The 70764-nt window shown below is 55.5% G+C and overlaps 2 protein-coding genes across 2 annotated transcripts; one reads left to right on the top strand and one right to left on the bottom strand.

Moving 5' to 3' along the window:
- Nucleotides 1–47642: 47642 nt before the first annotated feature.
- On the top strand, nt 47643–48829 carry LOC103630537 (EID1-like F-box protein 3). The gene has a single exon (XM_008651590.4). It carries the CDS (start codon nt 47763–47765, stop codon nt 48648–48650), a length of 888 nt encoding a protein of 295 aa, XP_008649812.1. The 5' UTR covers nt 47643–47762; the 3' UTR covers nt 48651–48829.
- Nucleotides 48830–65935: 17106 nt separating this feature from the next.
- Nucleotides 65936–67927, bottom strand: LOC100273433 (uncharacterized). Its single transcript, NM_001147870.2, has 2 exons — nt 66611–67927; nt 65936–66249 (listed from the first exon to the last, which is right to left on the bottom strand). The coding sequence occupies exon 1, from the start codon at nt 67715–67717 to the stop codon at nt 66644–66646; it is 1074 nt and encodes a 357-aa protein (NP_001141342.1). The 5' UTR covers nt 67718–67927; the 3' UTR covers nt 65936–66249; nt 66611–66643.
- Between the last annotated feature and the right edge of the window lie 2837 nt (nt 67928–70764).

The raw sequence follows: 70764 nt of genomic DNA, 5'->3' as shown, positions 1-70764 counted from the left end.
AGGACCGCTAACCTAGAGTAGAATGGTCGTTCTAAGGACTATAGACCTCTGTCTCTGCCTTGGCTTTGATATCCCTTCAAAAGTTGGTCATACCGACCAAACCTATGTTCTACTATATATTATACCTTGCTGAAAATCATGTTTTATTCTAATCCTTCATTTACTTATGATTCATTATTTGCTGGTCATATTAATTCTGTTCTCACCCTTTTGCTTGCGATGTCTTTTGTAGATGGCTCGACTTAGACACACTGCACGAAAGTCAGTCATCCCCTTCTTACCCTCCCGCCTTGCTGAGCGTCCGCTTCGCCGTCCCGTGGCCGGACAGTCCAGCCACTTGGAGAGACTACACCACCGCCTGCATGAGGAGCAGGAACGTCGACGACAGGAGCAGCAGGGCTCTTCCTTCTCGCTCCACCAGGAGATAGAGTCTGTGAGGATCTGCTCCCATGTGCTTCCTCTGGAGCCGCCCCCTGCACCACCACTGGGCGTCCCAGCTTCTGGAGTAGCTGCTGGAGGAGACCCAGACGACGGAGATGGCGACGACAGCTCGAGCCACGACACTGACTTCTCTGCTAACCTTGAGCCGGAAGGATGGGTTGCTCGACCCATCACTCGCGACGCTGCTCGCGGGTGTCATTTCCATGATGCGCTCGACACCCTGCTACGTCGGGCATTTGACCGACATACTTGGTCCGTCGAGTATCGCTGTGTGGTCTACCAGCATAGTCGCGGGGTCTACCGGGACCGCTGGGAGGCGACTTGCTTGGTGCGCTGCCTGGAGAACAGTCTCCAGGGTGCAGAGGCCTGTTCAGAGCACTATTCTATCTCTGAGCGGGACTCAGCTGAGGCAGCCATGCAAGATGCTGCACGGCGTGCGCTTTCGCACTACTGCTCGGTTTTCGGTGGGGCAGCTGACGGTCTTGACCTGAAGTATTACCCCCGCCGTCCATCTGGCAGCACAGGAGGCGTGATTGTCTCACCTGTCGGTGAGGGCAATCCTAGGTTGAGCAGCACAGTCAACCTAGCCGCCATGCTAAACACGGAGCTGGACCATGCATTAGACGAGCTGAGTAGGGCTCGTGCTGAGATCGCCCTGCTGCGGGCTGAGCGCGCGGAACGTCGTCACCTGGATGGTGGTTCCCCCGCTCCCGTCGGGACTCAGCACCCGTACCGCTCACCTCAGCGTGGACACCAGTCTTATGGCAATCCCGACTGCAAGACCAAGATAACTCTAGAACCATAGATCGTTAGAGTTGGATCTTGTAATTAATACGAAAAATATACATAGAAGCTTCAGTCTTAGCGTTAGCCTCGGTCTTAGTTAGTCTTAGTTAGACAGGGTAGTTTGCTATATCCTGTGCATTTATGTTTGTCATGATGAACTATGTTTGGTTTGGATCTTTGTAATGACTGTTACCAGAGTGTGGGTATCCCCTGCATTTTGGTTTACCTATTATGTTAATGGAGTTAGTTATATAGTTGGGAAACCTTTTATTCCACTTTCCTCTTTATCTGAGAAGTTGTGTGGTCTGTGTTGGAGATCAGAGAAGATGCTCATCTGTTCAGTGCTGTTGAAGAATTCTATCCTCTTTTCTTATGCTGCAAGATTTGCCAGATCAGTTCTGATGTGTGGTTGCATTCTGCAGATGTCAGAGAACAGGCGCAGAGGAGGAAGGCGTGCTCAGCAGGAGCGAGCTGCTCAACAGGATGAGGTGCCCCAGCAGCAGCACCTGCCGCCCCCGCCCCCGATGTCCATCGAGCAGATGTTTCTGATGCAGACTCAGGCAGTTCAAGCCATTGGTCAGACTTTGGCCGCCATTCAGCAGCAGCAGCAGCAGCAGCAGGCCCCACCTCAGCCTCAGATGCCTCAGATGCCCAGAGACAAGCGTGCTGAATTCATGAGAGGTCATCCGCCAACGTTTGCTCATTCTTCTGACCCTATGGATGCTGAAGATTGGCTGCGCACTGTGGAGCGGGAGTTGCATACCGCTCATTGCGATGACAGGGAGAAAGTTCTGTATGGTCCCCGTCTGTTGAGAGGAGCAGCCCAATCATGGTGGGAGTCTTACCTCGCCACCCATGCCCATCCTGACGCCATCACCTGGGAAGAGTTTAGAGGTAGCTTTCGTCAGTACCATGTCCCTGCAGGTCTGATGACTGTGAAGAAGGAGGAGTTCCTGGCCCTCAAGCAAGGGCCATTGTCTGTCAGTGAGTACCGGGACAAGTTTCTGCAGTTGTCTCGCTATGCTCCTGAAGATGTCAACACCGACGCCAAGCGGCAGTACCGTTTCCTGAGAGGCTTGGTTGACCCTCTGCAGTACCAACTGATGAATCACACCTTCCCGACATTCCAGCACCTGATTGACAGAGCAATCATGACAGAGAGGAAGCGTAAGGAGATGGAGGATCGTAAGCGCAAGATCAGTGGACCCCAGCCTGGAAGCAGCAATCGTCCTCGTTTCTCAGGCAATCAATCTCAGCAGTTCAGGCAGAACCAGCGTCCACCTCAGCAGCATCAGCAGTTCCAAAGGCAGTACCCTCCGCACCAGTACCAGAACCGTCAGAGCAATCAGTCAGGAAGTCAGTTTCAGAGGCAGAATCAGCAGGCACCTCGCCTTCCTGCCCCAGCAAACCAGCAGAACAGTCAGGCAGCACCAGCTCAGGTTGGAAACAGAGCATGTTTCCACTGTGGAGAGCAAGGCCACTGGGTGATGCAATGTCCAAAGAAGGCAGCCCAGCAGCAGTCAGGCCCCAATGCCCCAGCGAAGCAGAATGTGCCTCAGTCTGGAGCAGGCAATCGCTCTCAGCCGCGCTATAATCATGGAAGGCTGAACCACTTGGAAGCTGAAGCAGTTCAGGAGACCCCCGGCATGATAGTAGGTATGTTCCCAGTCGACTCCCATATTGCAGAAGTGTTATTTGATACTGGAGCAACGCATTCTTTCATTACTGCATCATGGGTAGAAGCACATAATCTTCCAATTATTACCATGTCAACCCCCATTCAAATCGATTCAGCCGGTGGTAGAATTCGAGCCGATAGCATTTGTTTGAATATAAGTGTGGAAATAAGGGGGGTAGCGTTTCCCGCCAACCTTATAGTAATGGGTACTCAGGGAATAGATGTCATCCTAGGGATGAATTGGCTAGATAAGTATCAGACAGTTATCAGTTGTGATAAAAGGACCATCAAGTTGGTGTCCCCACTAGGAGAGGAAGTGGTAACCGAGTTAGTCCCGCCTGAGCCAAAGAAAGGAAGTTGTTATCAGATGGCTGTTGATAGCAGTGAAGCAGACCCGATCGAGAGCATCAAGGTTGTGTCCGAGTTCCCAGATGTGTTTCCAAAGGACTTACCGGGTATGCCACCAGAGCGGAAAGTTGAGTTTGCCATAGAGCTTCTTCCTGGAACCGCCCCTATCTTCAAGAGAGCTTACAGAATATCCGGACCAGAGTTGGTTGAACTTAAGAAGCAAATTGATGAGCTGTCAGAGAAAGGTTACATTCGGCCAAGCACCTCGCCTTGGGCCGCCCCTGTCCTATTTGTGGAGAAGAAAGATGGCACCAAGAGGATGTGCATCGATTATCGAGCTTTGAATGAGGTCACGATCAAGAACAAGTATCCCTTGCCCAGAATAGAAGATCTGTTCGACCAGTTGAGAGGAGCCAGCGTGTTCTCCAAGATTGATCTGAGGTCAGGTTATCATCAGCTCAGGATCCGACCTTCGGACATTCCGAAGACGGCATTCATTTCCAAGTATGGGTTGTATGAGTTCACAGTGATGTCTTTTGGTTTGACCAATGCGCCCGCATTCTTCATGAACTTGATGAACAGTGTATTTATGGATTATCTCGATAAGTTTGTGGTGGTATTCATTGATGACATTCTGGTTTATTCTCAAAGCGAAGAAGAGCACGCAGATCATTTGAGGATGGTGTTGTAGAGATTGCGAGAGCACCAGTTGTATGCAAAGTTGAGCAAGTGTGAGTTCTGGATCAGTGAAGTCCTGTTCTTGGGTCACGTAATCAACAAAGAAGGATTGGCTGTGGATCCGAAGAAAGTGGCAGACATTCTGAACTGGAAAGCGCCAACAGATGCCCGAGGAATCAAGAGCTTCATTGGAATGGCCGGATATTATCGGCGATTCATTGAAGGATTTTCGAAGATTGCGAAACCAATGACAGCGTTGCTAGGCAACAAAGTTGAGTTCAAGTGGACCCAGAAATGCCAAGAGGCCTTTGAAGCGCTGAAAGAGAAGCTGACTACAACGCCTGTCCTAGTCTTGCCTGATGTGCACAAGCCCTTCTCGGTGTATTGTGATGCTTGTTACACAGGTTTGGGATGTGTGTTGATGCAAGAGGGAAATCGCAGAGCATGTGGCTATGTGCGATAGTTGCCGAAGAATTAAGGCAGAGCACCAGAGACCTGCTGGATTGTTGCAACCGTTGCAGATCCCTCAGTGGAAATGGGATGAAATTGGTATGGATTTCATAGTCGGATTGCCTCGCACTCGAGCCGGCTACGATTCCATTTGGGTAGTAGTGGACCGTCTGACCAAGTCAGCCCACTTCATACCTGTCAAGACCAACTACAGCAGTGCAGTATTGGCAGAATTGTATATGTCTCGGATCGTTTGTCTTCATGGTGTGCCAAAGAAGATAGTGTCAGACAGAGGAACGCAGTTCACCTCTCATTTCTGGCAGCAGTTGCATGAAGCTTTGGGCACGCATCTGAATTTCAGTTCAGCTTACCACCCGCAGACAGATGGCCAGACCGAAAGAACCAACCAAATTCTTGAAGATATGTTGAGAGCCTGTGCGTTGCAAGATCAGTCCGGATGGGATAAGAGATTACCTTATGCAGAGTTTTCCTATAACAACAGTTACCAGGCCAGTTTGAAGATGTCACCATTTCAAGCGCTCTATGGAAGGAGTTGTAGAACACCGTTGCAATGGGATCAGCCTGGAGAGAAGCAAGTGTTTGGGCCAGACATTCTGCTTGAAGCCGAAGAGAACATCAAGATGGTCCGAGAGAATCTGAAGATAGCGCAATCGAGGCAGCGAAGCTATGCAGACACAAGAAGAAGAGAGCTGAGTTTCGAAGTCGGAGACTTCGTCTATCTGAAAGTGTCACCGATCAGAGGAGTCAGAAGATTCGGAGTGAAAGGCAAGCTAGCACCCTGCTACATTGGTCCGTATCAGATTCTTGTAAGACGTGGAGAAGTGGCCTATCAGCTCAGTTTGCCAGAGAATTTGTCAGTTGTGCATGATGTCTTTCATGTGTCTCAGTTGAAGAAGTGCTTGCGTGTGCCAGAAGAGCAGTTGCCAGTGGAAGGTCTTGAAGTCCAGGAGGACTTGACCTACGTTGAGAAGCCAGTGCAAATCCTTGAGGTCGCAGACCGAGTCACCCGAAGGAAGACCATCAGAATGTGCAAAGTCAGATGGGATCATCACTCTGAGGAGGAAGCAACCTGGGAGCGTGAAGATGATCTGATGGCTAAATACCCTGAGCTCTTTGCTAGCCAACCCTGAATCTCGAGGGCGAGATTCTTTTAAGGGGGATAGGTTTGTAACGCCCTGAATTTGGGGGTAGAATTTTTTCTTCTTTTCTCTCACCAAATTCGGGCGTTACTCTCTTTTCTCTTTCCCCATTTGCTCTTTCTTCCCAATTTCAAACCAGTATAGCGGCAGGTGTCCGTGTCATGTATAAAACAAAACCTAAGTCTCATGGGTGTTGCATCATGCCGAAGCACATTTCTTTGTCTGATGTTGAATGTTCGTCTCGTTCCGTTCCGGATTTCGGTTCGCGATTTAATTCCGTTTAGTGGTCGCGCTCGTCGTGGGTTTTCGATCCGCGAAGTGGCCCGGCCCAGCCCAACCTAGTCCAGCCTAGCCCAACCGGCCCGGCCCGCCCCGGCCTGCGCGCCCCTGGCGCCCAAAACCCCCCCATGCGCCCCCCTCCCCTCTCTCTCTCTCATTTGGATCTCCCGCGCAACAACCTCTCCTCTCCCTCTTCCACCTCTCTCTCCTCGTGGTGCCCTAGGATTTGGAGACGGCGATCACCGGATTTTGGACCCCGAGGTGAGCCCCCCTCCCCTCCCCTTCTCTTCTCTCTCTCTCCCTCTCCCTCCTCTTCTTCCCCGCGCGCGCGCCCTCCCTCTTCCCCCTGCCCGCGCCCGACCCCGTCCCTGCTCGCCCGCCCGGCCTCCCTCCCGCGGCGGCGCTCGGCTCCCCGTCCCCGGCCTCCCTCCCCGGTGGCGCCCGCCCGGTCTCCCTCCCCGGCGGCGCTCGGCCCCTCCCCCCCTCCCTCCCCGGCGGCCTCGCCCGCCCGGCCTCCCTCGGCGCGGTGGCGCTCGGCCCCCCGCTCGGCCTCCCCGCTCGGCCCCTCGGCGGGGCCCCCGCTCGGCCTCCTCGGCGCGGCGGCGCGGCCCCCGCTCGGCCCCTCGGCGCGGCCCCCGCCCGGCCTCCCTCGCCCCGGCGGCGCTCGACCCCTCCCCGGCGGCGCTCGGCCCCGCCCGGCCTCCCCGGCGGCGCTCGGCCCCCGCTCGGCCCCCCGCTCGGCCCCTCCCCCTCCCTCCCCGGCGGCGTTCGGCCCCCGCTCGGCCCTCCCCGGCGCGGCGGCGCCCGTCCCCGGCCTCCCCTCGCGCGGCCCCACCTCGGCCCCCGGCGGCGCTCGGCCTCGCCCCCTGCCCGTCCCCGGCCCCTGCGCGCGGCTCCGCCCCTCGGCTCGGCCGGCCGTGGTGTCCCGGCGCCCTCCTGCGGCGCGGCGAGCCCCGCTCGCCCGCGCGCCCCCGCCCCTGGCCGGTTCAACCGCCCTGGCCCCAGCTCGCCCGCCCGTTCCCCCGTCCCGGCCTCGCCCGACCGTATCTTCGCTCGTCCGCGCTCGCGGTGATTATTCGTTAATTAGCGTGTTGCGTCGCGCGCTTCGCCGTGCGACGGATTTGTCTAAATTCAGATTCTATCTTGTGTTGCGTCGTGCACTTCGTCGCACGACGATCCATTTTGTTTCAGGTTGTTTAAGGTGTAACGCCGCGTGTGTATTCACGCGACGTTCCACTTTGGACTCAGTTTAGTCGGCGTATGCCGTCGTGCGCTTCGTCGCGCGACGCTTAACGTCTCCTCTTAACTAAGGCGAAGTGTCTCGTTGCGTGCTCGGTCGCGCGACGAGTCGTTAACTTCTTAATTTGTTTTAGAGAGCTTTGTCGCGCGTCTCGCCGCGCGACCATCCTTTTTTTTTATCTCCACCTGCTTATAATAATTAGACATGAAAACATGACTTTACTTTACGCTAAACATAGTGTCTACATTAAATTTCCTTCCATTAAGCGAGTGGTTAATTTATAATCATGTAATGTTATCGTTTCTCGACTGTCTTTTCCTCTTTCTCTCTTAACCGTACTCGCGAGCCTGCGTAGAACGTCTGTTTACTTATTGCATTCTATTGTATGGTGTACTGTTCTTTGGTATTAAATATGTGGATGTATGTATGTTTGCGCTCGCATAGAGAACGATCCGGTTGAAGAGCCCGAGGAACCCGCAGGAGAAGCCCCTGAGCAGCAGTCGTTTGGTGGAGGCAAGTGTCCCTTGACCTATCTATGTCCTACTCATTATTTAATTCACCTCCCGCTTTACACATTTATGCCTAAGGATTGACTAGCTTTTGTTATCCATGTCCTTGTTTACCTATCTGGGTTGGATTATTACTGTTTAGCTTTATGCTATCGCTTAAACTCTAATCAATGAACATGATGAGATTATCTATGATACGCTGTTTTCCCTTCTCTTATTATGATGTGGTACTTGTGGTCATCAAGGGGGCTCGAGCGGTTTCTCGAGTGCCTCTCCGTAAGGACCTGTTCTATGGATGACCGCCCGGGAAAACAGTGCAACCATGAGGGTGGAATGGGGTGCCCTTAGCTGAATAATTAGAGGATCCGGGGTGTAGTTCACTTAGCCGTCGTGCCGTCAATGGGGCTCGGTGTATGCGGCTCGCTCTGCCAAGTTTGGGTTCGCCCCTTGGGGAGGAGTGCGGTGCATTTAGGAAACCTAACGGGTGGCTACAGCCCCGGGGAATCTTTGTAAAGGCTACGTAGTGATGCCCTGCTGGGTTCCTTGGTAGTGATCAATGGAGAGTCATGATCTCCGGGCAGAATGGGAATCACGGCTTGTGGGTAAAGTGCACAACCTCTGCAGAGTGTTTGAAAACTGATATATCAGCCGTGCTCGCGGTTATGAGCGGCCAAGGGAGCTCCAGTGATTAGTGGTACTTGATCAGAGATACTTTGGTACAGGTGGTTATGAGATTGATGGTTTTGGTTATGACTATGGTGCTGGTAAGTGGTACTCTTTCCGTTTGGAATGGAGTACGTTTGGGTTAATAACTTGGGTAAATGCTAAAACTTGGCTTTCTACTAGTAAATAATAATCTGACCAACTAAAAGCAACTGCTTGACTTATCCCCACATACAGCTAGTCCACTACAGCCAAACAGGATACTTGCTGAGTATGTTGATGTGTACTCACCCTTGCTCTACACACCAAACCCCCCCCCAGGTTGTCAGCATTGCAACCACTGCTCAGGCGAAGATGAAGCTGTGGAAGGAGACTTCCAGGAGTTCCAAGACTACGACGAGTTCTAGGTGTGGGTTAGCGGCAACCCCCAGTCGGCTGCCTGTGAAGGCCGCGGTTATCTACGTTTCTTTTCCGCACTTTGATTTATTGTAAGAACTATATGGACGTCTCAGACGTATGATGTAATCGACTATTTCCCTTATTAATACTATTTTGAGCACTGTGTGATGATGTCCATGTTATGTAACTGCTGTGTACGTGAATAACTGATCCTGGCACGTACATGGTTCGCATTCGGTTTGCCTTCTAAAACCGGGTGTGACAGTGCGCCCCGGGAATTCCTGGGACCTCCGAAGCTGCCGGCAACAGCCGGGAGAGTCACTCCGGGACTACATCTGACGATTCTCGAAGCAGCGCACCGAGCTGCCCAACGTCACCGACTCGGATGTCATCGGCGCGTTCCTTGCCGGCACCACCTGCCGCGACCTGGTGAGTAAGTTGGGTCGCAAGACCCCCACCAGGGCGAGCGAGCTGATGGACATCGCCACCAAGTTCGCCTCTGGCCAGGAGGCGGTCGAGGCTATCTTCCGAAAGGACAAGCAGCCCCAGGGCCGCCCATCGGAAGAGGCTCCCGAGGCGTCTACTCCGCGCGGCGCCAAGAAGAAAAGCAAGAAGAAGTCGCAATTGAAACGCGACGCCGCCGACGCGGACCTTGTCGCCGTCGCCGAGTACAAGAACCCTCGGAAGCCCCCCGGAGGTGCTAACCTCTTCGACAAGATGCTCAAGGAGCCGTGCCCCTATCATCAGGGGCCCGTCAAGCACACCCTCGAGGAGTGCGTCATGCTTCGGCGCCACTTCCACAGGGCCGGGCCGCCCGCAGAGGGTGGCAGGGCCCACGACGACGACGACAAAAAGGGAGATCACCAAGCAGGAGAGTACCCCGAGGTTCGCGACTGCTTCATGATCTACGGTGGGCATGCGGCGAATGCCTCGGCTCGGCATCGCAAGCAAGAGCGCCGGGAGGTCTACTCGGTGAAGGTGGCGGCGCCAGTCTACCTAGACTGGTCCGACAAGCCCATCACCTTCGACCAAGCTGACCACCCCGACCACGTGCCGAGCCCGGGGAAATACCCGCTCGTCGTCGACCGCATCGTCGGCGACGTCAGGCTCACCAAGGTCCTGATGGACGGGGGCAGCTGCCTCAACATCATCTACGCCGAGACCCTCAGGCTCCTGCGCGTCAATCTGTCCTCCGTCCGAGCAGGCGCTGCGCCCTTCCACGGGATCATCCCTGGGAAGCGCGTCCAGCCCCTCGGACGACTCGACCTTCCCGTCTGCTTCGGAACGCCCTCCAACTTCCGAAGGGAGACCTTGACGTTCGAGGTGGTCGGGTTCCGAGGAACCTACCACGCGGTACTGGGGAGGCCATGCTACGCGAAGTTCATGGCCGTCCCCAACTACACCTACCTGAAGCTCAAGATGCCGGGCCCCAACGGGGTCATCACCGTCGGCCCCACGTACAAACACGCGTTCGAATGCGACGTGGAGTGCGTGGAGTACGCCGAGGCCCTCGCCGAGTCCGAGGCCCTCATCGCCGACCTGGAGAACCTCTCCAAAGAGGTGCCAGACGTGAAGCGTCATGCCGGCAACTTCGAGCCAGCGGAGACGGTTAAGGCCGTCCCTCTCGACCCCAGTGGCGACACCTCCAAGCAGATCCGGATCGGTTCCGGGCTCGACCCCAAATAGGAAGCAGTGCTCGTCGACTTTCTCCGCGCAAACGCCGACGTCTTTGCGTGGAGTCCCTCGGACATGCCCGGCATACCGAGGGATGTCGCCGAGCACTCGCTGGATATTCAGGCCGGAGCCCGACCCGTCAGGCAGCCTCTGCGCCGATTCGATGAGGAGAAGCGCAGAGTGATAGGCGAGGAGATCCACAAGCTAATGGCAGCAGGGTTCATCAAAGAGGGTATCACCAAATCCGGATGAAAGAGTCCGACCAGCTCGCGACTTCTTTCATTACGCCCTTCGGCATGTACTGCTACGTCACCATGTCATTCGGCTTGAGGAATGCGGGCGCGACGTACCAGCGGTGCATGAACCATGTGTTAGGCGAACACATCGGTCGCATGGTCGAGGCCTACGTCGATGACATCGTAGTCAAGACAAGGAAGGTTTCTGACCTCCTCTCCGACCTTGAAGTGACATTCCGATGTCTCAAGGCGAAAGGAGTCAAGCTCAATCCTGAGAAGTGTGTCTTCGGGGTGCCCCGGGGCATGCTCTTGGGGTTCATCGTCTCCGAGCGAGGCATCGAAGCCAACCCGGAGAAGATCGCAGCTATCACCAGCATGGGGCCCATCAAGGACTTAAAAGGCGTACAGAGGGTCATGGGATGTCTCGCGGCCCTGAGCCGCTTCATCTCACGCCTCGGCGAAAGAGGTCTGCCTCTGTACCGCCTCTTGAGGAAGGCCGAGTGCTTCGCTTGGACCCCTGAGGCTGAGGAAGCTCTCGGGAACCTGAAGGCGCTCCTTACAAAGCCCTCTTGGTCTACGTCGCCGCGACCACTCAGGTGGTTAGCGCCGCGATTGTGGTCGAGAGGCAAGAAGAGGGGCATGCATTGCCCGTTCAGAGGCCAGTCTACTTCATCGGCGAGGTGTTGTCCGAGACCAAGATCCGCTACCCACAAGTTCAGAAGCTGCTGTATGCCGTGATCCTGACGAGGCGAAAGTTGCGACATTACTTCGAGTCTCATCCAGTAACTGTGGTGTCATCCTTCCCCCTGGGGGAGATCATCCAGTGCCGAGAGGCCTCGGGCAGGATCGCAAAGTGGGCGGTGGAAATCATGGGCGAAACAATCTCGTTCGCCCCTCGGAAGGCCATCAAGTCCCAGGTGTTGGCGGACTTCGTAGCTGAATGGGTCGACACCCAGCTGCCGACGGCTCCGATTCAACCAGAGCTCTGGATCATGTTTTTCGATGGGTCGCTGATGAAGACGGGAGCCGGCGCGGGCCTGCTCTTCATCTTGCCCCTCGGGAAACACCTACGCTACGTGCTACGCCTCCATTTCCCGGCGTCCAACAATGTGGCTGAGTACGAGGCTCTGGTCAACGGGTTGCGGATCGCCATCGAGCTAGGGGTCAGACGCCTCGACGCCCGCGGTGACTCGCAGCTCGTCATCGACCAAGTCATGAAGAACTCCCACTGCCGCGACCCGAAGATGGAGGCCTACTGCGATGAGGTTCGGCGCCTGGAAGACAAGTTCTACGGGCTCGAGCTCAACCACATCGCTCGGAGCTACAACGAGACTGCGGACGAGCTGGCTAAAATAGCCTCGGGGTGAACAACGGTTCCCCCGGACGCCTTCTCCCGGGATCTGCATCAACCCTCCGTCAAGATCGACGACACGCCCGAGCCCGAGGCACCCTCGGCACAGCCCGAGGCACCCTCGGCTCGGCCCGAGGCGCCCTCGGTTCAGCCCGAGGTACCCTCGGCCCCCGAGGGCGAGGCACTGGACGTCGAGGAGGAGCAGAGTGGGGCCACGCCTGATCGAAATTGGCAGGCCCCGTACCTGCAATATCTCCGCCAAGGAGAGCTACCCCTCGACCAAGCCGAGGCTCGGCGGGTAGCACGACGCGCCAAGTCGTTCGTCTTGCTGGGCGATGAGGAGGAGCTCTACCACCGCAGCCCCTCGGGCATCCTCCAGCGATGCATCTCCATCGCCGAAGGTCAGGAACTCCTGCAAGAAATACACTCGGGGGCTTGCGGCCATCATGCAGCGCCTCGAGCCCTTGTCGGGAATGCTTTCCGACAAGGCTTTTACTGGCCAACGGCGGTGGCTGACGCCACTAGAATTGTCCGCACCTGCGAAGGGTGCCAATTCTATGCGAAGCAGACCCACCTGCCTGCTCAGGCTCTGCAGACGATACCCATCACCTGGCCCTTTGCTGTATGGGGTCTGGACCTTGTCGGTCCCTTGCAGAAGGCGCCCGGGGCTACTCGCACCTGCTGGTCGCCATCGACAAATTCTCCAAGTGGATCAAGGTCCGACCCCTGAACAGCATCAGGTCCGAGCAGGCGGTGGCATTCTTCACCAACATCATCCATCGCTTCGGGGTCCCAAACTCCATCATCACTGACAACGGTACCCAGTTCACCAGCAAAAATTCTTGAATTTTTGCGAGGATCACCACATCCGGGTGGACTGGGCCGCCGTGGCTCATCCCATGTCGAATGGGCAAGTAGAGCGTGCCAACGGCATGATTCTACAAGGGCTCAAGCCCCGGATTTACAACGACCTCAACAAGTTCGGCAAGCGATGGATGAAGGAACTCCCCTCGGTGATCTGGAGCCTGAGGACAACGCCAAGCCGAGCCACGGGTTTCACGCCATTCTTCCTGGTCTACGGGGCCGAGGCCATCTTGCCCACTGACCTGGAATACGGCTCCCCGAGGACGAGGGCCTACAACGATCAAAGCAACCAAGCTAGCCGAGAAGAATCGCTGGACCAGCTGGAAGAGGCTCGGGACAAGGTCTTACTACACTCGGCGCGGTACCAGCAGTCCCTGCGACGCTACCACGCCCGAGGGGTCCGGTCCCGAGACCTCCAGGTGGGCAACCTGGTGCTTCGGCTGCGGCAAGACGCCCGTGGGAGGCACAAGCTCACGCCCCCCTGGGAGGGGCCATTCGTCATCGCCAAAGTTCTGAAGCCCGGAACATACAAGCTGGCCAACAATCAAGGCGAGGTCTACGGCAACGCTTGGAACATCAAACAGCTACGTCGCTTCTACCCTTAAGATGTTTTCAAGTTGTTCATATACCTCGCACCCACGCAAGTTTAGTCATCAAGGAAGGGTCGGCCTCGCCTCGGCAAAGCCCGACCCTCCCTCGGGGGCTAAAAGGGGGGAGACCCCCTCTGCGTCGAAATTTTCTCGAAAAAAGATCCCATTTGGCAGAATATCTTTCGTGCTTTTTGACTACTTCGAAAAGCGGATCCTAAAAACGACGGAGTACACGTAAGCAGCCAAGGCTGACCGAGCTGAGGGACTCCTACGCCTCTGGGATACGGATACCTCACTCATCACCTTCTGCGATAAGTAACTCGCGTTCGGATAAAGTGATCCCGCGGACCGAACAAGTCTTTACATTCGGAAGCTCTTCTGCCGAAGCGGTCCTTCAAGCCTTCTCGACTGAGTCGGTGACAGGGCCTCATGGACGGGTGAAAGTACGCGTAAGCGGCAAGGCCGACCGAGCCGAGGGACTCCCACGCCTCCGGGATACGGATACCTCACTCGTCACCTTGACACGGGGCGACTCGCGCTTGGTGAAGCGGTTCAGATAATCAACAGGCGAGACTTAGTGCTCGAAAATGAGGAAAAAACACGGCTCCGTGCCGAAATTACATACATGTTCAGGCCTCGACAGCCACAATGAACAAAGACACTGGCATTCAAAGTGCCCTTACAAACGGAACTCCGGTTCCGTCCCCGTGGGTATGAGCGACCTCGAGCCTGCGGGGCACCGAACATCGGGAGGTTCACCAGCGACCTCTGCAGCAGCAGCCATGGTCCCGGGTGGACGCGGCCACCGGAGGGCTCTTGTTCGCGGTCCCGCTCAAGGGACACGAACCAGCTATCAAAGCCAAAGAGCGGGCCGCTCCCAAGCGCACCGGCAGATCCTCGCTGCCGTCCTCGCCGCGAATGCGAGGGAAGGGACGGAATGTTGCATCCTAGCTGGGCAGCAACAGTTTGCCTTCCCCGGCATGACTGGAGGACGTCTCCGTCGCAGCGCGGGAGGACGATTGCCACCACCAGAAGCTGGAAGAGGAGGTGGTCCGCCGACCCGCGCAGGAGGTAGAGCCCCGGCTCGCCTCGCTCCCCGCCCCAGCGAGGATGACGAACACCCCCGATGCTGAGGGCGGGATCACAGCCCGGCTTGCCTCTCCCCATCCAGGAGCTGGAGGTCACCGTCTTGGGTGACCACCAGCGGAGGGGAGCAACCGGGCTGTATGATGAAAATCCTTGAAGCCGAACGATGGCTGAAAGGTACCAACTCCCGCGGAGTTGCGTTCCTCCAACGATGAGGCGAAAAGACGGTGGATGCCCCCCATCCGGGGGCTTGGAAGGTGGAAAGACGTGACGCATAAGGGGGGAAGAAGACATGGTTGCCTTCCGAAAGGGGTCGCCCTCCTTTTAAAGGCAACTCTCCCTACGTGCGCCCCCAAACGCCACGGGCTGAGTCTTCTCCAACACGCTCAAAGGCCCTCCCCTGCGGCGCGGGGGCTGGGTCCCGCATATCATGCAAACCGGCTCAGAGCAGAAGAAGCCAAAGCGCCGCGCGTGGTGCAAACAACCGCCCAGCGGTTACAAGTGACCCCCCACTTTTGCCCAGACCAACGGGCGGAAGGAGTGGGCAGCCATGCAGGCGGCATGCAACCGCGCCAAGTGGACACGCTTCTCCGACTCCCAACACGCCAGCATGGAGGCCCAGGCCCACGCGTCACGCAACCGGCGCGCCGGATGCTGCATGCAGGCAACTGCACCGCCACTTGCGCCACCGTCGCGCCTCTTCGGTTGCGGAGCCAATGCCGCGACTCAAGGCGACCCAGCGCACGGCCCAGCGGCGCCAGCCTGGCGCGACGGTCAATGCGGCCGAAAGTGGGCCGGCAGTAATGACGGTGGCAGGCGGGCGGGAGCAGCGGTCACGTCGTCAGCCAGGCTCACGTCCCATCCAGGGGCAGCAAGAGAGCCTCCTCTCACGGCGTGAAGACGGCGCACCCGTGATCCGTCCCTCGAACGGCTCACGCACGCGCAACGGCCGCCCCGCCAACCACTCGCCCCGTCGCATTAACTCCGCGGCGGGACAGGCGGCGTTTCTGGCAGGAGAAGCGGGCGACGCTTCGCCTTCGCCGTAATAACCGCGCCAAAAAAGGTACGCCACGTCGTTCGATTTCGTATCCTTTTCCTTTTTTACTCTTTCTCTATCTCTTGCAACAGGGACCGAGAAAGGGGGATACCCCGAAAAGGATCCTTCCCTGTGAAGGAACCGGGCTCCGAGCCTGTCGGCGTTTCGAGACCGGGGGGTCCCTAAGCCGACGAGTGAGTGTGCCGCGTGCCCACCCCCAGATGGGTCGAGCGCGTGGGCGAGCGCGAAGGGGGGAAAGCGAGGTGGCCGGAGACGGACGTGAGAGAGGTGGAAATCCCGCGGCCTTCGTGTTCGTCCCACGCCCAGGTCGGGTGCGCTTGCAGTAGGGGGTTATAAGCGTCCACGCGGGTGAGGGAAGCGAGCGGCCCCAAGAGAGCGCTTGTCCCCGTCCTCGTCCCCGCGCGGCCAACCTTCTCTAAGAAGGCCCTGTTCCTTCCTTTTATAGGCGTAAGGAGAGGATCCAGGTGTACAATGGGGGTGTAGCAGAGTGCTACGTGTCTAGCGGGGGGAGAGCTAGTGCCCTAAGTACATGCCAATGTGGCAGCCGGAGAGATCTTGGCACCCTGCTGGCGTGATGTCGTGGTTGTCGGAGGAGCAACGGAGCCTGGCGGAGGGACAGCTGTTGGAACGGTTGTGTCCTTGCTGACGTCGCCCTGCTTTCGTAAGAGAGCTGAGAGCCGCCGTCGTCACGGGGCTAGCGGGGCGCCATCATTGCCTATCTGGCGGAGCTAGCCAGATGGGACACCGGTCTTGTTCTCTGCGGCCCGAGTCGGCTCGGGGTAGGGTGATGATGGCGCTTCCTGTTGACGTGGCTAGCCTGTGCCCTAGGTTGGGCGATGTGGAGGCTCCTCCGAAGCCGGGGTCGAGTCTGTCTTCCGTGGCCGAGGCCGAGTACGAGCCCTGGGTCGGGCGGAGCGGAGTTCGTCGTCTTCCGGGGCCTTAGCCCGAGTCCGAGCCCTGGGTCGGGCGGAGCGGAGTTCGCCGTCTTCCGGGGCTTAGCCCGAGTCCGAGCCCTGGGTCGGGCGGAGCGGAGTTCGTCGTCTTCTGGGGCCTTAGCCCGAGTCCGAGCCCTGGGTCGGGCGGAGCGGAGTTCGCCGTCTTCCGGGGCTTAGCCCGAGTCCAAGCCCTGGGTCGGGCGGAGCGGAGTTCGCCGTCTTCCGGGGCTTAGCCCGAGTCCGAGCCCTGGGTCGGGCGAAGCTTCCTATGGCGCCTTTGGCAGGGCCTGGCTTCCTTTGCGTTAAATGCTCCTGCGGCTTGGCCGGTCGGTGCGGCGATTTAGTCAGGGTTGCTTCTTAGCGTAGGCAAGGCCTCGGGCGAGCCGGAGACGTGTTCGCCGTTAAAGGGGGGCCTCGGGCGAGATGGAAACCCCTCGGGGTCGGCTGCCGTTGCCCGAGGCTAGGCTCGGGCGAGGCGTGATCGAGTCGCTCGTACGGACTGATCCCTGACTTAATCGCACCCATCAGGCCTCTGCAGCTTTATGCTGATGGGGGTTACCAGCTGAGAATTAGGCGTCTTGAGGGTACCCCTAATTATGGTCCCCGACAGTAGCCCCCGAGCCTCGAAGGGAGTGTTAGCACTCGCTTGGAGGCTTTTGTCGCACTTTTTTGCAAGGGGACCAGCCTCTCTCGGTAGCGTTTTGTTCCGGTGGGTGCGCGCGAGCGCACCCGCCGGGTGTAGCCCCCGAGGCCTCGGAGGAGTGGTTTCACTCCTTCGAGGTCTTAATGCCTTGCGTAACGCTTCAGCAGGTCTGGTTGTTCCCTCATGCGAACTGGTCGTAGCCCAGGTGCACGGTCGGGGCCCAAGTTCTCGGGCTGGTATGTTGACGCTGTCAACGATTTGGCCGGAGCCGGGTCTGCGAGAGCAGCCCCCGAGCCTCTGCACAGGGTGAGAGGACGATCAGGGACAGACTCAGCTTTTTTACGTACGCCCCTTCGTCGCCTTTCCGCAAGGAGGAGGGGGGAGAGCGCCATGCTACCCTCGATGGGCACCGAACATGGTGTCTCCGGTGAGCTGCAAGCGGGTAATCCGAGTGGACGTCCGTGCCCCGTTCGTTAGGGGTCGGCTAGGGGCCCAGAGGCACGCCCAAAAGTACCTGCGGGTGATCTGCCGGACCCGGTCCCCTGGCGACGGGGTCCGAGGGCTCGATGCCTCCCTCTGATGGGATTCCGTTGCAAGATCGCTCCCGCTGGTCTCGGAAATGTCCTAGGGTACCTCGGGAGCGCAGCCCGAGCCTTGGTTATGTATCGAACGTACCCCTGGTCATCCCTCGCTCGGCGTCTGGGGCGACTGTGAACCCTTCGGGGGCCAGCCTTCGAACCCCTGATCAGTAATGGGCACGGAGCCTGAGTAGCCTGAGGCGGCCGTGGAACCCTTCGGGGGGCCGGCCTTCGAACCTCTGACCAGTAGTGGGTGTAGGGCCCACGCGATCTGAGGCGACTGTTGAACCCTTCGGGGGGCCAGCCTTCGAACCCCTGATCAGTAAGGAGGCTCGGAGCCTGGTTCCTTCATGGGGAAGGATCCCTTTCGGAGTATCCCCCTTTCCCGGTCCCTGTTGCAAGAGATAGAGAAAGAGGAAGGAAGAAAAAAGGATACGAAACCGAACGACGCGGCGTACCTTTTTTTGGCGCGGTTGTTTCGGCGAAGGCGAAGCGTCGTCCGCTTTTCCTGCCAGAAGCGTCGCCTGTCCCGCCGCGGAGTTAATGCGATGGGGCGAGTAGCTGGCGGGGCTGCCGTTGCGCGTGCGCGGGCCGTTCGAGGAACGGATCACGGGCGCGTTGTCTTCACGCCGTGAGAGGGGGCTCTCTCGCTGCCCCCGGATGGGACGTGAGCTTGGCTGACGACGTGACCGCTGCTCCCGCGCGCCTGCCGCCGTCATTACTGCCGGCCCTCCTTTGGCCACGTTGGCCGCCGCGTCAGGCTGGCGCCGCTGGGTCGCGCGCTGGGTCGCCTCGAGTCGCGGTGTTGGTTCCGCAATCGAGGAGGCGCGGTGGTGGCGCAGGCGAGGCAGTTGCTTGCATGCAGCATCTGGCGTGCCGGTTGCGCGACGCGTGGGCCTGGGCCTCCATGCTGGCGTGTCGGGAGTCGGAGAAGTGCGTCCACTTGGCCCGGTTGCATGCCGCCTGCATGGCTTCCCGCCTCTTTCGCCCGTTGGTCTGGGCAAAGGTGGAGGATCACTTGTAACCGCTGGGCGGTTGCGCGCATCACGCACAGCGGTTTGGCTTCTCCTGCTCGGAGCCGGTCTGCATGACATGCGGGACCCAGCCCCCGCGCCGCAGGGGAGGGCTTTGAAGCGTGTTGGAGAAGACTTAGCCCATGACGGTTGGGAGCGCAAGCAGGGAGAGTCGCCTTTAAAAGGAGGGCGACCCCTTTCGTAAGGCGACCATGTCTTCTTGCTCCCTTATGCGCCGCGCCTTTCCACCTTCCAAACCCCCGGATGGGGGGAGACCGCCGTCTTTTCGCCTCATCGTTGGAGGAAAGCAACTCCATGGGAGTTGGTACCTTTCAGCCATCGTTCGGCTTCAAGGATTTTCATCACACAGCCCGGCTGCGCCCCTCCACCGGCGGTCACCCAAGACGGTGACCTTCGGCTTTGATGGAGGGGGAAAGCGAGTCGGGCTGCGGCCTCTGCCCCTCCCTCAGCCTCAAGGATTTTCATCACCAGGGCTGGGGAGGGGAGTGTGTCGAGTTGAGGTCGGCCCCCGCGTGGGCGGCAGCCCGCTCCTTCACTCAGTGATCGGAGGGAGGAGCGGTTGTCGTCCGTGGCGCTGGCATCTGCAGCGTGCCTGGCTTTCGGACGCGAGTGGCTTCGGAGCCGCTCGCGGCGCCGGCGTCTGTCACGGCAGCTGGAAGAGGTTCTTCCGCCGGCGTGATAGCCAAGGTTGGCCACGGACCGACCTCCAAATATACGGCCTTCTGCCCGTCCTTGCCTCTCGAGTTTTAGGGCATGGGCGGGGCCTCCTGGCAGCAGCACCCGCCCTGAGGTTATCACTGCTGCTGTTCGGCCCCCCAGGGCAGAAGTCTTCATCGTCGCCGCTGCTGGGGCGGGCGACGACGAGCCGTTCGTCGGTCTTCTGTTGCTCCGCAGGCCTTCCCCCGTGGAGTGGGGTTGTTCGTACCTGCGGAGGAGGGAACCGGAGTTCCGTTTTGTAACGGCACTTCGAATGCCAGGTTTTTTTGTTCATTGCGGCTTTCGGGGCCTGAACGTGTATGTAATTACGGCACAGAGCCGCGTTTTTTCCTCATGTTCGAGCGCTAAGACTCGTCTGTTGATTATCTGAATCGCTTCACCAAGCATGAGTCGCCCCGTGTCAAGGTGACGAGTGAGGTATCTGTATCCCGAAGGCGTAGGAATCCCTCGGCTCGGTCGGCCTTGCTGCTTACGTGTACTCCGTCGTTTCCAGGACCCACTTTTCGAAGTAGTCAAAAAGCACAAAAGATATTCTGGTGAAAGAGATCTTTTTTGAGGAAAATTTTGACGCAGAGGGGGTTTCCCCCCTTTTAGCCCCCGAGGGAGGGTCGGGCTTTGCCGAGGCGAGGCCGACCCTTCCTTGATGACTAAACTTGCGTGGGTGCGAGGTATATGAACAACTTGAAAACATCTTAAGGGTAGAAGCGACGTAGCTGTTTGATGTTCCAAGCGTTGCCGTAGACCTCGCCTTGGCTGTTGGCCAGCCTGTACGTTCCGGGCTTCAGAACTTTGGCGATGACGAATGGCCCCTCCCAGGGGGGCGTGAGCTTGTGCCTCCCTCGGGCGTCTTGCCGCAGCCGAAGCACCAGGTCGCCCACCTGGAGGTCCCGAGGTCGGACCCCTCGGGCGTGGTAGCGTCGCAGGGATTGCTGATACCGCGCCGAGTGTAGTAAGGCCCTGTCCCGAGCCTCTCCCAGCTGGTCCAGCGAGTCTTCTCGGGTAGCTTGGTTGCTTTGCTCGTCGTAGGCCCTTGTCCTCGGGGAGCCGTATTCCAGGTCAGTGGGCAAGACGGCCTCGGCCCCGTAGACCAGGAAGAACGGCGTGAAACCCGTGGCCCGGCTTGGTGTTGTCCTCAGGCTCCAGACTACCGAGGGGAGTTCCTTCATCCATCGCTTGCCGAACTTGTTGAGGTCGTTGTGAATCCGAGGCTTGAGCCCTTGTAAAATCATGCCGTTGGCACACTCTACTTGCCCATTCGACATGGGATGAGCCACGGCGGCCCAGTCCACCCGGATGTGGTGATCCTCGCAAAAATCTAAGAATTTTTTGTCGGTGAACTGGGTGCCGTTGTCGGTGATGATGGAGTTTGGGACCCCGAAGCGATGGATGATGTTGGTGAAGAACGCCACCGCCTGCTCGGACCTGACGCTGTTCAGGGGTCGTGTAAGTGCAATCAACCCCAATTAAGGGTTTTGGTGATTAATGACAAAACAAACTGAGATTCTAACAAGTTTGCTCCTAGTATGTACACAGTATTTCTACAGACAGGAGAAGCACAGATCCTACGAGAATAAAAGTATAAAGCACAGCGGATTTAAAATTCCACATCATATGGCGTGCTCCAAGTGCTATGAAACAAAGGCGGTGCTAAGTTTATAATTCTTGAGTCATAGGAATCGCCGTACAATTAAGAGGGATCCGCGACAGTTAAGTAAGTGGTGAAACGAGCCAAGTTCAATTCTTTTGAAAACTCCGTTGAGATCATTTTTTTTCACAGATCATGAATGCTCTTGAGAAAAACAAATTTCACTTCCCTCAAAGTCCCTCCCTTTGTTCTCTTCAAAATTCTCAAAGTTTGGTTTCAGCCCCCAAAACCGGTTCAACCGGTCCTGAAACCGGTTCAACCGGTTTTTGGTACTGTTCACCCTGCCACCTCTGCTCTGACCTGTCTGACAGTCAGAGCTGTCAGAAAAGTCGCAGCAGATATTTTTCTGAAACCGGTTGAGCCAAAATTTGACCCTACTCAGCCGGTTTTGAAACCGGTCCAGTGTCCGGCTGAGTAGACCAGTGGACCGGGATCCCCCTGGTAGAAACCGGTTCAACCGGTTTGAAAACCGGTTCAACCGGTTTTTACCCACTTTCTCCCAACGGCTGCCAGCTTTTGGGGGATCCTTTATATACCCCCTCACACTCTCTCTCTCATTTACTTCTGCCTCTCCCACGAATCTTTGGCTGACCAACCCTCGAACAAGAGCATTCACTTCACCTCTCACACCCGCAATCGCATCTCCTTCAATCATTTGAAGGACCCTTGGTGTGAGGTGAACTCGATCGAACTCGCTGTCAATTTCATCTCGATTCTCCCATTCTCTTGTTCTTGAGCTCGTTGCAAACTTAACCGTGTGCGGATTTGTTACTCTTGGAACCTCGTGTTCCTTGACGGTTAGAGGTTGCTTGGGAGTCTCCAAATTTGTGGACGACCCCAAGAAGTTTGTATCACCCGCTCCTCGAGCAGATTTGAGAAGAGATTGCCTTGACCTTTGTGGTCGGCTTGTGGAGGATTAGGGTTGGAAAAGACCTGGCCCTTTGTGGGTTCCTCAACGAGGAGTAGGACACCTTTGTGGTGGTTGCCGAACCTCGGGTTATATCGCGTGTTCTTGTGTGTTCTTGTTAAGCACTTCATATTCGGTGGTTGGTTCATATTATTCATTTAAGTAGTTCTTGTGTAGGGCAAATCTTTAGCTATTTTCTTTACTACTTCGCATTTGTTCAATAGATTATTAAATTTAAGTTGAGTGGGTTCAAACTTGTTCAGTTGTGATTAAAATCGACTGAACCGGTTTGCACCTGTGCAACTTTAATTTAACCTATTTCGAAGTGTTTAGTGAAAATTTTCAGGTGTAGCCTATTCACCCCCCCCCCTCTAGGCTACTTTCAATTGGTATTAGAGCTTCGTGCCTCGTTTTACGCTTAACCGCGTGAGGAAACGATCATGTCTACACAACGGGACCATGTGGATCCTCTTCTCGAGGAAATCCCCGTCACATCTTCCGGTGAGGAAGTGGACCCCAAGGTCCTCGACCTCGCCATGAAGATTGCCGAGAAAATGTTCCTCAAAATGAAAGAGGAAGATGCTAGGAAAAAGGCCGAAGAAGAGGAATCAAGAAGAAAGGCCGAAGAAGGTAAAGGTAAGGGAACATTTGATTATAATGACGATCTAGTGGATCTTTTGGTGTCTAAGGTATTGAGCAAGGTAAGTCTCAACACCGAAGGATCATCTACCAAAAGCAAAGGTAATGACTTTAGCAAAGTTCAATTCGATTACTCTAGAAATTATATTCCCAACTTCTCTTCCGCCCCACTTGGAAAGTTACCAACTCTTAGTGAGTTGAACTATGATGAGTGGGCCGACAAGATGAAGTCGCATTTAATCGGTGTGCATCCTAGTCTTTGGGAGATTGTTAATGTAGGTATGTATAAGCCCGCCCAAGGAGAAGAGATGACTCCGGAAATGATGCAAGAGGTTCATCGAAATGCTCAAGCAGTGAGCATAATCAAAGGAAGTCTCTGTCCGGAAGAATACCGGAAAGTTCAAGGAAGAGAAGATGCTCGTGACATTTGGAACATTCTTAGAATGTCACATGAAGGAGATCCCAAAGCTAAAAGACATAGAGTTGAAGCTTTGGAAAGTGAGCTTGCAAGATATGATTGGACAAAGGGTGAGTCGCTCCAATCACTCTTTGATCGATTGATGGTATTGGTCAACAAAATAAGAGTTCTTGGGAGTGAAGATTGGAGTGACTCCAAGGTCACAAGATTGTTCATGAGAGCTTATAAAGAGAAGGATAAAAGTCTTGCAAGGATGATAAGGGATCGTGATGATTATGAGGACATGACGCCTCATCAATTATTTGCAAAAATTCAACAACACGAGTCCGAAGAAGCCCCCATCAAGACAAGAGACTCTCATGCCTTGATCACAAATGAACAAGACAATCTCAAGAAGAGCAAAGACCACAAAGCAAAGAAAGTGGTCGAGACCTCAAGTGATGAAGATAGCTCAAGTGATGAAGACACAGCTATGTTCATCAAAACTTTCAAGAAATTTGTAAGGAAGAATGACAAGTTCCAAAGGAAAGGAAAGAAGAGGGCATGCTATGAATGTGGCCAAACCGGTCATTTCATAGCGGATTGTCCTAACAAGAAGGAACAAGAAGCCAAGAAGGAATACAAGAAGGATAAGTTTAAAAAGGGAGGCAAGACCAAGGGATACTTCAAGAAGAAGAAGTATGGACAAGCTCATATTGGTGAAGAATGGAACTCCGATGATGAGAGTTCTAGCTCCGAGGAAGAGGAAGTGGTGGCAAATGTGGCCATCCAATCTACCTCAAGCGCGCAACTCTTCACCAACCTTCAAGACGACTCCTACATTCCAACTTGCCTCATGGCAAAGGGAGATAAGGTAACTTTATTTAGTAATGATTTTTCAAATGATGATGATGATGATCAAATTGCCATGAAAAATAAAATGATTAAAGAATTTGGCTTAAATGGATACAATGTTATCACAAAATTAATGGAAAAGCTAGATAAAAGAAAGGCAACTCTTGATGCTCAAGAAGACTTGCTTATCCTTGAAAAGGAAAGAAACCTAGAGCTTCAAGAGTTGATTCACAATAAAGATATAGAAGTAATTAACTTGAAAACCTCTATTGATAACCTTGCAAATGAAAAGAATGCACTTGAATCAAGCATGTTAAGCTTGAATGTTCAAAATCAAGAACTTCAAGTGCAACTTGAAAATTGCAAGAACATCAATGCCCCCACTTTAGTATTTGAATCTAAGTCTAGCTCTAATGATAATTCCTGCAAGCATTGTGCCAAATATCATGCTTCTTGTTGTCTAACTAACCATGCAAGGAAGCATAGCCCACAGGTGAAGGTCAAAGAAATTTTGAAAAGATGCACTAGCAATGATGGGTTAAAGAAAGTTGAACCCAAGTACAAGTCCCTTAAGCACAACAATGGTAAAAGGGGGCTTGGGTTCAACTCATCCAAGGAAAACCCTAGCACAGTGCATAAGGGGTGGAGATCCCCCAAGTTCATAGAGGGAACCACTCTATATGATGCCTTGGGGAGGATCCACTCCTCAAATGACAAGTCATCTCAGGTAAAGGGTAACTTGAGTTCCACAAAGAGTAAGATGAAGGAAGTGGGATCCTCAAGTGGACAAAAATCTAATGCTCCCATTTCCCACTCATATCTTTGTGATTATATGTTGACTTGGGATTCAGGGAAATTGGTTGTGAAATATGTGGGTGCCTACACTAAACAAAAAGTCATGAAAAGAAGTGTGTGGGTACCCAAGGCTATAACTAACACTGTAGGACCCAATTCAATTTGGGTACCTAAAAGTATAGCCTAAACTTGTTTTACAGGTCTACTCCTCTGGTGGGTCAAGTTGGGTGCTTGACAGTGGATGTACAAATCACATGACCGGGAAGAAAGACATGTTTCATACATTGCAACTAACTCAAGAAGCACAAGAAATTGTGTTTGGAGATAGTGGCAAGAGTAAGGTGATTGGTATTGGTAAAATTCCTATCTCTGACCAACAATCACTTTCAAATGTTTTATTAGTAGATTCCTTGAGCTATAATTTGTTGTCCGTTTCACAACTTTGTGGAATGGGTTATAATTGTTTATTTTCGGATGTGGATGTGAAAATCCTTAGAAGGGAGGATTCCTCAGTTGCCTTTACCGGTCGCTTGAAGGGTAAGCTTTATCTTGTTGATTTCACAACAAGTAAAGTGACGCCTGAGACTTGTTTAGTGGCAAAATCCGACAAGGGTTGGCTATGGCATCGCCGGCTAGCCCATGTCAGTATGAGGAATTTGGCCAAACTTCAAAAGGATAATCACATCATTGGACTAACAAATGTTGTATTTGAGAAAGATAGGGTGTGTGGCGCATGCCAAGCAGGAAAGCAACATGGAGTCCCACATCAATCAAAGAATGTGGTCACAACAAAGAGGCCATTGGAGCTTCTTCACATGGACCTCTTCGGACCTGTGGCCTACATTAGCATTGGTGGTAGTAAGTATGGTTTAGTTATTGTTGATGATTTTTCTCGATTCACTTGGGTTTTCTTTTTGAGTGACAAAGGTGAAACTCAAGAAATTTTAAAGAAATTCATGAGGAGAGCTCAAAATGAATTTGAGCTCAAAATCAAGAAAGTGAGAAGCGATAATGGGACGGAATTCAAGAACACAGGTGTCGAAGAATTCTTAGGAGAAGAGGGAATCAAGCATGAGTTCTCGGTGCCTTACACTCCACAACAAAATGGTGTTGTGGAAAGAAAGAACCGGACTCTAATTGAAGCTGCAAGAACCATGTTGGATGAATACAAGACACCTGACAACTTCTAGGCAGAGGCGGTCAACACCGCCTGTCATGCAATCAACCGCCTCTATCTTCATAAGATCTACAAAAAGACTGCTTATGAGCTTCTCACTGGTAACAAACCTAAAGTTGATTATTTTAGAGTATTCGGTTGTAAATGTTTTATTCTTAACAAGAAAGTCAAGAGCTCAAAGTTTGCTCCTAGAGTGGACGAGGGTTTCTTGCTTGGTTATGCATCAAATGCGCATGGATATCGTGTTTTCAACAATTCCACCGGTCTTGTTGAAATAGCGATAGACGTGACATTTGATGAGTCTAATGGCTCGCAAGGGCATGTTTCTAATGACACTGCAGGAAATGAAAAACTACCTTGTGAGGCCATAAAGAAACTTGCCATAGGTGAGGTGAGACCTCAAGAAAGGGATGATGAAGAAGGAACCTTGTGGATGACCAATGAGGTAGTTGATATGGGTGCAAGGGTGGTGAGTGACAATGTCTCCACCCAAGCAAACCCATCAACCTCAAGTCATCCAAACCACGAAGAAAATCATCAAAGGATGCCAACAGTGGTAGAAGATGAACAAGAAAATATTGATGGTGAAGTACCTCTTGATCAAGTAACTGATGAGGAAGAGCAAATACAAAGACATCCATCAGTGCCTCATCCAAGAGTCCATCATACAATTCAAAGGGATCATCCGGTGGACAACATCCTTGGTAGCATCAGGAGAGGGGTAACGACTCGATCTCGTTTAGCTAATTTTTGTGAATTTTACTCGTTTGTTTCCTCTCTTGAGCCACTTAAGGTTGAAGAAGCATTGGGTGATCCGGATTGGATAACTGCGATGCAAGAGGAGTTGAACAACTTCACTAGGAATGAAGTCTGGTCCTTAGTCCAAAGACCCAAACAAAATGTGATTGGGACTAAATGGGTCTTTAGGAACAAGCAAGATGAAAATGGCGTTGTTACAAGAAACAAGGCAAGGTTGGTTGCCCAAGGCTATACTCAAGTGGAAGGACTTGACTTTGGTGAAACATATGCGCCGGTAGCAAGGTTAGAATCAATTAGAATATTAATTGCCTATGCTACTAACCATGATTTCAAGCTATATCAAATGGATGTCAAGAGCGCTTTTCTAAATGGACCACTACAAGAAAGAGTATATGTGGAGCAACCACCGGGCTTCGAAGACCCAAAGAAGCCAAATCATGTTTATCTTCTTCACAAGGCACTCTACGGGCTTAAACAAGCCCCTAGAGCTTAGTATGACTGTCTTAAAGATTTTCTAATTAAAAATGGGTTTACGATAGGAAAAGCTGACTCTACTTTGTTTACTAGAAAAGTTGATAATGAATTATTTGTGTGCCAAATATATGTTGATGACATTATATTTGGTAGTACTAATGAAAAATTTTGTGAAGAGTTTAGCAAAGTAATGACGAACAGGTTTGAGATGTCTATGATGGGCGAGCTTAAATACTTCCTGGGATTTCAAGTCAAACAACTCAAGGAAGGTACCTTTCTATGCCAAACTAAATATACTCAAGATATGCTCAAGAAGTTTGGCATGGAAAAAGCAAAGCACGCCAAGACTCCAATGTCATCAAATGGACATCTCGACCTAAATGAGGAAGGTAAACCTGTAGATCAAAAATTATATAGATCAATGATAGGATCACTGCTTTACTTATGTGCATCTAGGCCTGATATAATGTTGAGTGTTTGTATGTGTGCACGTTTTCAAGCAAATCCTAAAGACTGCCATCTTGTAGCCGTTAAGAGAATTCTAAGATACTTAGTCCACACCCAAAACCTAGGATTATGGTATCCTAAAGGCTCCTTTTTCGATTTGCTTGGCTATTCTGACTCAGATTATGCCGGTTGCAAAGTAGATCGAAAAAGCACTACTGGGACTTGCCAATTCCTTGGGCGGTCCTTAGTGTCATGGAGTTCCAAGAAACAAAATTGTGTTGCACTCTCCACTGCAGAAGCTGAATACATAGCAGCTGGGGCATGTTGTGCACAGTTGTTATGGATGAAGCAAACCCTTAGAGATTTTGGTTGTGAGTTTAACAAAATTCCTCTTTTGTGTGACAATGAGAGTGCCATAAAACTTGCAAACAATCCAGTGCAACACTCTAGAACTAAACATATTGACATCAGACACCATTTCTTGAGAGACCATGAAGCCAAAGGAGATATCGAACTATTTCATGTGAGCACCGAAAATCAACTAGCCGATATCTTCACAAAACCCCTTGATGAGACTAGGTTTTGTTTTCTTAGGAGTGAGCTAAATATCTTGGATTCTCGAAACGTGACTTAATAACTAAAATTTTGATCAAATTTGATGATTGAAAATTGATTGTTTGAGCAATATGAATTGAGAAATGTCATTTTTATCTCTAAAATATCTCATGTCATATTTGCTAAGTGATATTACAGCCCTTCCGGGCAATATTTGAAATCTGGTTGAGTAAACCGGCTGAGTAGACCACTCAACCGGTTTCTTCCTGGTGCAAACCGGTTGAACCGGTATAAAAACCGGTTGAACCGGTTTTGGCCGTCGCGTCGTCAGTCCGCGCGCAGTCTGCGCTGACAGCTGCGCAGTCTGCGCTGTCAGTTTTGCAGTCTGTGCTGTCAGACTGCCAGGTTTTTCGCGTAGTCAACACTGTTTTCTGCGCGCTTTTACTGCGCCGTTTGACCCGAAACCGGTTGAACCGGTTTTGAAACCGGTTGAACCGGTTTTCGGTTTTCTGGCGGCCGACTCCTCTCCTTTTTATACCTCTCCCTCTCTCCTCTTCCCTTCTCAGTCTTGTTTCCAGCCGCCGCCGCCATTTCTGTCTTTCCTCTTTCCTCTCCAAACTCTCTCGAGCTCTCACCCTTTTGGAAGTGTGGTTGGAGATCCGTTCTTCCCGGCGTATTTCCACCATCTTCCTCCTTCTCGTTGGGAGATCTTGAACCCCATCTTCGGATCGAGGTATTGTTCTTTGTTATTTTCCTTGTACTCGATCCTACGCGTTCTTGATTATCTTATGTATCATTCGTTGGGTACATTTTAGTTTAAGAGATTGCATCACTTAGACTATCTTCATTGTGTCACAAACACTGTTTGAGATTAGCGATTTGATATTGTTCGTTGTAGTTGAACCGCTCATATGAACGGTTGAAGTGCATGATTCAATCTCTTATGCGTTTCTTCTCAAACGTGGTTGATCCTTGCTCATCATAGGTTCTATCTCTTATTTCTTATTTCTTAGAATGGTGCGTCGAAGGAACCCGTCAGTGGTAGAATCCGACTCATCGGATGAACAGGAGATCCATGGTGATACCCCTCCTCGCTCTCGATCCAAGCGAGGGCGCGGATGCGGAAATGTCATGCCGGGTACTGAGGCCTCCGTGTCTCAAAGTGCTCGCGGTCGGACTTCCCGGACTCCCTCCGGTCGGTCTCGACCTGCGACAAATCCGCAGGCATGGGAGCCTGCAAGTGATGATGACGGTGGGAAGGACGATGAAGTTGATCTTCCCCCGGCGTCGGCTCCTATGATTCGCGGCTTGGTGCTCCACCGGGCCGAGGCTCGGCGTGCTGGCAATGAGCCAGTCACGGACTTCACGGCCAGTGGAGGGTCTGCACTTCTCCAGGATCTGCGTTTCCAAAATCCGGTATTGCGTATTCGCGATGCCAGGATCGATGGAAATCGTTTCTGGACTCTTCACCATGTGGACTTCTATAATTCAGTTATTCTTCCCAAGAAGCATCAACCCATCCTTCATCAACGGTATATTAACTGGGAAGGTTGTGAAGCAATTGGGGACCCAGAGATGTCACAGGCACTGAGGGCCTGTGAAAGGAAGCAAATGAAGAACATCATGACATTCCAATATGATTGGAATGATGAAGTGATTGCACAATTTTATTCCACTCTCTGGATAAAGCTTGCTGACGAGGAGAGCCATTACAACTACCCCTATCTGAACTTCTTCATTGAAGGTAGTTGGTACAAGGTGAGCTATCGTCGATTTGCTCACATTCTTGGTTTTTCTGACGAGGATATATCTGGAGACAGGATCAAGATTCATGATTTCCGTCAGCCCACAAGAGATGAAGCCAAGGACCTTCATTTGTCTGAGTCTGGCAAGTATTGGGAGTCAACCAACATTCATAAGTATTATCGCTATATCAACTCCCTCTGCAGGATGACCCTCATTCCAAAAGGGGGAAATCAGATGAACATCCTTGGGGAGAGCAAGGTCTTGCTCTCTTTTATGAAACCAAACAGCTCAGAAAGGATTAATGTCTTTGACATGATATGGCAGGAAATTATTCATGCAGCCTGCTTTCCTTTGAAGGGGTGTCTTCATGCCCCATTCATTATGAAGATGATTGAGGTCGTGACCCAATTCAGATTTGAGAAAGGCACCCGACATCAGTCATACACTCCCTTCTGGATTGATCCTAACAATCCAGCTGGGCGTCTCAGGAAAGCTCCCTCCAGTTCTCGTGGTCCTACATCTGCTGGTCCGTCTGCCGGTGCTGGTGCTGCTGCTGCTGCTGGGGCCTCGCGCTCTTCCCCTGGCCGCGGATCTCCCACACCACGTGGTCGTGGTCGTGGTCGAGGTCGTGGCCGTGGGATGGGTGCCCGCCTGGCCCACGGGTTTGCGGCCTTCTTCTCCATGTGCCGAAATATTGCTGCAGATGTCCATGAAGTGGCTCGACGTCAGCGGGAGACCGAAGACAACCTTCGTCGTCAAGCTTCTGCTTTGGATACTCCCTTCGCCCCTCGCTCTCCTGATGTACCTCTTCACCCTCCTCCTCCAGATGTCAATGAGTGGTACCAGCAGGCGTATGGGGTACCTTTCTCTTCAGCCGATGACGTCGAAGAAGAAACCTATTTTGATGATCCGGAGCAGTTTGACCCACCCCCATATCGCGGGGATCCGGGTCAATCGTCCTCTTACCCTCCGCCCCAGGACCCGTCTGGCAGTGCTCCTCCTCCGGCCCAGTCTGGAGAGGAACATTTTGCCTACGACCTGGCGCAACACCTCTTTGCTCCTCATCAACCTCCTCCCCATTGGTGATCCTTGGATTGTCGTGTCTCTCTCTCTTTTTGGTTCTTGGTGCCAAAAAGGGGGAGAATGTTTATTATTCAGTACTTTATTTTTGTAATGAACACTTGGTCTGTAATAACTATTGGCTGCATGCATGGCTTGAAAGCCATAAACACTTGATGATGTGATGAGACGAGCTCTCATTATTGTAATAGCGGTAGAACTTTTTCATATCATATGCTATGCAATGATGAGCTTGAATGTGCTTTTACTCTTTATATTCAATTATGTTTCATATCTCATCATTTTTGTGTATGGTGTTAATTGTTCTCTCTCTCTAAATATGTTGCAAATTGACATATCAAGTCAATGTTAATATCGCAAAACTCATGCACATATTTAGGGGGAGCTACACATACACAAAAGATTTTATATCGCAAATATTTGCAACTTTTAATTATTATTTCCATTCCAGTTTGTTTTGGCATCAATCACCAAAAAGGGGGAGATTGTAAGTGCAATCAACCCCAATTAAGGGTTTTGGTGATTAATGACAAAACAAACTGAGATTCTAACAAGTTTGCTCCTAGTATGTACACAGTATTTCTACAGACAGGAGAAGCACAGATCCTACGAGAATAAAAGTATAAAGCACAGCGGATTTAAAATTCCACATCATATGGCGTGCTCCAAGTGCTATGAAACAAAGGTGGTGCTAAGTTTATAATTCTTGAGTCATAGGAATCGCCGTACAATTAAGAGGGATCCGCGACGGTTAAGTAAGTGGTGAAACGAGCCAAGTTCAATTCTTTTGAAAACTCCGTTGAGATCATTTTTTTTCATAGATCATGAATGCTCTTGAGAAAAACAAATTTCACTTCCCTCAAAGTCCCTCCCTTTGTTCTCTTCAAAATTCTCAAAGTTTGGTTTCAGCCCCCAAAACCGGTTCAACCGGTCCTGAAACCGGTTCAACCGGTTTTTGGTACTGTTCACCCTGCCACCTCTGCTCTGACCTGTCTGACAGTCAGAGCTGTCAGAAAAGTCGCAGCAGATATTTTTCTAAAACCGGTTGAGCCGAAATTTGACCCTACTCATCCGGTTTTGAAACCGGTCCAGTGTCCGGCTGAGTAGACCAGTGGACCGGGATCCCCCTGGTAGAAACCGGTTCAACCAGTTTGAAAACCGGTTCAACCGGTTTTTACCCACTTTCTCCCAACGGCTGCCAGCTTTTGGGGGATCCTTTATATACCCCCTCACACTCTCTCTCTCATTTACTTCTGCCTCTCCCACGAATCTTTGGCTGACCAACCCTCGAACAAGAGCATTCACTTCACCTCTCACACCCGCAATCGCATCTCCTTCAATCATTTGAAGGACCCTTGGTGTGAGGTGAACTCGATCGAACTCGCTGTCAATTTCATCTCGATTCTCCCATTCTCTTATTCCTGAGCTAGTTGCAAACTTAACCGTGTGCGGATTTGTTACTCTTGGAACCTCGTGTTCCTTGACGGTTAGAGGTTGCTTGGGAGTCTCCAAATTTGTGGACGACCCCAAGAAGTTTGTATCACCCGCTCCTTGAGCAGATTTGAGAAGAGATTGCCTTGACCTTTGTGGTCGGCTTGTGGAGGATTAGGGTTGGAAAAGACCCGGCCCTTTGTGGGTTCCTCAACGAGGAGTAGGACACCTTTGTGGTGGTTGCCGAACCTCGGGTTATATCGCGTGTTCTTGTGTGTTCTTGTTAAGCACTTCATATTCGGTGGTTGGTTCATATTATTCATTTAAGTAGTTCTTGTGTAGGGCAAATCTTTAGCTATTTTCTTTACTACTTCGCATTTGTTCAATAGATTATTAAATTTAAGTTGAGTGGGTTCAAACTTGTTTAGTTGTGATTAAAATCGACTGAACCGGTTTGCACCTGTGCAACTTTAATTTAACCTATTTCGAAGTGTTTAGTGAAAATTTTCAGGTGTAGCCTATTCACCCCCCCTCTAGGCTACTTTCAGGTCGGACCTCGATCCACTTGGAGAATTTGTCGACGGCGACCAGCAGGTGCGTGTAGCCCCCGGGCGCCTTCTGCAAGGGACCGACGAGGTCCAGTCCCCACACAGCAAAGGGCCAGGTGATAGGTATCGTCTGAAGAGCCAGAGCGGGCAGGTGGGTCTGCTTCGCATAGAATTGACACCCTCCACAGGTGCGGACAATTCTAGTGGCGTCGGCCACCACCGTTGGCCAGTAGAAGCCTTGCCGGAAAGCGTTCCCGACGAGGGCTCGAGGCGCTGCATGATGGCCGCAAGCCCCCGAGTGTATCTCTTGCAGGAGTTCCTGACCCTCGGCGATGGAGATGCACCGCTGGAGGATGCCCGAGGGGCTGCGGTGGTAGAGCTCCTTCTCATCGCCCAGCAAGACGAACGACTTGGCGCGTCGCGCTACCCGCCGAGCCTCGGCTCGGTAGAGGGGTAGCTCTCCTTGTCGGAGATATTGCAAGTATGGGGTTTGCCAGTCTCGGTCAGGCGTGGCCCCGCTCCGCTCCTCCTCGATGCGCAGCGCCTCGCCCTCGGGGGCCGAGGGTACCTCGGGCTGAACCGAGAACGCCTCGGGCTGGACCGAGGGTACCTCGGGCTGGACCGAGGGTACCTCGGGCTCGGGCGTGCCGTTGATCTTGACGGAGGGTTGGTGCAGATCCCGGGAGAAGACGTCCGGGGGAACCGTCGTCCGCCCCGAGGCTATTTTTGCCAGCTCGTCTGCAGTCTCGTTGTAGCGCCGAGCGATGTGGTTAAGCTCGAGCCCATAGAACTTGTCTTCCAGGCGCCGAACCTCATCGCAGTAGGCCTCCATCTTCGGGTCGCAGCAGTGGGAGTTCTTCATGACTTGGTCGATAACGAGCTGCGAGTCGCCGCGAGCGTCGAGGCGTCGGACCCCTAGCTCGATGGCGATTCGCAATCCGTTGATCAGAGCTTCGTACTCGGCCACATTGTTGGACGCCGGGAAATGGAGGCGTAGCACGTAGCGTAGGTGTTTCCCGAGGGGCGAGATGAAGAGCAGGCCCGCGCCGGCTCCCGTCTTCATTAGCGACCCGTCGAAAAACATGGTCCAGAGCTCCGGTTGGATCGGAGTCGTTGGTAGCTGGGTGTCGACCCATTCGGCTACGAAGTCCGCCAAGACCTGGGACTTGATGGCCTTCCGAGGCGCGAACGAGATGGTCTCGCCCATGATTTCCACCGCCCACTTCGCAATCCTGCCCGAGGCCTCTCGGCACTGGATGATCTCCCCCAGGGGGAAGGATGACACCACAGTTATCGGGTGAGACTCGAAGTAGTGTCGCAACTTCCGCCTCGTCAGGACCACTGCATACAGTAGCTTCTGAACTTGTGGGTAGCGGATCTTGGTTTCGGACAGTACCTCGCTGACGAAGTAAACTGGCCTCTGAACGGGCAATGCATGCCCCTCTTCTTGCCTCTCGACCACAATCGCGGCGCTAACCACCTGAGTGGTCGCGGCGACGTAGGCCAAGAGGGCTTCTCCATCAGCTGGGGGTACCAGGATAGGCGCCGTTGTAAGAAGCGTCTTCAGGTTCCCGAGAGCTTCCTCGGCCTCAGGTGTCCAAGTGAAGCACTCGGCCTTCCTTAAGAGGCAGTACAGAGGCAGGCCTCTTTCGCCGAGGCGTGAGATGAACCGGCTCAGGGCCGCGAGACATCCCATGACCCTCTGTACGCCCTTTAAGTCCTTGATGAGCCCCATGTTGGTGACGGCTGCGATCTTCTCCGGGTTGGCTTCGATGCCTCGCTCGGAGACGATGAACCCCAAGAGCATGCCCCGGGGCACCCCGAAGACACACTTCTCGGGATTGAGCTTGACGCCCTTTGCCTTGAGACATCGGAATGTCACTTCAAGGTCGAAAAGGAGGTTGGAAGTCTTCCTCGTCTTGACTACGATGTCATCGACGTAGGCCTCGACTGTGCGTCCGATGTGTTCGCCGAACACATGGTTCATGCACCGCTGGTACGTCGCGCCCGCATTCCTCAAACCGAATGGCATGGTGACATAGCAGTACATGCCGAAGGGCGTGATGAAAGAAGTCGCGAGCTGGTCGGACTCTTTCATCCGGATTTGGTGATACCCGGAGTAGGCATCAAGGAAGGACAGGGTTTCGCACCCAGCAGTGGAATCCACGATTTGATCGATGCGAGGTAGAGGGTAGGGAACCTTTGGACATGCTTTGTTGAGACCAGTGTAGTCTACACACATCCGCCATTTCCCCCCTTTCTTTCTCACAAGCACAGGGTTGGCAAGCCATTCGGGATGGAATACCTCTTTGATGAACCCTGCTGCCATTAGCTTGTGGATCTCTTCGCCTATCACTCTGCGCTTCTCCTCGTCGAATCGGCGCAGAGGCTGCCTGACCCGTCGGGCCCCGGCCCGAATATACAGCGAGTGCTCGGCGACTTCCCTTGGTATGTCGGGCATGTCCGAGGGACTCCACGCAAAAACGTCGGCATTTGCGCGGAGAAAGTCGACGAGCACTGCTTCCTATTTGGGGTCGAGCCCGGTACCGATCCGGATCTGCTTGGAGGTGTCGCCACTGTGGTCGAGAGGGACGGCCTTAACCGTCTCCGCTGGCTCGAAGTTGCCGGCATGTCGCTTCACGTCCGGCACCTCTTTGGAGAGGTTCTTCAGGTCGGCGATGAGGGCCTCGGACTCGGCGAGGGCCTCGGCGTACTCCACGCACTCCACGTCGCATTCGAACGCGTGTTTGTACGTGGGGCCGACGGTGATGACCCCGTTGGGGCCCGGCATTTTGAGCTTTAGGTAGGTGTAGTTGGGGACGGCCATGAACTTCGCGTAGCATGGCCTCCCCAATATCGCGTGGTAGGTTCCTCGGAACCCGACCACCTCGAACGTCAGAGTCTCTCTTCGGAAATTGGAGGGCGTTCCGAAGCAGGCGGGAAGGTCGAGCCGTCCGAGGGGCTGGACGCGCTTCCCAGGAATGATCCCGTGGAAAGGCGCAGCGCCTGCTCGGACAGAGGACAGATCGACGCGCAGGAGCCTGAGGGTCTCGGCGTAGATGATGTTGAGGCAGCTGCCCCCATCCATCAGGACCTTGGTGAGCCTGACGTCGCCGACGATGGGGTCGACGACGAGCGGGTATTTCCCCGGGCTCGGCACGTGGTCGGGGTGGTCAGCTTGGTCGAAGGTGATGGGCTTGTCGGACCAGTCTAGGTAGACTGGCGTTGCCACCTTCACCGAGCAGACCTCCCGGCGCTCTTGCTTGCGATGCCGAGCCGAGGCATTCGCCGCATGCCCACCGTAGATCATGAAGCAGTCGCGGACCTCGGGGAACTCTCCTGCTTGGTGATCTTCTTTTTTGTCGTCGTCGCGGGCCCTACCACCCTCTGTGGGTAGCCCGGCCCTATGGAAGTGGCGCTGAAGCATGACGCACTCCTCGAGGGTGTGCTTGACGGGCCCCTGATGATAGGGGCACGGCTCCTTGAGCATCTTGTCGAAGAGATTGGCACCTCCAGGGGGCTTCCGAGGGTTCTTGTACTCGGCTGCGGCGACAAGGTCCGCGTCGGCGGCGTCGCGTTTCGCTTGCGACTTCTTCTTGCCTTTCTTCTTGGCGCCGTGCGGAGTAGACGCCTCGGGAATTTCTTCCGACGGGCGGCCCTGGGGCTGCTTGTCCTTACGGAAGATGGCCTCGACCGCCTCCTGGCCAGAGGCGAACTTGGTGGCGATGTCCATCAGCTCGCTTGCCCTGGTGGGAGTCTTGCGACCCAACTTGCTCACCAGGTCGCGGCAGGTGGTGCCGGCGAGGAACGCACCGATGACATCTGAGTCAGTGATGTTGGGCAGCTCGGTGCGCTGCTTTGAGAATCGCCGGATGTAGTCCCGAAGAGACTCTCCCGGCTGTTGCTGGCAGCTTCGGAGGTCCCAGGAATTCCTGGGGCGCACGTACGTGCCCTGGAAATTGCCGGCGAAGGCTTGGACCAAATCATCCCAGTTGGAGATCTGCCCCGGAGGCAGGTGCTCCATCCAGGCGCGAGCGGTGTCGGAGAGGAACAGAGGGAGGTTGCGGATGATGAGGTTGTCGTCGTCCGTTCCACCCAATTGGCAGGCCAGGCGGTAATCCGCAAGCCACAGTTCCGGCCTCGTTTCCCCCGAGTACTTTGTGATAGTAGCTGGGGGTCGGAAACGGGTCGGGAATGGTGCCCGTCGGATGGCCCGGCTGAAGGCCTGCGGACCGGGTGGCTCGGGCGAGGGACTCCGATCCTCCCCGCTGTCGTAGCGTCCCCCGCGCCTGGGGTGGTAGCCTCGGCGCACCCTTTCGTCGAGGTGGGCTCGACGGTCGCGACGATGGTGCTCATTGCCGAGGTAGCCTGGGGCCGCAGGCGCGGTGTTGCGTGAGCGCCCGGTGTAGACCGAGGCTTCCCGTATGAATCGGGAAGTCGCAGCATGAGGCTCCGAGGGGTATCCCTGCCTTCGGGAGGCAGAGCTCTCGGCCCGTCGGGCCGCAGCGCCTTCCAGGAGATTCTTGAGCTCTCCCTGGATTCGCCAACCCTCGGTGGTTGATGGCTCCGGCATCGCGCGGATGAGCATTGCTGCGGCTGCCAGGTTCTGACCGACCCCGCTGGACGCGGGAGGCGGCCTGACCCTGACGTCGTTGGCGACGCGGTGCTGGAGACCCTAGGGCAGGTGACGTATTTCTCCGGCCGGGGGCTGACCCGCCCATACCTGCCCGACGTCCCGGCGGGTCGACTCAAGTGCTCCTGCTCCCTCGTCGAACCTGGCCTGCGCCCCGCGGACTTGCTCGAGCTGTGGGTCGTGACCCCCCGCCGGAACGGGGACCACAGCTAGCTCCCGCGGGATGTCGGCGCGAGGCGCCGGCCTAGGGAGATCACCATCCTCCGGCATGCCGAGGTGGTTGCCTTCGGAGGGATCCCCTAGCTCGACGTGGAAACATTCGCGGCTTGGGCCGCAGTCCTTGTCGTCAAGGCTGCGACTACCGTCGGAACAGTCAGAGAGGCAGTAGTCACATGCGGTCATAAAGTCCCGCATGGCACTGGGGTTGCCAAATCCAGAGAAATCCCAACAGATGCTGGGGTCGTCATCTTCCTCGGACCCAGAGGGTCCGTAGGTCGAGACGTCCGCCAATCGGTCCCAAGGCGACCGCACACGAAACCCCAGAGGGGTTGCACCCGCCTCAACGAGAGCGCCCGCCAAAGCGAGGTCGCTAGGCGGGTTGAGGCCGGGTCGAAATAATGTAGGATGGGAATCGGTCAGTACCTGTTGGTCGACGAGGAGCGACATAGTCACGTCGGGGACTGATTGCGCTGTCGTCCTGGGTACGAGGGCGACGTCCTGCAGGCCCTCCGCGAGCTCGCTGGCGTCGTCCACTTGCTCGAGATCGGCATGTCGCGGGGGGACGGCGCTCGCCTTCGTCTCGAACGCGAGGTCGATGCCCGACGCGCCCCCCGTTGGGGCGCTGGGGACATCGATTCGCTCGATAGCCGACGAAGCGCGGCCTCCCGTTTGGCCTTGGTTGCCCCGCCTCCTCCTCCGTTGCCGGGGGAGAGGACGGGGCGAGCTCGAATGTCGTTCTTCCACCACGCGGGGAAGATGTCGTCGATTCCGCCGCCGGCGGGCGGGTCGTCGGCCGCCATTGTTGTTGTCGCGCGGCGGTGGAAGGAGTATCAAGTCGTAGCTGCCGTTGAGGGACATGAACTCAAGACTCCCGAAACGGAGCACCGTCCCGGGTTGGAGAGGTTGTTGGAGACTGCCCATCTGGAGCTTGACGGGAAGCTGCTCGTCAACACGCAGCAGGCCCCTACCTGGCGCGCCAACTGTCGGCGTTTCGAGACCGGGGGGTCCCTAAGCCGACGAGTGAGTGTGCCGCGTGCCCCAGCCCAGATGGGTCGAGCGCGTGGGCGAGCGCGAAGGGGGGAAAGCGAGGTGGCCGGAGACGGACGTGAGAGAGGTGGAAATCCTGCGGCCTTCGTGTTCGTCCCGCGCCCAGGTCGGGTGCGCTTGCAGTAGGGGGTTACAAGCGTCCACGCGGGTGAGGGAAGCGAGCGGCCCCAAGAGAGCGCTTGTCCCCGTCCTCGTCCCCGCGCGGCCAACCTTCTCTAAGAAGGCCCTGGTCCTTCCTTTTATAGGTGTAAGGAGAGGATCCAGGTGTACAATGGGGGTGTAGCAGAGTGCTACGTGTCTAGCGGGGGGAGAGCTAGTGCCCTAAGTACATGCCAATGTGGCAGCTGGAGAGATCTTGGCACCCTGCTGGCGTGATGTCGTGGCTGTCGGAGGAGCAACGGAGCCTGGCGGAGGGACAGCTGTTGGAACGGTTGTGTCCTTGCTGACGTCGCCCTGCTTTCGTAAGAGAGCTGAGAGCCGCCGTCGTCACGGGGCTAGCGGGGCACCATCATTGCCTATCTGGCGGAGCTAGCCAAATGGGACACCGGTCTTGTTCTCTGCGGCCCGAGTCGGCTCGGGGTAGGGTGATGATGGCGCTTCCTATCGACGTGGCTGGCCTGTGCCCTAGGTTGGGCGACGTGGAGGCTCCTCCGAAGCCGGGGTCGAGTCTGTTTTCCGTGGCCGAGGCCGAGTCCGAGCCCTGGGTCGGGCGGAGCGGAGTTCGTCGTCTTCCGGGGCCTTAGCCCGAGTCCGAGCCCTGGGTCGGGCGGAGCGGAGTTCGTCGTCTTCCGGGTCTTAGCCCGAGTCCGAGCCCTGGGTCGGGCGGAGCGGAGTTCGTCGTCTTCCGGGGCCTTAGCCCGAGTCCGAGCCCTGGGTCGGGCGGAGCGGAGTTCACCGTCTTCCGGGGCATAGCCCGAGTCCGAGCCCTGGGTCGGGCGGAGCGGAGTTCGCCGTCTTCCGGGGCTTAGCCCGAGTCCGAGCCCTGGGTCGGGCGAAGCTTCCTATGGCACCTTTGGCAGGGCCTGGCTTCCTTTGCGTTAAATGCTCCTGCGGCTTGGCCGGTCGGTGCGGCGATTTAGTCAGGGTTGCTTCTTAGCGTAGGCAAGGCCTCGGGCGAGCCGGAGACGTGTTCGCCGTTAAAGGGGGGCCTCGGGCGAGATGGAAACCCCTCGGGGTCGGCTGCCGTTGCCCGAGGCTAGGATCGGGCAGGCGTGATCGAGTCGCTCGTACGGACTGATCCCTGACTTAATCGCACCCATCAGGCCTCTGCAGCTTTATGCTGATGGGGGTTACCAGCTGAGAATTAGGCGTCTTGAGGGTACCCCTAATTATGGTCCCCGACAGAGCCCCCCCCCTACTGATCAGAGGTTCGAAGGTTGGCCCTCCGAGGGGTTCAACAGTCGCCTCAGATCGCGTGGGCCCTACACCCACTACTGGTCAGAGGTTCGAAGGCCGGCCCCCCGAAGGGATCCACGGCCGCCTCAGGCTACTCGGGCTCCGCGCCCATTACTGATCAGGGGTTCGAAGGCTGGCCCCCGAAGGGTTCACAGTCGCCTCAGACGCCGAGCGAGGGATGACTAGGGGTACGTTCGATACATAACCAAGGCTCGGGCTGCGCTCCCGAGGTACCCTAGGACATTTCCGAGACCAGCGGGAGCAATCTTGTAACGGAATCCCATCGGAGGGAGGCATCGAGCCCTCGGACCCCGTCGCCAGGGGACCGGGTCCGGCAGATCACCCGCAGGTACTTTTGGGCGTGCCTCTGGGCCCCTAGCCGACCCCCAACGAACGGGCCACGGACGTCCACTCGGATTACCCGCTTGCAGCTCACTGGAGACACCATGTTCGTTGCCCATCGAGGGTAACATGGCGCACTCCCCCCTCCTCCTTGCGGAAAGGCGACGTAGGGGCGTATGTAAAAAAGCCGAGTCTGTCCCTGATCGCCTTCTCGCCCTGTGCGGAGGCTCGGGGGCTGCTCTCGCAAACCTGGCTCCGGCCGAACCGTTGACAGCGTCAACATACCAGCCCGAGAGCTTGGGCCCCGACCGTGCACCCGGGCTACGGCCAGTTCGCATGAGGGAACCACCAGACCAGCCGAAGCATTACGCAAGGCATTAAGACCTCGAAGGAGTGAAACCACTCCTCCGAGGCCTCGGGGGCTACACCCGGCGGGTGCGCTCGCGCGCACCCACCGGAACAAAATGCAACCGAGAAAGGCTGGTCCCCTTGCAAAAAAGTGCGACGAAAGCCTCCAAGCGAGTGCTAACACTCCCTTCGAGGCTCGGGGGCTACTGTCGGGGACCATAATTAGGGGTACCCTCAAGACGCCTAATTCTCAGCTGGTAACCCCCATCAACATAAAGCTGCAGAGGCCTGATGGGTGCGATTAAGTCAGGGATCAGTCCGTACGAGCGACTCGATCACGCCTCGCCCGAGCCTAGCCTCGGGCAAGGGCGGCCAACCCCTAGGGATTTCCGTCTCGCCCGAGGCCCCCCTTTTAACGGCGGACACATCTCCGGCTCGCCCGAGGCCTTGCCTTCGCTAAGAAGCAACCCTGACTAAATCGCCACACCGACTGACCAAGTCGCAGGAGCATTTAACGCAAAGGTGGCCTGACACCTTTATCCTGACGCGCGCCCCCCGGCAGAGCCGAAGTGACCGCCGTCACTTCGCCGCTCCACTGACCGGTCTGACAGAAGGACAGCGCCGCCTGCGCCACTCCGACTGCAGTGCCACTTGACAGAGTGAGACTGACAGGCAGTCAGGCCCTGCCAAAGGCGCCATAGGAAACTCCGCTCCGCCCAACCCAGGGCTCGGACTCGGGCTAAGACCCGGAAGACGGCGATCTCCGCTCCGCCCGACCCAGGGCTCGGACTCGGGCTAAGACCCGGAAGACGGCGATCTCCGCTCCGCCCGACCCAGGGCTCGGACTCGGGCTAAGACCCGGAAGACGGCGAACTCCGCTCTGCCCGACCCAGGGCTCGGACTCGGGCTAAGACCCGGAAGACGGCGAACTCCGCTCCGCCCGACCCAGGGCTCGGACTCGGGCTAAGACCCGGAAGACGGCGAACTCCGCTCCGCCCGACCCAGGGCTCGGACTCGGGCTAAGACCCGGAAGATGGCGAACTCCGCTCCGCCCGACCCCAGGGCTCGGACTCCGCCCTGGCCTCTGCCGAACGACCTCCGCCTCGCCCGACCCAGGGGCTCGGGCTCGGCCTCGGCAACGGAAGACAGACTCGACCCCAGCTTCGGAGGAGCCCCCACGTCGCCCGGCCTCGGGCGCGGGCCCGCCACGTCAACAGGGAGCGCCATCATCACCCTACCCCGAGCCGACTCGGGCCGCAGAGAACAAGACCGATGTCCCATCTGGCTAGCTCCGCCAGATAGGCAATGATGGCGCCCCGCGTGCCCTGTGACGACGGCGGCTCTCAGCTCCCTTACGGAAGCAGGGGGACGTCAGCAAGGACTCGACCGCTCCGACAGCTGTCCCTCCGCCAAGCTCCGTTGCTCCTCCGACAGCCACGACATCACACCAGCAGGGTGCCAAGATCTCTCCGGCTGCCACATTGGCATGTACTTAGGGCGCTAGCTCTCCCTCCGCTAGACACATAGCACTCTGCTACACCCCCATTGTACACCTGGATCCTCTCCTTACGACTATAAAAGGAAGGACCAGGGCCTTCTTAGAGAAGGTTGGCCGCGCGGGGACGAGGACGGGACAGGCGCTCTCTTGGGGCCGCTCGCTTCCCTCACCCGCGTGGACGCTTGTAACCCCCTACTGCAAGCGCACCCGACCTGGGCGCGGGACGAACACGAAGGCCGCGGGATTTCCACCTCTCTCACGCCCGTCTCCGGGCACCTCGCTTTCCCCCCTTCACGCTCGCCCACGCGCTCGACCCATCTGGGCTGGGGCACGCGACACACTCACTCGTCGGCTTAGGGACCCCCCGGTCTCGAAACGCCGACAGTACCGCGACTCGAGGCGACCCAGCGCGCGACCCAGCAGCGCCAGCCTGGTGCGACGGTCAATGCGGCCAAAAATGGGCCGGCAGTAATGACGGTGGCAGGCGGGCGGGAGCAGCGGTCACGTCGTCAGCCAGGCTTACGTCCCATCCTGGGGCAGTGAGAGAACCCTCTCTCACGGCGTGAAGACGGCGCGCCCGTGTTCCGTTCCTCGAACGGCTCGCGCGCGTGCAACGGCCGCCATGCGAACCACTCGCCCCATCGCATTAATTCCGCGGTGGGACAAGCGGCGCCTCTGGCAGGGGAAGCGAGCGACGCTTCGCCTCCGCCATAATGACCGCGTCAAAAAAGGTACGCCGCGTCATTCGATTTCGTATCCTTTTCCTTCTCCTCTTTCTCTCTCTTACAACAGGGACCGGGAAAGGGGGATACCCCGAAAAGGATCCTTCTCCGTGAAGGAAACAGGCTCCGAGCCTCCCTACTGATCAGGGGTTCGAAGGCTGGCCCCTCGGAGGGGTTCGACAGCCGCCTCAGAGCGCGTGGGCTCCACACCCACTACTGGTCAGAGGTTCGAAGGCCGGCCCCTCGGAAGGGTTCAACGGCCGCCTCAGGCCACTCGGGCTCCGCGCCCACTACTGATCAGGGGTTCGAAGGCTGGCCCTCGAAAGGTTCACAGCCGCCTCAGACACAGAGCGAGGGATGACCATGGGTACGTTTGATACATAACCAAGGCTCGGGCTACGCTCCCGAGGTACCCTAGGACATTTCCGAGACCAACGGAAACGATCTTGTAACGGAATCCCATCAGAGGGAGGCATCGAGCCCTCGGACCCCGTCGACAGGGGACCGGGTCCGACAGATCACCCGCAGGTACTTTTGGGCGTGCCTCTAGGACTCTAGCCGACCCCTAGCAAATGGGGCACGGACGTCCGCTCGGATTACCCGCCAGCAGCTCACCGGAGACACCATGTTCGGCGCCCTCCGAGGGCAACATGGCGCTTTCCCCCCCCCCTCCTCCTCCTTGCGGAAAGGCGACGCAGGGGCGTATGTAAAAAAGTCGAGTCTGTCCCTGACCGTCCTCTTGCCCTGTGCAGAGGCTCGGGGGCTGCTCTCGCAAACCCGGCTCCGGCCAAACCGTTGACAGCGTCAACATACCAGCCCGAGAACTTGGGACCCGACCGCGCACCCGGGCTACGGCCAGCTCGCATGAGGGAACGACCAGACCAGCCGAAGCATTGCGCGAGGCATTAAGACCTCGGAGGAGTCAAACCACTCCTCCGAGGCCTCGGGGGCTACACCTGGTGGGTGCGCTCGCGCGCACCCACCGGAACAAAACGCAACCGAGAAAGGCTGGTCCCCTTGCAAAAAAGTGCGACAAAAGCCTCCAAGCAAGTGTTAACACCCCCTTCGAGGCTCGGGGGCTACTGTCGAGGACCATAATTATGGGTACCCTCAAGACTCCTAATTCTCAGCTGGTAACCCCCATCAGCACAAAGCTGCAAAGGCCTGATGGGTGCGATTAAGTCAGGGATCGGTCCATTCGAGGGACTCGATCACGCCTCGCCCGAGCCTAGCCTCGGGCAAGGGCAGCCGACCCCGGAGGATCTCCATCTCGCCCAAGGCCCCCCTCCAGCGACGAACATACTTCCGGCTCGCCCGAGGCCCAGTCTTCGCCAAGAAGCAACCCTGGCCAAATCGCCACGCCAACCGACCAAATCGCAAAGGCATTTAATGCAAAGGTGGCCTAACACCTTTATCCTGACGCGCGTCCTCCAGTCGACAGAGCCGAAGTGACCGCAGTCACTTCGCCGCTCCACTGACCGGCCTGACAGAAGGACAGCGCCGCCTGCGCCGCTCCGACTGCTGTGCCGCTCGACAGAGCGAGGCTGACAGGCAGCCAGGCCCGGCCTCAGGCACCATAGGAAACTCCGCTTCGCCCGACCCAGGGCTCGGACTCGGGCTAAGCCCCGGAAGACGGCGAACTCCGCTCCGCCCGACCCAGGGCTCAGACTCGGGCTAAGCCCCGGAAGACGGCGAACTCCGCTCCGCCCGACCCAGGGCTCGGACTTGGGCTCATCCCCGGAAGACGACGAACTCCGCTCCGCCCGACCCAGGGCACGGACTCGGGCTCAGCCCCGGAAGACGGCGAACTCCGCTCCGCCTGACCCAGGGCTCGGACTCGGGCTCAGCCCCGGAAGACGGCGAACTCCGCTCCGCCCGACCCAGGGCTCGGACTCGGGCTCAGCCCCGAAAGACGACGAACTCCGCTCCGCCCGACCCAGGGCTCGGACTCAGCCCTGGCCTCCGCCGACGGTCTCCGCCTCGCCCGACCCAGGGGCTCGGACTCGACCTCGGCCTCGGAAGACAGACTCGACCTCGACCTCGGAGGAGCCTCCACATCGCCCAACCTAGGGCGCGGACCGGCCACGTCAATAGGAGGCACCATCATTACCCTACCCCAAGCCGACTCAGGCTACGAGAAACAAGATCGGCGTCCCATCTGGCTCGCTCCGCCAGACAAGCAATGATGGCGCCCCGCACGCTCTATGACGACGGCGGCTCTCAGCCCCCTTACGGAAGCAAGAGGACGTCAGCAAGGACTCAACAGCTCCGACAGCTGTCCTTCCACCAGGCTTCAGCGCTCCTCCGACGGCCACGACACCATACGAACCGGGTGCCAAAACCTCTCCGACTGCCACGATGGCATGTACTTAGGGCGCTAGCTCTCCTCCGCTAGACACGCTAGCACTCTGCTACACCCCCGTTGTACACCTGGATCCTCTCCTTGCGCCTATAAAAGGAAGGACCAGGGCCCTCTTACAGAAGGTTGGCCGCGTGGGGAAGAGGACGGGACAGGCGCTCGCGTGAGGCCGCTCGCTCCCTCTCCCGCGTGGACGCTTGTAACCCCCTACTGCAAGCGCACCCGACCTGGGCGCGGGACAAACACGAAGGCCGCGGGATTTCCACCTCCCTCTCTCGCTCCGGTCGCCCTTTCTTTCCCCCTTCGCGCTCCGTCTCGCGCCGACCCATCTGGGCTGGGGCACGCGGCGACATTTCACTCGTCGGCCCAGGGACCCCCCGGTCTCGAAACGCCGACAATACCTATACGGGGTTCACTGCTAATCACAATTTATGAGATATGGATGGTCTCTAGATACCCATGAGAGGCTATAGAGTTTGACTTATATGGTCCAACCAGAGGGGATGCGTTCGGTAATCTAGTACTGATAAAGAGTTTAGATAAAGAGTTTAGATGAAACTCATTCCACGCAAAACTAACAATTCTGTATCGGGTACTCGGCCGAGACGGACCAGTTATTGTTTCATTTTCCCCAAGGCCGAATCAGTGTTGTTTTTCTTATAATTATTTGGCTTGATTTGGGCCGAGGTGGCCATCATAGCATCGAGTGCCTATGTATGTCGGCCCGGCTACGGCTGCGTGCTGTCGTCCATATAGCTTTCATGACCTTTTTCTACATTTCGACGGAGGAGTGTATTCACGTGTTCTGAATCTCTACTACTGCTAGCAAACTCATCATTTTGGCGACGTAAATTGTTTTACGCGCGCGCCGGAAGCTCACTAGTGCTGTCAGCTGTGACAAACCATTGCTCTCGCATGCGCAAATTGTAGTTCACGTTTACTAGTTTAATTCAGTTCCTCTGTCCCAGACGGGAGTGAGCGTAGCAGCAGCAACCGCTGATAGCAACGCCGTACGCTATTGCGACAAGAATCATTTGCAATCGCAAAATTCTTGTGCAACACTAGGATAACAAACCTCTGAAAAGTCTCAAAGCACAAAAAGGCGAACGGAGACATCGCCTGAAACGAGTAGAAAGATGAGCCAGCGCAATAACCGTCTACGTGTGCGGCCCGGATCGCTTCACGTTTCGGCTGCCCCGCGCGTTGAGCCCCACAAAATCCCTGCTACCTCAGGGCTGCGCGACACGTACCCTCGGCCAATGGTGGCGCGACACGTACCCCAAGATATTATCGATCTCCGCGCCCGTGGCGCCCATCCGGCGCCACACGTGTCGACCCGCCGGCGCGCCCTGACGCAGCGCGGCGTCCCGGTCCCCGTCAGCGATCACGCGGCCAACCTGCGGGAAGCACCGAATTACCGAAACAAGCCGAACAAAGATGATGATGACATTGACGCCGGTGACTGGGCGCCGAGTGCGCGGCGCTTCCCGCGGGCCCCCGAAGGGCGAGCGCCGGGTCGCCGGACACGCGTCCTCCACCGAGAGCCGCGGCAGCACGTGGCGGACGGGCAGCGCGGTTGGGAGCTGAGACGCGGAGCGCCGTGACGCGTGTCCCGTGCGACGGCACCACCCGGCGTTTCCCATGTCTTGTGCCGTGCAGTGCAGGTGCAGCGCTGCGCCGACATGGCTAGGACAGAGTAGCAGTACGAGTGTATGGTTCAAGATCGCGACGCCGCGAGAGTGTTCTGCAAGTTGGTTTCACGCTTGCCTTTCGTCTCGTTCAGGAACAGCACTGCCGGCCGACGCCCACCATCGCTCGCACAGGGATGAGCGCGTAAAGCTATCTTTAGGGGTGTTTGGTTTCTAGGGACTAATTTTTAGTCCCTCAATTTTATTCCATTTTAGTCCCTAATTTACTAAATATAGAAACTAAAACTCTATTTTAGTTTCCTTATTTAACAATTTATGAACTAAAATAGAATAAAGTGGAGGGACTAATGTTTAGTCCCTATAAACCAAACACCCACTTATACTAAACGATATGATCCTCTCTGAAAAGTTCAGTAAGAGCAAAAGATATTTAGAGGCGCACCTTGTTCGATGTCTGGGAGGAACTGGTCCACTTGTCGCGCGTCCCAAACGACACGAGGGGAATCGGGTCCGTGTCAGCAATCCTGACAGCGGGCGTATATAACGACCTCCGCCCCGTGAAAATTGCGCACGCTGTTATTGGCCACCGACCGAGCGAGCGCTAGTTAGGCAAGTGAGCTGCTGCTCATCATGAGTCACTAGTCAGTAGTCGCAACGCGCACGCGGTGCGAGCGTGAGGTCGTTGATGGGCGCGCAGGGATGAGCGAGAGTGCCCTGACCATCAGGCGGCTGAGCGGTGGCGGTGCCGGCGGCGGCAATGCGGGAGAGAGCGCTGGCGCCGACGGCCCCTGGGAAGAAGGAGGCGGCAATGCGGCGCGGGTCCGGGGCGTCAACGCGGGCATCATGGACGAGACGGTGCTGCAGCTGGTGTTCCGGGCGCTCAACTGGGACCCGCAGACGCTGTGCGCGGTGGCGCGGGTGAGCCGGCGCCTGCGCGCCGTGGCGGAGCGGGTGCTGTGGCGGGAGCTCTGCGCCTCGCGGGCGCCGCGGATGGTGGCGGCGCTGACGGGCGGGGCGGCCGCCTCGGCGCCGGCGGCCGGGCGCATCGGCGGCGGGTGGCCGGCGCTGGCGAAGCTCCTGCTCTTCTGCTGCGGCGCGGCGGGCGCGGGCGTGCGGGGCCACTTCGTCCCGGTCTCCCGCTTCTCCAAGACGTCCGGGCGGAGCTTCCTGTCGCGCCGCTGCGCGGGGGACCTGCTGTACGTGTCGGACCCCTGCGAGCACGCCGTGGCGGGCGCCAACGACGACGTCGGCGCCTACCGCGGCGTGTTCCGCGGGTTCATGCGCTCCCGGACGCGGGCGTGCCTGGTGGGCCACCGCACCGCGCTGGAGCCGCGCGTGCGCTGCCCCTACTGCGGCGCGCGCGTCTGGAGCATGACCGCCGCGGGGCTCGCCCCGCGCAGCGCGTCCCGCAGGCTCGGCGCCCACGAGGACCGCCTCGAGTACTTCGTCTGCGTCAGCGGCCACCTCCACGGCAGCTGCTGGCTCGCGCGCCTCTCCGACAGCGAGGGCGGCGGACCAGGCGGCGCCAGCGACGACGACGACGACGCGTCCGCCGCCGCCAGCGAGGAGGACGACGCCAGCCTCTGACGCCGATCGATCGACGGGAGGGACGTGTACAGAGAGTTTTAGTTAGCGTCAGCTTGGCATTTTCCCCACCTTGCTGTCTTCGATTCATCTTGTAAATGCAGAGGCTCTGGCGTTCTGCACTTGTGCTGTTGGCTATTGCAATGCACACCGGTTTGCCTGCTGCCATCGGATTCGGATCAGACACGCGTGTCGCGAGCCAGCCTTGTCGTTGCAACCCACAGCGTGCTTTTGAGCCCTCGCCGCCGCGGTCTGCTCGGCAGCTCGGCGTTTCACATGGGCCACGGCCAAATCTTTAAACCGGCAGTGCTGCAGTGGAGTTGATGTACTGTGTGCGGTGCGTCAACAGGATGCCGCAGCCGGACGTGCCATCCCGGACTGCCGATGCCGCGCCTGGCCCTTCACCCTTCAGCCCCTTGCAACCGGCCGAATGATGCCGTCAGGCCACGGCACGCTTGTGGTTTTCGGTGGTTTATGCTGTGGTGGACTGACGATCAAGGCTCACCGCTCACGGATGAGTGGCTCCGGGCTATTCGGTGTTTCAATCTCCGTACATACATCGAAGCCACCGTACTAGAATGTTTTTCGTGTCATCCATAGGGCTTGTTCGGCTAAAGGTGGAGCCTTGTTCGATTAGAGGTGGATTGAGAAGGGTTGAAGTCTATATAAATTTAAATAGGAGAGGATTTAATTCCTTCCAATCCCCTTTAAACTCCTTCAAACTGAACAAGCTTTTAAGGGTCTTGTCGGGTACCGTAATTAGGGGTACCCTCAACACTCCTAAACACGGCTGGAAAACGTCTTCAGAACAAACCGTAAATGCTGATAAGCACGGTTCAAGTTAAGGCCTCGTCTGCGAAGGGACGCGATCTCACCTCGCCCGCGCCCGTGCCCGGCCTCGGGCGGGAACAGTAGTCCCGGGCAGATTCACGCCTCGCCCGAGGGCCTCCACAGGCAGTGGGCGCACCCTCGGCTCGCCCGAAGCCAAGCTCGGGCGAACTTTGTCGTGCAGCGACCTCGGCCAGATCGCCTTACCAACCGACTGTATCGCATGCGCATTTAATGCGGGGATCGCCTGACACCTTATCCTGACACGTGCGCCTCAGTCGGCAAGGTCAAAATGACCGCAGTCACTTCGCCCTTTCACTGACCGTTCTGACAGGAAAACAACACTGTTCGCCCCGCTCCGGCTACTGTGCCAACCACCAAGGTAAGACTAACAACAGTAAGTAGAGATGGCAATGGGTACCCGCTACCCAAAACCCGGTAGGTTTTTGCTCTATTAGGGTATGAGTTTGGGTCAATTTCTCTACCCATGGGTTTATTAATGGGTTTAAATGGAAACCCAACGGGTACGTGGGTATGGGTTTGTTCTTCCACTACCCATACCCGCAAACCCGTGGGTTTTTAAAATCCGCCTTAAAATCAACATTCCTTATAAATATGTCTCATAATATTATTAATTGAATATGTTCTAATTGAAATAAACTTCATGTAACAAATTTTAGGCTAAAATTAGTTATCACTTGTTTCTTTTATGCTAGCTTATTAATGTATTGATTGTCATTTACATGATGAATTATTTTTTATGTTGATGTTAGTGGGTATGGGAAACTCGTTGGGTACCCGAAACCCGCATGGGTATGGGTTTGGGCAAAATTTTATACCCGTCATGGGTATGGGTTTTTTAGCGGACGTATTTTTTTCACGGGTATGGGTTTGGGCTAGTAATACCCAGTGGGTTTTTACCCATTGCCATCTCTAACAGTAAGTCACGGCCTCTCACGAGTTTGGCCTCGGACACAACAGGGAGCTCCGCCTCGCCCGACCCCAGGCCTCGGTCTCAGCCTCGGCCTCGGGGAAAGTTCTCCGCTTCGCCTGACCTCGGCCTCGGGAGGAGTCACATCCGCGCCCGACCTCAGCCTCGGCCTCGGGAGGAGTCACCGCCTCGCCCGACCTCGGCCTCGGACCGACTACGCTACAGGGGATACATCATTACCCTACCTCTAACTAGTCGCCTCAGGCTACGAAGGAACAAGACCGGAGTCACATCTAGATTACTCAGGCAACAGGTAATGATGGTTCCCCGTGTGCATCCATGACGTCAATAGTCCCCAAGCTCTCTACGGAAGCAAGGAAACGTCAGCAGGATCCATGCCGCACCGCCAGCTGCGCTTCTACAGGGCTCAAGCACTTCTTCGTCGGCCACGTTAGCACATAGCTACACCCCATTGTACAGCTGGACCATCTCCTTGTATCTATAAAAGGGGATGTCCAGGGCCTTCCTAAAGGGGGCGGGGAGAGGCAGGCAGAGTGGGAGAGACGTGGAGGAGGCTAACTCAGACGACTCAAGGCTGAACCCTCTCTCTCTCCCTCTCTCTCTCTCTCTCTCTTGCTCTCGCTCAGCTTGTAACCCCTACTGCAAGCACCCCCGGTGCAAGATAACATAAGCCTCATTCCCCCTCGTGTGTTCCATCTTGTATCAACCCATCTGGACAGGGGCACGCGGCACAAAATTCACTAGTCGGTCCGGTTGAGGGTCCCCCGGGTCCGAAACACCGACAGTTGGCGCGCCAGGTAGGGGCCGCTGCGTGTTGACAATACTTTCCCGTTGAGTTCCAGATGGACAATATTCAGCAGCCTCTTCAGCCCAGGACGGTGCTCTGCTTCGGAAGTCTCGAGTTCATGTCCCCTGACGGCGGCTACGACATGGTACGGCTCCCCCCGCAGCGCGACAACGACGGTCATCGGCTCGCCCGGCGGAGACGAACTCGACGATGACGACATCTCCACGTGGCGGAAGAGGAACACCTGAGTCAACCCCGCCACCCTCCTCGCCGGAGGAGACGGAGACGGGGCAACCATGGCTAGGCAGAGGGCAGTACCTCAACGGCTGTCGGACCAGAGCGAGTCGACGACGCCGGCACCCCTGCGGGGGACATGTTGGGCGTTATCCTCGCACCTGAGACAACGACAGGTGTCGCTTCCCAGCAACGTGCCAACCCCAAGCGGACTGATGACGCCAGCACCCTCGCGAAGGACTTGTTGGGCGTTAGCCTCGTACCTGAGATAACGGTGCATTCCGTCCCCGATGCGATTTCACCACCGTCCATCAACCAAGAGGTACCATCTGTTTTCCACCCTGTTCCCTTTAGATTCAGCTTCAATCCACCAAGCGACCCCGCTTCGGTGAGCGCTTTCGTGAGGGCATATCCTAACCTTCCGGGGTACCATATGTGGTCAACTTGGGACCGACTGACGGCCGTCTCAACCTCCGGACCCGCGGGTTCCGAGGAAGAGGACGACCCCGACGTCAGTTGGGATTTCTTCGGACTCCATGATCCCAATGCCATGCGTGACTTCATGTCCGCATGTGACCACTGCCTCTCCGGCTGCTCTGATGATGGTCACAGCCTTGACGACGAGGGTTGCGACCCAACTCGCGAGTGCTTCCACATCGATTAGGAAGATCACGACGGAGAAAACCACCTCGGCATGCCAGGAAATGATGGCGCCCTTGCGCCTGCATCTCGCGTTGAGATCCCGCGGGAGCTAGCTATGGCCCAGGTCCCCACGGGGGGTCAGGGCTCACAGCTCGAGCAACTCCGCGAGATGCAGGCCAAGCTCGATGAGGAAGCGGGGCGACTTGTGCAACTCCGGCAAAACCTCGAGCAAGAGTGGGCAAGTCGAGCGCTCGCCGGAGGAGCACGTCATCGGGCCCGGGATGTCCAGCGCCGCATTGTTGACGATGCTAGGGCAATGCTGCCCCCGGCCGTCAATGGGGCCGGCCAGGACCTGGCTGCAGTGGAGGTATTGCTTTGAACGATGCCGGAGCCATCCACTACTGAAGGGCGACGTATCCAGGGCGAACTCAAGAACCTCCTGGAAAACGCCGTAGCCCGACGAGCTGAGAGCTCCGCCTCCCGAAGGCGAGGGTGCCCCTCGGTGCATCACGTAGCATCCTCCCGACACACGCGCAAGGCCTCGGTCCACACCGAGCCTACAAGAGACGAGACACCTACAGCCAGAGATCGCCTCGGCAACGAGCAGCACCGCCGCAACCATCGAGCCCGCCTCGAGGAAAATGTGCGTCGAGGCTACCACCCCAGGCGCGGGGGACGCTACGACAGTGAGGAGGATCGGAGCCCCTCACCCGAACCACCAGACTCGCGGGTCTTTAGCCGAGCCATACGACGAGCGTCGTTCCCGGCCCGGTTCCGGGCCCCGACTACCATCACCAAGTACTCGAGGGAAACGAGGCCAGAGTTGTGGCTCGCGGATTACCGGCTGGCGTGCCAGTTGGGAGGGACGGACGACGACAACCTCATCATCTGCAACCTCCCCCTTTTCCTCTCTGACGCTGCCCGGGCCTGGCTGGAGCATCTGCCCCCTGCACAAATCTTCGGCTAGGACGACCTAGTCAAGGCCTTCGCTGGAAATTTCCAAGGCACTTACGTGCGCCCTGGGAACTCATGGGATCTCCGAAGCTGCCGCCAACAGCCAGGGGAATCCCTGCGAAAGTACATCCGACGGTTTTCAAAGCAGTGCACCAAGTTGCCTAACATCACTGACTCGGACGTCATCGGGGCATTCCTCGCTGGCACCACTTGCCGGGACCTGGTGAGCAAACTGGGGCGCAAGACACCCACCAAGGCGAGCGAATTGATGGGCATAGCCACCAAGTTTGCCTCTGGTCAGGAGGCGGTCGAAGCCATCTTCCGGAAGGACAAGCAGCCTCAGGGAAGGCAGGAGGAAGACGACCCCGAGGCGTCCGTCCAGCGTGGCACAAAGAAGAAGACCAGGAAGAAGGCGCAAGCGAAGCGCAACACCGTCGACGCGGACCTCGTCGCTGCTGCCGAGCACAGGAATCCTCGGAAGCCCCCCGGAGGGGCCAACGTGTTCGACAAAATGCTCAAGGAGTCGTGCCCTTATCACAGGTGTCCCGTCAAGCACACCCTTGAAGAGTGCGACATGCTCCGGCGTTACTTCAATAAGGCTGGACCCTCGGCGGAGGATGGCAAGGACCCAGGCAACAACAAGAAGGGAGGCAACAAAGAAGAGGAGTTCCTGGAGGTCCACAACTGCTTCATGATCTACGGCGGACAGGTGGCGAACGCCTCAGCTCGACACCGCAAGCAGGAGCGCCGGTAGGTCTGCTCGGTGAAGGTAGCAACGCCAGTCTACCTAGACTGGTCCGATAAGCCCATCACCTTCGACCAAGGTGACCACCCCGACTACGTGTCGAGCCCAGGAAGGTACCCGCTCGTCGTCGACCCAATCATCGGCAACGTTAGGCTCTCCAAGGTCCTCATGGACGGAGGCAGCAGCCTCAACATCATCTACGTCGAGACCCTAGAGCTCTTGGGGGTTGATCGGTCCGAGATCCGGGCTGGTGCAGCACCCTTCCACGGGATTGCACCCGGAAAGCATATCCTACCCCTCGGACAGATTGACTTGCCCGTCTGCTTCGGAACTCCCTCCAACTTTCGAAAGGAAACCCTCACCTTTGAGGTAGTCAGGTTCCGAGGGACCTATCACGCGGTGCTGGGAAGACCGTGCTACGCCAAGTTCATGGCCATCCCCAACTACACTTACCTCAAGCTCAAGATGCATGGCCCCAAGGGAGTCATCACCGTCGGGCCCACGTACCGCCACGCTTACGAGTGTGACGTGGAATGCATGGAGTACGCTAAAGCCCTCGCCGAGTCCGAAGCCCTCATCGCCGACCTGGATTGCTTCTCCAAAGAGGCGCCCGACGCGAAGCGGCACGCCGGCAACTTCGAGCCAGCCGAAGCAATCAAATCTGTCTCTCTCGACCCCAGCAACGATGCCAGCAAGAAAGTTAGGATCGGCTCCGAGCTCGACCCCAAATAGGAAGCAGTGCTCGTCGACTTTCTCCGCGCAAATGCCGAAGTTTTGTGTGGAGTCCCTCGGACATGCCGGGCATACCGAGGGATGTCGCCGAGCACTCACTGGACATCCGAGCTGGAGCCCGACCCGTGAAACAGCACCTGCGCCGTTTTGCTGAAGAAAAGCGCAGGGCCATAGGCGAGGAGGTCCACAAGCTAATGGCTGCAGGGTTCATCAAAGAGGTATTCCATCTAGAATGGTTAGCTAACCCTGTACTCGTAAAGAAAAAAGGTGGGAGGTGGAGGGTGTGTGTGGACTACACTGGGCTAAATAAAGCATGCCCTAAGGTTCCCTACCCTCTGCCTTGCATCGATCAAATTGTGGACTCCACCACTGGGTGCGAAACCCTATCTTTCCTCGATGCCTACTCAGGCTATCACCAAATCAAGATGAAAGAATCCGACCAGCTCGCGACTTCTTTCATCACACCATTTGGCATGTATTGCTACACTACTATGCCCTTTGGTTTGAGGAATGCAGGTGCAACATACCAAAGGTGCATGAACCATGTGTTCGGAGAGCACATCGATAGAACGGTCGAGGCTTACGTCGATGACATCGTTGTCAAAACAAGGAAAGCCTCTGACCTCCTCTCTGACCTTGAGGTAACATTCAGGTGCCTAAAAGCGAAGAGCGTAAAACTCAATCCTGAGAAGTGTGTCTTTGGAGTCCCCCGAGGCATGCTCCTAGGGTTCATCGTCTCCGAACGAGGCATCAAGGCCAACCCGGAGAAAATCGCGGCCATCACCAACATGGGGCCAATCAAAGATTTGAAAGGAGTACAAAGGGTCATGGGATGCCTTGCGGCTCTGAGCCACTTCATCTCGCGCCTCGGCGAGAAAGGATTGCCCTTGTACCGCCTCTTAAGGAAGGCCGAGCGCTTCACTTGGACTCCCGAGGTCGAGGAAGCCCTCGGAAACTTAAAGGCGCTTCTTACTAATGCGCCCATCTTGGTGCCCCCGCTGTGGGAGAAGCTCTCTTGATTTACGTAGCCGCAACCACTCAGGTGGTCAGCGCCACGATCGTAGTCGAGAGACAAAAAGAAGGGCATGCACTGCTCGTCCAGAAGCCAGTCTACTTCATCAGCGAAGTGCTATCCGAGACCAAAATCCGCTACCCGCAAATCCAGAAGCTGCTGTACGCAGTGATTCTGACACGACGGAAGCTGCGACACTACTTCGAGTCTCATCCGGTTACTGTGGTGTCATCTTTCCCCTTGGGAGAGATCATCTAGTGCCGAGAGGCCTCGGGTAGGATAGCAAAATGGGCAGTGGAACTCATGGGCGAAACGCTTTCATTTGCACCTCGGAAGGCCATAAAATCCCAAGTCTTGGCCGAATTCCTGGCTGAATGGACAGACACCCAGTTGCCAACGGCCCCAATCTAGGCCGAACTTTGGACCATGTACTTCGACGGGTCGTTGATGAAAACCGGAGCAGGCACGGGCTTGCTCTTCATCTCACCCCTCGGAGAACATGCGTGTTACGTAATACGCCTCCATTTTCCGGCGTCAAACAACGTAGTCGAGTACGAGGCCTTGGTTAATGGACTGTGCATCGCCGTCGAGCTAGGGGTTCGACGCCTCGACGCTCGTGGCGACTTGCAGCTCGTTATTGACCAAGTCATGAAGAACTCTCACTGCCGCGATTGGAAAATGGAGGCCTACTGCGACGAAGTTCGGCGCTTGGAAGATAAGTTCTATGGGCTGGAACTCAACCATGTTGCTCGACGGTACAACAAGACCGCGGATGAGCTAGCTAAGATAGCCTCAGGGCAAACGACGGTTCCCCCGAATGTATTTTCTAGGAATATATATCAGCCATCCGTCAAAATCAACGACGCGCCCGAACCCGAGGAGACCTCGACCCAGCCCGAGGTACCCTCGGCCGCCGAGGGAGAGGCCCTGCGCGTCGAGGGAGAGCAGGATAGGGTTACGCCAAACCTGAACTGGCAGACCCCGTACCTAGAATATCTCCTCCGAGGAGAGTTGCCCCTCGACAAGGCCGAAGCTCGGCGATTGGCTCGGCGCGCCAAGTCGTTCGTTTTACTGGGTGATGAAAAGGAGCTGTATCACCGTAGCCCCTCGGGCATTCTCCAACGATGCATATCCGTCGCCTAAGGACAGAAGCTGTTACAAGAAATACACTCGGGGGCTTGCGGTCACCATGCGGCGCCTCGGACCCTCGTAGGAAACGCTTTTCGACAAGGTTTCTACTGGCCGATCGCAGTGGCCGATGCCACTAGGATTGTACGCTCTTGCCGAGGGTGTCAATTCTATGCAAGGCAAACACACCTGCCCGCTCAGGCCCTCCATACAATACCTATCACTTGGTCGTTTGCTGTGTGGGGTCTGGACCTCGTCGGTCCCTTGTAGAAGGCACCTGGGGCTTCACGCATTTGTTGGTCGCCATCGACAAATTCTCCAAGTGGATCGAAGTCCGACCCTTAACCAGCATCAGGTCCGAGCAGGCGGTGGCGTTCTTTACGAATATCATCCACCGCTTTGGGATCCCAAACTCAATCATCACTGACAACAGCACGCAGTTCACTGGGAAAAAGTTCCTAGACTTCTGCGAAGACCACCACATCCGTGTGGACTAGGCCACCGTAGCTCACCCAATGACAAATGGGCAGGTGGAGCGCGCCAATGGCATGATTTTGCAGGGGCTAAAACCAAGGATCTACAACGACCTCAACAAGTTTGGCAAGCGGTGGATAAAAGAGCTACCCTCGGTGGTTTGGAGTCTGAGGATGACGCCGAGCCGGGCCACAGGCTTCTCGCCGTTTTTCCTAGTCTATGGGGCCGAGGCCATCTTACCCAGGACTTGGAATACGGTTCCCCGAGGACAAAGGCTTACGACGACCGAAGCAACCAGGCCAGCCGAGAAGATTCATTGGACCAGCTAGAAGAAGCTCGGGACGTAGCCTTGCTACACTCAGCGCGGTATCAGCAGTCCCTGCGACGCTACCACGTCCGAAGGATTCGGCCCTAAGGTTTCCAGGTGGGAGATCTGGTGCTTTGGCTATGACAAGACACCCGAGGGCGCCACAAGCTTACTCCTCCCTGGGAAGGGCCGTTCATCATCGCTAAAGTTTTGAAGCCCAGGACATACAAGCTGGCCAACGATCAAGGCGAGGTCTACAGCAACGCTTGGAACATCGAACAGCTACGTCGCTTTTACCCTTAAAATGTTTCAAGTCATTTATGTACCTCGGTCCCTTTACATGTACAAATAAAAAGTCTAGCTGTCAAGGGAGGATCGGCCTTGCCTCAGCAAAAACCGACCCTCCCTCGGGGGCTAGAAGGGGGGAACCCCCTCTGCATCAAAATTTTCCTCGGAAAAGTTTTCTACCAAAACGTCTTTCGTGCCTTTCGACTATGTCGATAGTGGAATCCCAAAAACGAGCGAGTGAGACCTTGAACGGCAAGGCTGACCGAGCCGAGAGACTCCTACGCCTCTGGGATACAGATACCTCACTCATCACCTTCCGTGAAAGGCAGCTCATGCTCGGATAAGTGATCCTGCTACCGAACAAGTCCTAACGCTCGGGTAGAAAACGACTTTCATACCATTTCGACTATATCGATAACAGAAACCTAAAAACGAGCGAGAGAGACCTTGAACGGCAAGGCCGACCGAGCCGAGGGACTCCTACGCCTCCGGGATATGGATACCTCACTCGTCACCTTCCACGAAGGGTAGCTCACGCTCGGATAAGTGACTCAGCTACCGAACAAGTCCTAATGCTCAAAACGAGAGGAAAGGAAACACAGCTTTAAACTCCGACATTGAAAATGTTTAGGCCTCAGCGGCCGCGAGAAACATACGCATACTTAAAACAAACTGTTTCTGCAGGCTCAGACATTGGCAGGGGGAGGAGCAGTACCCTCGGCGTCGTTTCTGCCCTCGGCAGAATCTGGCCCGGCCTTAGATGGCAACATGGGCAGAAGGACCTCCACCTCGAAGGAGGAAGCCAGCACGGCGCTTGGGCCCTCGACAGCCGTGTCAAGCCTCTAGACCTCGGCTAAGGCGACCTCCTCTTCGTCGGGTAAGCAGTACCCTCGCTGACCCACTCTAGATCCACGTCGTAGTGGGAGGCGAGGACGGCGAAGGCCCGCCTAACGCCGTGATGCAGCGCCCTGCGGAGTCTGCTACGCACATGGCCGCCTAAGGCCCGCAGGTGACTCTGGGGGGAGCTACCCGAGGGGACGTCGTCGAGGCCAAAGGCCAGGCAAAAGGCCGAGATAGCCTCGGACATGGCCACGCGGTCGGCCTCCTTCTGCTCAGCCGCCTGGGCAAGTGCCTTGCAGTTCTTGACAGACTCGTTAAGAGCCGTCTCGAACCCTGCAGACAGCCGGACAACGTTCTTCAGACACGAGGTGAAGAATGGAGACAAACAAAGTCACAAAGCGGGCAAAACATACCTTCGGCCTGGGCACGCTGCTGGGAGGCCACGGCTTGGGCAGATTGGGCAGACCCAACGGCCACGACCAGGCCCTCCGCAAGGGTCCCGGCTCGAGCAGACGCCTCGGCTAGCCGCTCCGTAGCCTCAGCCAGCTGACCCCTAAGGGCCTCAGCCCGGCTCACGGCCTCGGCAGCTTGGCTCCGAGATTGGTCCCGCTCACCGATGGCCTGGCCAAGCTCCATCTGCCGCTGCTGCATCTCCTCGGCCTGGGAAGCCACCTGCTCCCGGGCCGACGAAGCCTCTGTCCGTGCCGACACCGCCTCCGCCCGCGCCGCCGCTGCCTCCGACTTCAGCTCATCACAGAGCAGCCGAAGGTCCGCCACCTCGGCGCTTCGTTAGGCGAGGCGCTCGTTCGCCTTAGAAAGCGCAGCCCACTAGGACCGCAGCGAATCCCAAACATCGCTCTCGCGACGGATGAACAGCGACTTGGCGGTGCTCATGTCCGCGAGCTCCTGAGGGAGAAAAACGGGATGTCACGAAGAATGCACTAATCGCGCGAGGCATACGCCTAAATCCTTACCTGGAAGACCCTAGGAACTTCCCTAGAAAAAATTTCCATGGTCATCCAGAGCGATCTCATCGCCGCCTTGGTATATTCACGAAAATTACCCCGGAGCTGCTGCTCCAACTCGTCGTTAAGGGAAAGGAGGGGCTCCGAGGTGTCGCGGCCCCAGAACAGGAGCGGCTGCCCACACCACTCGTTGAGATTGAGCTGCATGGGGATAAGGCCGCTGCTCCCCAAGATGGGCCACGGTTCTGCACGCCCCGCGACCGAGGCGTCGGGTCCCCTGCAGTCGATGCATCGGGCGCCGCCGCCGCCGACGTGTCGGGCCTCTCCTCAGCCAAAGTGACAAGCCTCCGCTCACCGACATCGGCAGCAACGGCCGCCCCATGGTCGAAAACGGGGAGGTCGGGGAGGACCACGGGCAGCGGCGTCTCAGCCATCCTGACATCGGCGGCGACGGGCGGCTCTGCGAGCGAATCAGCGACGGCCCCAGCAGGAGTCGATGCTGGCGCTGGCAACAAGTCAGCCAGGCTCGAGGCCGCGGCCGTGTCAGCGGCCTCCCCTGGCATGATGGCCACTCCAACAGGGGGGTCAGCCTGGGAGGATTGCCCCATGGCAGCTCGTGCCGCCTGGGCCCCCCGTCGGAGGGCGCCTTGTGCGGAGGCCAACCAACCGGCATGGTGCGCCGCAGCACCGGCTGCAGAAGCTGTCCCCGTCTTAAGGGCCTTCATGGGGGTCAGACCAGCCGAGCCCTCCCTTCGCTTGCTGAAAGAAAGAGAGAGAGAGAGCAAGTTCAAGACACACAAAAAAAGCCAAAACAGAGGTATCCTCAGATACTTACCTGCTCCAGGGCAAGGCTAATCGTGCCCGCGGGGAGGCGCCTCGGGCCCCGATCTCCGCAGGCGCTGCCGAGGGTTGCCCCGCTACCGGCTTCGGCGCCGCTTCCACCTCAGGCACCCGAGGCGTCGAGGGGGCGGCCTGCCCAGGCGTCGTCCTGACGGCCGAGGGACCAACCTCCTGTATAGCCAGCACAGGCACTTGCTCTTGGGGGACAGGCGGATCGGCCTGACCCCCCGGAGTCACCCCGATTATCTCAGCCAAGGGGTCAAGTACCCCCTCAGCCCGCCTCCGCTCCTCGGACCGAGACCCCGGCGTCCCGGCTCCTAGCTCTGGTGGCGCCAGCCCACCTAGAGGCTGGCTTGACAACCCCTAGTCCAGCCTTGGATCCGAGCTGAGGCCAAGCCAAGCCGCCATGTCGTCGTCTTCATCATCATCATCGTCGTCATCATCGTCAGGCGTGTCCGGCGATGACTCCAGCGGGAGCCCATCCCTTGCCTGCCTCCGACGACGCTTCTCCAAGGCTTCCCGAGCTCGCATCCTCTCGTGAGCCTGGGCCTTTTCCGCGTCCTTCTTCTCCTTTTCCTTCTTCGCGGCGAGCCTACGCGCGGCTCAGTCCGCCGCGTCCTCCGGGACCGGTGGCCGGGAGAGTTTAAAACCCCTCAACCCCTGGGGACGAACAAAAATCCCAACAGTAAGAATCAAAGACGTAAAAAACTCAGCGCAAAACAGGAGGAGGATTAGACACTTACCAGGGACATGTAGCCATGGTCGGGGCGCATCGAGGGCTGGCTAAGGACGCCAGCATCCGACCTCCCTACCGTACCCGCTACCTGCCTGAGGAGGTCGTCGGCAGAGAGAGAGGCCAAGGACATCCGCGAGCCCTCCAAATCGACCCCCGGCTCCATCTCTGAGAGCCGCAACCGCCGCTCTACCAAAGGGAGCACCCTCCGGCGATGGATAGCGGCGACAACCCCCGCAGCGGTAAGGCCCTCATCTCGTAATTTCTGCAAGGCACGCAGAATAGGCTGGAGCTTCTCCTGGTTCTCGCGTGTGGCCCCCCAGCGCCAGTTATTTTGCCGGCGGCGGTCACCACTCGTTGAGAAAATAGCGGAAGCATCCCGTCGTCGTTCCGGAGACAAAACCACCGGTTCTGCCACCCCTTGTTCGAAGATACAAGGGAGGCAGGGATGTACTGCTGCGCACGCCCCGACCTCAGCTGGAGGGTGCAGCCACCGTCCCGCACCGCCATGCGGACCTTCTTCACATCCGTCGACGCGGCGAAGAACTCCGCGGAAAAGAGATGGGTCCACAGGTCCCAGTGAGGGTCAATCCCCAAAAACCCCTCGCAAACCGCCGCAAAAATGGCCGCTTGCGCAATGGAGTTGGGGTTGAAGTTATGCAGCTCCACCCCGTAGTGGTGCAGGAGCGCCCGCATGAAGCGGATCGCCGGCACCCCGAACCCACGCTCATGGAAGAGGATGAAACTGACCACGTACCCCACGGCGGAGTCGGGTCGGCCTCGCTCCCGGGGGCCATCCACTCAGGCTGCGGCCCGCCGGAGAGGACGAAGCAAACCGTCGGAAACAAGGGCCTCCAGATCCTCCACAATAACGGTGGAGAAAGGCCACGGGTCGCGCGGCGGAACGACGGTCGCCTTGTCAACCATCATCGAGCGGAAGCGGTGGAGGCGGAGAGGATGAGGTGCGCGGTTTTCTCTTCTCTGGCCTTTCTCTTAGGTTGCGGAAACCAAAGCAGAAGGCAAGCGCAAACGGCAGGGTAGAGAACCACCGCCGGCCCCTCTTTCGGGTATATAAAGGCCCAGGCGAGATCCACCCAAAACTTCACCCGAACCCGTCGCAAAATTCAAACTCGAAGGTGAAACGGTTTTTCTGTTCCTCGAGCGACTCGCGCACACGCAACAGATGCCCCGCGAATCGTCCGTCCCGTCGCATTAACTCCCTGGCAGGGCAAGCGACACCTCTGACAGGCGAAGCGGGCGCCGTTTCACCACTGTCATGATGACCGCGTCAAAAAAGGTGCGCCACATTATTTAAATTCATATCCTTTTCCTCTCTCTCTCACTCTTGCCACAGGGATCGGGAAAGGGGGATATTCCGGAAAAGGATCCTTCTCAGCGAAGGAAACGGGCCCCGAGCCCTCCTACTGATCAGGGGTTCGAAGGTTGCGCCCCACAGGGTTCGGCAACTGCCCCAGAGCACTCAGGCTCCGAGCCCTTTACTGAGCAGGGGTTCGAAGGCTGGCCCTCGGAAGGGTTTGACAGCCGCCCTAGAGCACGCAGAGTCAGTGATGACCCTGGGTATGTCCGTTACATGGCCGAGGCTCGGGCTGTGCTCCCGAGGTACCCTAGGACATATCCGAGACCAGCAGGAACGATTTTGTAATGGAATCCCACCGGAGGGAGGCATCGAGCCCTCGGACCCTACCAAATGGGCCCGGGTCCAGCAAATCACCTGCAGGTACTTTTGGAGCGCGCCTCTGGGCCACTAGTCGACCCTTATCGAACAGGGCTCGGACGTCCACTCGGATTACCCGTTAGCAACTCACTGGAAACACCATGTTCAGCGCCCACCGAGGGTAGCATGGCGTGTTCCCCCTTCTCCTTGCGGAAAGGCGACGAAGGGGCGTATAATAAAAACTGAGACGGTCCTCGATCGTCCTCTCGCTCCGTGCAGAGGCTCGGGGGCTGCTCTCGCACCAGGCTACGGCCTGATTGTTGACCACATCAACAAACCAACCTGAAAACTCGGAGCCTGACCATGCACCCGGGCTGCGGCCGGGCCGCGTGAGGGGACAACAAGGCCGACCAAGGAATCACAAGAAAAATTAAGACCTCAGAGGAGTCAAACCACTCCTCCGAGGCCTCAGGGGCTACACCCGACGGGTGCGCTCGCGCGCACCCATCAGAACAAAATATAACCAAGAAAGGCTGGTCCCCTTACAAAAAATCCGACAGAACCTCCAAGCGAGTGCCTACACTCCCTTCGAGGCTCGGGGGCTACTGTCGGGTACCGTAATTAGGGGTACCCCCAACACTCCTAAACACGACTGGAAAACGTCTTCAGAACAAACCGTAAAGGCTGATAAGCACGGTTCAAGTCAAGGCCTCGTCTGCCAAGGGACGCGATCTCACCTCGCCCACGCCCGGCCTCGGGCGGGAACAGTAGTCCCGGGCAGATTCACGCCTCGCCCGAGGGCCTCCACAGGCAGTGGGTGCACCCTCGGCTCGCCCGAAGCCAAGCTCGGGCGAACTTTGTCGTGCAGCGACCTCGGCCAGATCGCCTTAGCAACCGACCGTATCGCATGCGCATTTAATGCGGGGATCGCCTGACACCTTATCCTGACACGCGCGTCTCAGTCGGCAAGGTCGAAATGGCCGTAGTCACTTCGCCCTTTCACTGACCGTTCTGACAGGAAAACAGCACTGTTCGCCCCGCTCTGGCTACTGTGCCAACCACCAGGGTAAGACTAACAACAGTAAGTCACGGCCTCTCCCGAGTTCGGCCTCGGACACAACAGGGAGCTCCGCCTCGCCCGACCCGAGGCCTCGGTCTCAGCCTCGGCCTCGGGGGAAGTTCTCCGTCTCGCCCGACCTCGGCCTCGGGAGGAGTCACATCCGCGCCCGACCTCAGCCTCGGCCTCGAGAGGAGTCGCCGCCTCGCCCGACCTCGGCCTCGGACCGACTACGCTACAGGGGATACATCATTACCTACCTCTAGCTAGCCGCCTCAGGCTACGAAGGAACAAGACCGGAGTCACATCTAAATTACTCCGGCAACAGGTAATGATGGTTCCCCGTATGCATCCATGACGTCAATAGTCCCCAAGCTCTCTACGGAAGCAAGGAAACGTCAGTAGGATCCATGCCGCACCGCCAGCTGCGCTTCTACAGGGCTCAAGCACTTCTCCGTCGGCCACGTTAGCACATAGCTACACCCCCATTGTACAGCTGGACCATCTCCTTGTATCTATAAAAGGGGATGTCCAGGGCCTTCCTAAGGGGGGCGGGGAGAGGCAGGCAGAGTGGGAGAGACGTGGAGGAGGCTAACTCAGACGACTCAAGGTTGAACCCTCTCTCTCTCCCTCTCTCTCGCTCTCGCTCAGCTTGTAACCCCTACTGCAAGCACCCCCGGTGCAAGATAACATAAGCCTCATTCTCCCTCGTGTGTTCTATCTTGCATCAACCCATCTGGACAGGAGCACGCGACACAAAATTCACTAGTCGGTCTGGTTGAGGGTCCCCGGGTCCGAAACACCGACATGTCTTATCCAGGGTCTTATCCAGAGTCTGTTTCTCCAGACACAGAATCCAAGGTATAGCATGAGATGTGTTTGGATATCTAATGTATTTTCAAAATCAGATCCCAAAAATCTACTGCGAACCAAACCCGGTCTATGTTTTACTGAGGCCATTCCAAAATGGCCACTTACTGGAGACAAAGCGTCTACATGTTACGGACAACGGCCAGAGCCCAGAGGTATAGAATGTTGGTTGTTGCCTGCCTTGTGTTCGAAGCGATAATGCTTTGGATAGAGCCCACTAGCTCGTGGTCTTCCTCTTCCCCCCATGTGCATCAATGGCGGTCGGAGAAGGACGAAAAACTCGGTGACTTGTGACTTGCTAGTTCCGCAACAGCAGATCAAACAATCTGATCGGTCCTAAGAAATCCTCTGCTTTCTGAAGAGTCTGGACGCAAACAAACAAGGGCCCCAGTCCACAAAATTTCAGTCACTTGAATGTAACTCGAAAACTAACTATCTGGTCCAGGCAAATTCTGAAGCACAAGTAGAAGACCTCACCAGGTGCATGGCTGAGAAAGGCCAGTCTTTGTTTCAGGCAGATGCTGCAGCACCAATGTTCGACAGATTTCGTTTTTCGGCAGGCACAAAAACACTTAAGAATTAATGCAGTCCCAACAAGCAGATTTAAAAGAAGCAGGCACTACGAGATCGCTTGTTTGCCAACCTTGCTCCGTCACAGGGTTCCAAGCAACTGTAATTCCAAAACCCCAACACTATGCACCTAACTCGGCTTGTATTGAAAGCTGAAGCTGCTGTTGAAACCATCGCGATCGCAATAAGGGGGTACCACGCAGACGCAGCAGCCGGGAGATGCAGGACCGGACCCGGACGTATATGTCCACTGTTATCATGTTCACCAACCAACAACCAACCTCGTTCGATCAAGCAGTGGACCAAGATGCAAATTGAAATGCTATACTCCCAGAGGTAGTATAATATATAATATTTGATCTCAACAAGCACGCCAAATTATGAGCTATGCATCCCAACCTAGTTCTATAAAAAAGCAAGCAAAATCAATGAGCTATGATCCCCACCCGAGCACATGACATGATTCTGGAGCTGCAGCCTAGGCCTGTTGGCATGTCAAAAGCAAACGTTCTTTGATTTTTTTTTACCACAAAGCGGAGTATGAAACTAAAGTACTACAAAGCTGATCCACACAACACGCCGACCGGTCCACGAATAAACAGAAACTTCGCAGGCAGAAAGACTCAGCTCGTAGATTACTGTAAGCTCATTATATATCGAAAATAGCCACCAAATTAACCATCTGCAGGAGTACATCTGTAGTCCCCTAATCTACTAGTAGAACAAATAAATGTAGACAATGGGCAAAGAGAGGTAGTGAGGAATGGCCGCCTTCCTGTAGATCAGAAGTGTCTATAAATAAATAGCAGGACAAAGTTCTCCAGCAAAGCAGGTGCATATTTCCTAAACCATAAATACTTCTGATTTGCTCTTCAGACCCAGAGTTAAAGATGTGCAAGCAACCGGCACACACCTCCTTGAAAGCAACCGCAGACCTAACACCAGTCTTTGCACCTTGCATCAGATGCCCTGTACAATATTCCAGCAAAATTACAAGTTTAGGACACCAAAATGACCGAGTAGAACAACAAAATGCTAGGCTTTATTGGTTTCGACTATTTCTTATTTTGTCGCAGTTCCAGGCTAGTGGTAACCTGTTCACAGAACAATTTTTTTTAGAATTCTATTTCATTTGTGTAAACAAAACAGATGCCTTCAGTAGCCAATGGTCCACAATGCAATATTGATTTTTGATTGCCACAAACGTTAGATGTAAACATAACGTCTTTCTCAAGATGAACTCTTATATCACAATGCAAGCTAACAAAAAACACTTCTCTCACATGTAAGTGACAATGGTAGCAATATCATGAATGTATCGAGAACCAACCAATATGGGGAAGCCAGGATCAGATCTGGCCCTCTAGGCCTGATTGTCGCTCTTGCGATCACTGTGTCCATCGCGCTCCTGCAAGAGCGACCCGGCCTCCTCATCAGCCTGTGTGGCTTTCTTCTGTGCCTCCTTAGCCTTGAGCGCCTGCAGCTTGACATGATTGTAGTAGCCCACCCCTAAAAACGCGATCCCGTACCCGAACAGGTTGATCGGTGTGACGGTGTCACGGATCACAGACCACGAGAAGGCAATCAACAGCCAGTCCTTGACTACTCCCGCGACGTTCATGGTCAGCGCCGAGGTCTTGCCGACCAGCAGGAAGACGGCAAGGTTGAGCGCAAAGGCGCAGAGTGAGTTCGTCCCAAAGACGAAAAAATCCGGTTGGAAGGTACCGACGGCGCGCAGCCTGGGCAGCTCGACGAAGGCCCAGGGCACGAGGAGGAAGCAGAAGCAGCACGGCGCGACATAGTAGAGCGAGGTGATAGGGTTGAGCGAGATGCCCTTGGACGTGAGCAGGATCTGGATGAGCACGAGCCGCGTGGCCTCGAAGGCGACGGCGGCGAGCTGCAGCGCGACGCCGCGCACGTCGAAGCGCGCCTCGCCGTAGGCGGCGATGGCAACACCGAATGAGATGGAGAGCATGTTGAGCATGGAGGAGGACCTGAAGGTCTCCTTCTTGAAGAGGACGCCGATGGAGTAGACGGCGACGGGCATCAGCGCCTTGAGCATCTGGATGAATGACACGGACAGGTAGATATAGGCGGAGTTGGAGAACCAGAGCGACATCGCGTAGAGCGCGCCGATGGGGACGACGGAGGAGGTGTAGAACTGCGGCGTCATGGAGGGCGATGTGGGGAGGTCGACGACGCGGAGGACGCGGACGAGCGCGACGGCGAGGGATGAGCAGAAACCCATGTGCACCATGGTGAGGGAGATGGGGAAGGGCCAGTTGTACATCTTTGGGTCGAGGATGTACTTGTTGTAGACGATGACGGAGAAGGAGAGGAAGATCCACACCGCCACGTAGAAGTAGGAGAGGAGCACCTTCCGGAGCACCGAGTCAGACATGCCGCCGGCGACACCGCCACCGCCGTCACGCCCCATGTCGCCGCCGCCGCCGCTGCCGCTGCCGCCCTGCTGGACCTCTTGATGGTGGTGGTGCAGCGGGAGGGGGAGGAGCAGGCGTTGGTGGCGGCGGATCTGGATCCGGAGGCGGGAGAGCTGTGAAAGCGCGGCGCAAGGGTGGAGGAGGGGGCGGATCTGAGGATTTGAGGAAGAGGTCGGGATGGGTCGGGGGTTTAGGTGGGCTGGTTGGGGGAGCGTGGACTGGGCGCGGTGGCCACGTGGAGAATCGTTGCGTGTTCGCATGTTCGGTAGGGAATATTAGTTTCTTCTCGCTTTTTAAACAAGGAAAAGAGCGATTTAGGGCTTGATTTACGTTAGGTTTTATTGTGGGCCTTTGACTTGTCTTTTCTTTGTTTTATGGAAATATTTAAAGGTGGATCGCTTGACATCGTACCGCGTGATTACTGTAGGCAGCGGCTCCACTGCTCCATATAAATAGAAAATCTGTCTGTATCTCTTTTTTAAGAAATATTCTTTCAGAAATATATATTTGTATACTCAGATATACATCGTATATATAGTAAAATATATATCTAGAAAAGCTAAAATAATTTATAATTTTAAAAATAAAAAAATTATAATATCTAAGTCATTGAGTAAACTATTCCTGCCAAAATCTACCTCGCCAATTTTGTAAACATAATAATTAGCAATGATAACATTTACACATTTCTCCAAAAAGAATTCGCCATGTTTCCATTTTCTTTAGGATTTTAAAACATGGGCCTAAGAGACTTAAATACCTAATTCATGCTTGCATTTTACATTATATTTCACCTTCTATGGCAAATAAATATTTGCAGATGTAGATCGGTGGATCATCTTAGCTCTTAGGATTTCCAGAGCTGACAGCAAGTCATGGTGTCCTGCACGTGCGACTGTCCAAAATGCCCTTCTTTCCGTAATCAATCCAGGTAGCATAAAACATCTGACGGAAATAGGTTGAGTGCCAACTTTCGCTCCAGGTTTTCTACTGTTTCATGCGTCATATATGGGTCTGCTCGCTATAAACGGGTACTGCAGCTGTAGCTGCTGGATTAACAAGTAAAATAACTACTTCTTCCGTCCAAAAAATATATTTTTTCTAGCCTATTTTTTCATCCACATTTATTTAAATGATTATATATATATGAAAACTATATCCATAAATTGCTTAATAAATATATGATTAGTCTAAAATAAATTATATATTTTAGAACGGATAAAATATTAGCTATCTATATCTATACTATATTTGTATTTGTATCTTATGTTGAATGAACTTTGCACCATCTTTTATTTCTCACGATGTTTTATTTTTTTAACCTCCATTTACTTCTCACGCTGATTTTTCTCTGTCTCTCCTAGTATCATTTAAATCTGAGTTTACGATCCATGCTTATAAGAATTAAAAAGAGCACATATTTATGGATGGAATATATTGTGTTGATCATAAGGGAATCAAGTCAAACACTGCACTAACAATCTCTTGGTTATGGTCCCCTTTACATTGTTTAAATAAATAGTGAAAGAATCGGCGTATGAACCTACATTTGTAGTACCCTCTTCGCCCCCACATACAACACCGATAAATGATATGATATCTATGTGGATAGTAAAAGGGAAGGTCGTCGCTTCTACTCTATAGAGCCATCATTGCCAATGTTACCGATCTTCGACCTCCCTAGCGACTCCTCCAATTCCGAAGGAGTATAATCCATGTTATATGTTTTCTATTGTCTAGGTTATTGTAAGCTCTGTATATAATTTTGGTAATTGAGACAACCAGTAGACTAACCTTTACTCTAAGTGGTGTGAATGAGATAGATTCAAATCTACACCCAAATACTAATTAATATACATGAAGAGGATGGTGATGACCACAAAGGTGAACAAGTGCTCAACAAAAAAGAAGCAAAGAAAAATGCAAGGATTCAAGGGCAATGTATAAGCTAAGACATTTTATTTTATCGTATAAGGCACAATAAATGTGTGATCAAATTTAGTATAAATACTCATACTATAAAAGGCAAACTCTAAGTTCAAGAAGGTTATTTATGTGCCACTAGGTGAAATAAATTCATACATATGTATTAGACCAAGATAAGCCATGAAGTTCCACCTTAGTCACCATTGGCAAAAGCTAATTCAAAGTCTCTAGAATTTGGGACATATTGGAGTTAGCATATGTGCAAAGGTTGAAAGAAACATGGCTAAGGGATGCCTAGAGTAGGCCTCAAACCCTAACAAATATAAGCATGGACTATAATTATTTTAGTCTGATGGCTAACCCTAGGTCCCTAGCCACATGATCAGAGTGACCGTCAAACTCTACACTATGGTTGGACTAAGGTCATCGAACCAATCCTATGCTCATAGCTGTTCTCTGGTCATTTTCGAGAGAGCGTCAGAATTATGGTGCTTTGGTTTGATGGATGAGGGAATGGGCGTGCCGAAACGGACGTGCACACTGTTCATCGAGATGGTTCCATTCTTAGTCATTTCGTAAGTCTAGGAATAAGATCGTTGGACTGTGAGTTTTTAGTCTAGTGAAGGGAGTTAGACTAGTCTGACACCACTACTTGCTCTTTGTCGACTTTATAGATGGTCTTAGTCTCTTAGGCCCTATGTTCTATGTTCTCATGATATCGAATCGAGGGCGTCAGACCATACATTGCTATAGTCATCAGAGTGACAATGACAACATCCAAACGAATAACACACGTGGAACACTCTATTGACATTGAACCATAACGATATGGTTCGATGGTGAGGCGTCGAATGGTCCATCGACAATGAATTCTTCATAGCGAAGGTCCAGCGACTAGTGACTCCACGGGACCTTACAAGTACAACATTTTGGAGTTTCATACATATGTATCAGACCAAGATAAGTCATGAAGTTCCACCTTAGTTACCATTGACAAAAGCTAACTCGAAGTCTCTAGAATTTGGGACATATTGGAGTTAGCATATGTGCAAAGGTTGAAATAAACATGGGTAAGGGATGCTGAAAGGGAATTAGGCTTACACCTATTTCCTATAAT

This window comes from Zea mays, chromosome 6 (genome assembly GCF_902167145.1).
Source record: "Zea mays cultivar B73 chromosome 6, Zm-B73-REFERENCE-NAM-5.0, whole genome shotgun sequence".
NCBI classification, from domain to species: Eukaryota; Viridiplantae; Streptophyta; class Magnoliopsida; order Poales; family Poaceae; genus Zea; species Zea mays.
The sequence above is the reverse complement of the archived record's forward strand: the minus strand, read 5'-3'. Positions and strand labels throughout refer to the sequence as shown.

Bases quoted from the DNA above. Each gene is read 5' to 3' on its own strand.
- LOC100273433 (NM_001147870.2), bottom strand. From the start codon at position 67,717: ATGGGGCGTGACGGCGGTGGCGGTGTCGCCGGCGGCATGTCTGACTCG.
- LOC103630537 (XM_008651590.4), top strand. From the start codon at position 47,763: ATGAGCGAGAGTGCCCTGACCATCAGGCGGCTGAGCGGTGGCGGTGCC.